Genomic DNA, 60,948 nt, shown 5'->3' on the forward strand with positions numbered 1-60,948 from the left:
CTGGTTATAGCAAAGGGAGATTGGGATCTCGAGAAAGTTATAGTTTTGGTTTTAAGCAACTCATGTGGTTGGTGATACCTTCAGTCACACATGTAGTTACAAGAATGCCAAGCTCTAATTTTGGTAACATGCCTGTTGCAATCCAAGAAAGATTACAGCTAACAGCCTTTCCCTATACAAATTACTCATTCTTTTTGTCGAAGAGATTGCTGAAGAATATTCACGTATGCTCATCGTTTTTCAGGGGTTACTATAAGTGTAGCAGTGTAAGAGGATGCCCAGCCAGGAAGCATGTTGAGAGGTGCGTCGACGACCCCTCGATGTTGATTGTTACCTATGAAGGTGATCACAATCACAACCGGGTCCTAGCTGCCCAGCCAGCCTGATCGACATTTCAGGCTTTCAGTCGCCGGATCACTTCGATAGCATCCCTTTCTAGACAAGAGATTAAAAAGTAAAAAAAAAAAGAACAAGAGGAGCCTAGTTTGTACATACTGCTCTGTTCCTAACTGTTGGGTGGTAGAGACAGCTCTTGCAGAAGAATCCATGGCGAAAGGAATTTACCGCATAGATGGAGTATTTTCTCATCGGAGACTCGTAATTTTGTAGCCTTTTCTCTCCTTTTTATTTTGCCCTCTTCATGTTGGTCCTAGAAACTATCTTGTGTTGCAGTGTGACATTCAGCTGCTGCAGTTATATGTCTGGGGGTGTGGTGGTGGTGAAGGTGATTTACTGTTTAGAGGATTGGAGAGGACAGTGCCTGTAAAAGTGGCAACACCTAGGAACAAAATGTACCCTCATCTTCAGTCTGGAATGGTAGTACAATCTTTGTTGTGATGGGAAGCATCGGGTTGTTTGTGATGTGTTTGCTAGCACAAGTGTGATCCTGCGACGGGATCGTCAGGCTTTAAAATTCTGACCGTGTTTTGTCCTGCGAAATTCAGATTTCAGAGGCCAGTTTCTGGGCGATCTGAAAACGCATGCAGCCATTGTACCTAGTGCCTCTCTTGTCCCTTGATTCTTTGACATGTCCATGTAGCGATTCAGAAGGCCAGTTGATCTCTCTGTTTGGAGGTCTTGCTGAGATCATGGTGTTCACGGGATTTCTTCGGTCTATGCCAAGATTTGGTGATTTTTTTTAAAAAAAAATTCCTTTTGGACTCCGAACTCTTGCCATGTAGGGTTAAAAATTCCTTTTTTAAAAAGACCAGTTGTGGCTTCTTAATTGGAAAAATATGAGGGTTAAAATAGAAAATATAAGGGGCTAATAAAAAAGGAGTAGAAAAATTGAAAATACCACTTAAACACCTACATTCTAAAAGAAAAATAAGTTTTTTTTACACATGTGGCTTAAGCCTATATGACACATTTGTAGAAGTGGCCTCCAGGGTGAATGTGGCAAGGCTGTAAGCAATAATGGGGTTTGATAGATTTCAGTTTTTGAAGCAAATGTTTGGTTGCTTGCCTCCAAGCTGTAGACTGTTGTGCAGTTGGCTGGTATAACAGAAAAGACAACGGAATGTGTGCTGTATTATGGTCACAAAGAAAACAAAAAGGTCATTAGAAAATGTTCTGTTTTTGTGCTCTTATTAATGTGAAATTCGATTACAGAGAATATCTCCATTCCCATTCTTCTGAAATCTGTAATCAGACTGACAAGCGCAGTGACAGGCAACCATTCGTATCCGTTCTACTCTGTCCAAAGTCCAAACCGTGCAAGTCTGAAATGGTACAGTGCAACTGCACCATGTCCAGCACTAAGCATTTCTCTTGTTGGGCTGTGATAAAGGCCTGTTTCCTTGTAGCCACTAGCCCACTAGGCAAGCTTGAACTAATGCCAGATACTCAAGGCCCAACTGCCCCAAGTACTCCATAAATAGAAGATTTCACTTTGTGTAGTTTTGATTATTTGATTATTAGTGAAATAATTTACTGTTTTTCATGTGTCAACTCGTCGATTCGCAGGACACGGAGAAACTTTTTACTGACAATATCCATAAATAATTGTTTTTTAATCAACGAAGATTACCACATTAATATTCGGGGGCATGATAAACAATGGTTTTTCAGCGTATTTATCATCCTATTCAGAATAAACGTGTTTTTCTACCTTTTGTTTTAAATGAGAAAATGGATGTTCTGGCATGAATATTCGTAATTACTTATTCAAATTCTTCATACTGATCATTTTATACTAGAATCAAGCTTTTTCTAGGAATAGTACGTATTTGTTTTTGTGTTTTCATGTTTTCTAGTTACCTGTTTTTCATGTGTTTATCCTTTCCCCCCTATCTTTTTTTTCATATGGTCTTAAAAGTCATTCGAAGTTCATCGTCTTAGGAATAGTGACCCCCCACTTGAACTTAATTTGACATGTCTCAGTTATGTACGTCTGTAGAATTATTGCAAATTCATGTTGTTTTTTACACTTTAATACTCCCTCCATCCCAAAATAAATATAATTAACCTAGCTAGTATGAAATATGACTTTTTTAAAACTACGAATCATGCACTGTACAGATCACAGTACTTAGTAGAAAATATCACATCATATACTAGGGCAGTAGGGCTGTGTTTAGATCCAGCGGTGTAAAGTTTTGGCGTGTCACATCGAATATACGGACACACATTTGAAGTATTAAACGTAGACTAATAACAAAAACAAATTACAGAATCCGGCTGTAAACTGCGAGACGAATTTATTAAGCCTAATTAATCTGTCATTAGCAAATGTTTACTGTAGCACCACATTGTCAGATCATGGAGCAATTAGCTAGGCTTAAAAGATTTGTCTCGCAATTTACACGCAATATGTGTAATTAATTATTTTTTTGTTTATATTTAATACTCCATGCATGTGTCCAAACATTCGATGTGACATGGTGAAAAATTTTGTCAAGGGATCTAAACAAGGCCTAGGTTAATTTATTTTGGGATGAGGGAGTAGCCTTTTCCTAGAGAAGATAATTGTTCATGTCTGAATACGTAGTAACATGTGCTCCACGTTTAGTTAAGATGAACTCATTCATGCACTGAAGTTCCAAAACATCAAGCTTGCCTTGAGTTTCGTTTACTGCAATCTCAAGCTGGCCTACAAGTGCAGGTACACTAATGGTATTAGCCAGCTCCCATCTAACCACCGGTTGGTGATTAAACACTGACCCCAACCCAAAAAGATTCAATCTTTTCATATCAAAGCACAGTAGTACACGTACACACACTTCGTGTCCAACATGCCTGCTTAAGACACGCTAATTGCCTAATTGATCACCTGATAATCATTTTGGTGACCCTAATTAGCCATAGGGCTAACTATCCTGTCAAGCACGGCGATCCGGCACCATTAGTTTCACGAGAAAATCGAGAAAAAAATTATATGGGACCCCATCGAACATATGCCACGTGTACGGATAGGATATCACTATTTTGAACAGTAAAAGTACAAGCTTGACTTCGCCTGTGACAGGTATCAAAAGGCTACAAAATCGTCCGAAGAGGGACAACTCTTTTTTTTTCTATGATTTCTAGTGATGTAGAAACGACAAGACGATGTCTCAAGGAATAAAAAAAAATATATCTTCGAAAGTTCAAATCATCTGTACTGAATTATAGGTTCATCTTTATAAATTTGTAGCAACTAGCAACTTTTTAATAGAATTTCACTGAATTCAGTAGGATAATACAGCAAAAGGAACTAGATCTGCCCCGCATGTACATAAGTTAAATTCCTTGGGCAAAAATGATTCGATGATCCGATTGAAATCGATCGAAAATTGTGGCGACAATTTTTTTTAGCACTATCGAACAGAGTATCTAGCTAGTTACTAACTTACTACTACTATTTTAGAGAAAGTCAAGTTAATTAGCTAAAAATATGAACTGTTGCATGCATGTGTGATGTATTATGGTTGACAATGTAGTGGCCAATTAGATTTCCTTTCTTTGTCAGGACGTCCTACAGATTCATAGCTGACCAATTGTCTTATATTTTATACTCCTACATACACGTATATAGGCCATTGTTTTCGACAACTTGAACAATACTCAACAACTTTATTTTCCAAACTAATAGTACAAGGCTAGTGAACCCCATAATTTGGGCATCAAAGGGTTCTAACCTAAGATATATCCCTTGGATTCGTTTTCCTTTTTATGCCTATTATTCATAGTGGCATCGATTGGTTTGCCCTGTCTATTAAGTCTTTCTTTTTTTTTCTTTTTGGCCACTAGATTGACAACCACGTATATAATACAACAACTTACATGTTTAGTTTTTTAAAAGTAACTTATTCTAACTTAAAAAATGTATTAAGTACTTGTGTGCAACAATTTGAAAAGAAAATAAATGCTCCTAAACGTAGCAAATTGAAATCACAACCAAACTAGAGAAGTTGTGATGGTAAATTAAAGCTGAAATTACTGGGCTACTGGAATTCATTTTACTACAAGTTTGGGTCAGACATACAAGGTATATATGTCATGGCTGTTATGTGAAATACACACTACACACCACACGCATATATATATATATATATATATATATATATATATATATATATATATATATATATATATATATATATATATATATATAAGAAAGGGATGGTAATAAACGCATGCATATGCAAATTAAATTTGTTTTCCCTAATACATCACAGAGGCTCTCCACAAGCACACGAATGGCTAAAAAAATGTTAAAATATACAAACCAAATCTAGCTGCACAAACTCAAGAGAGCACCAACTTGCTAATTTCATTACATAGACAAATTGAGCTATTGGACAATAGAAAATTAAGGTCTTCGTGACGCCTTCCTTTGTTCCGATCCATTTCTTTACATGTGAATGTATTAGATCTATTCCATCCGCCCCGTAAAAAACAAATCTAAGACCAGGCCAGGTGTGATATATTCTAATACTATGAATCTGGACATATAACTAGAATGTGTCGTATCCTATACTATGTTGGTTTTTTATGTAACGAAGGAAATACTTTTTATCTATATCACACCCTCTAGAGAACTGAAAGTTATTTTACTTTAATTGTTTAAAGGGAGCAATGGTACAAAATATATAAACGTGTATAGAGTAATGGTTTAACAAAATAAAACAATATATATTTGCCGACAACACAAAACCCGTATATTAGCACAGACAGATGAGCGGTACTGAACATCACTTAAGACATTTACATTAGCAATAAATGAATCTACACATGACCCTGTCAAATATAGGTGAGTGTTGATATGGATGAGAGAGGAGAGTCAACTCGGAAATGCTACTGGGTGAGCGCGCTCGCCCGCTCAGGGCGATCGATTCCCCCCCTCCCCCTCCCTCCCTCCACCTGGTTTCCTTTTTTGGCACCGTATTACTTTCCTATTTTAATAAATTTATGCACCTAAAGTTTATACACCTCAAGTTTACACATCTAAAGTTTAGAGACCAAAAGTTTATATATCCGATTCAAATTTGAATTTGAATTCAAATATTTTTTAATATAGTATTTCTATACATCTAAAGTTTATACACCTAAAGTTTATAGATCCAAAGTTTATAAGTCAAAAGTTTACATACCCGATTCAAATTTGAATTTGAATTCAAATTTTTTATACATAAATTTTTCTAACTTTTTGTTTTTTTTAAATTTTTTTTGTGGTGTACTGTAATAGGAAGAGAAGAACGGGAGGAGGAAGGGCAGAAGTGGGAGGAATGCCTATAGGCGGAGCGCCCCCCCCCCCCCGGGCGTCGTGAGATAGATATAGGCTAGAAAAAAAAACTAACACGGGAGAAGAGAAGGGTGAAAAAAATGAGAGTTGATTAGAGTCAGCAACCATTGTATGACATGTTTGTGGAGCTGTCATCAAATGAAAACATGGACTATATCTATCTGAGTATGAGTTTGAACCATGCATGCTCAAAGTGTTAAGCTTGTCCTTAATTAGGATTTAAACCATTATTGTGGTGGGAATTAATTAATTAGCCATTTTATCCCATCTTGACAGAGGGAGAAACGATACTTGATTAGCTTAGCCAACCGGCCACACGTTTTTCACAAACCAAGAAGCTAGTTCCCACAATACATAAAATTATATCTCAGCATCCGCGATTACATGGCCCAATCCTCTCCTTAATTAGCTTGTTTGCCTATATAAACCCTTATTCTGTCCAAGCCATGCTGCAATTAACTTATCACTCATCAGCACTGCACTAAAAGCAGTGTAAAAGCTAGCTAGCCCTAGCTGCTGTAAGATTAATCAGCTTAATTAGCAGCTATAACTAGCTAGTTAATTAATTAGCTTAATTAGTTAGCTTTAGCTAGCCATGGACGACTACTTCTTCCTCCAGTCGCTGCTGCTCTGCGTCGCCGCCGTGGCGCTGCTGCAGCTGGCGAAGGTGGCCGCCACCATGAGGCGGCGGCCGAGGACGCCGCCGGGGCCATGGAGGCTGCCGGTGATCGGCAGCATGCACCACCTCGTGAACGCGCTGCCGCACCGCGCGATGCGTGACCTGGCCGGCGTGCACGGCCCGCTGATGATGCTGCGGCTCGGCGAGACGCCGGTGGTGGTGGCGTCGTCGAGGGGGGCGGCGCGCGCGGTGCTCAAGACCCACGACGCCAACTTCGCCACCAGGCCCAGGCTCCTCGCCGGCGAGATCGTCGGCTACGGCTGGGCCGACATCCTCTTCTCCCCCTCCGGCGACTACTGGCGCAAGCTCCGCCAGCTCTGCGCCGCCGAGATCCTCAGCCCCAAGCGCGTCCTCTCCTTCCGCCACATCAGGGAGGACGAGGTGACGGCGCGGGTGGAGGAGATCCGCGCCGCGGCGGCGCCGTCGACGCCGGTGAACCTGAGCGTGCTGTTCCACAGCACGACCAACGACATCGTGGCGCGCGCGGCGTTCGGGAGGAAGCGGAAGAGCGCGCCGGAGTTCATGGCCGCCATCAAGGCCGGCGTCGGGCTGTCGAGCGGCTTCAAAATCCCCGACCTCTTCCCGACGTGGACCACCGCGCTCGCCGCGGTCACCGGCATGAAGCGCAGCCTCCGCGGCATCCACAAGACGGTCGACGCCATCCTGCAGGAGATCATCGACGAGAGGCGGTGCGTCCGCGGCGACAAGATCAACAACGGCGGTGCCGCCGATGATCAGAACGCCGACGAGAACCTCGTCGACGTGCTCATCGCCTTGCAGGAGAAGGGCGGCTTCGGTGGAAAGGCGGCTTCGGCTTCCACCTCGACGACAACAAAATCAAGGCCATCATTTTGGTAACCCTATACATTGATTGCATGTGCATGAAGGCAAAAGTGTTACTACTCCATGGGTCATTGTAACACATATGATATGTACACTTGACGTGCAGGACATGTTCGCCGGCGGGACGGGGACGTCGGCGTCGGCGTTGGAGTGGGCGATGTCAGAGCTGATGCGGAACCCGGCGGTGATGAAGAAGTTGCAGGGGCAGATCCGAGAGGCGTTCCACAGGAAGGCGGTGGTGACGGAGGCCGACCTGCAGGCAAGCAACCTGAGGTACCTGAAGCTAGTGATCAAGGAGGCGCTCAGGCTGCACCCACCGGCACCGTTGCTGGTGCCGCGGGAGAGCATCGACACGTGTGAGCTAGATGGGTACACGATCCCAGCCAAATCACGTGTCATCGTTAACGTGTGGGCTATCGGTCGAGACCCTAAGTACTAGTACTAGGAGGATGCTGAGGAGTTTAAGCCAGAGCAGTTCGACGACGATGCTATCGATTTTATGGGTGGCAGCTACGAGTTCATCCCATTTGGTTCTGGTAGGAGGATGTGCCCTGGCTTCAACTATGGCCTCGCCAGTATGGAGCTCGTGCTCGTTGCCATGCTCTACCACTTCGATTGGTCGCTCCTGGTGGGTGTCAAGGAGGTTGACATGGAGGAGGCGCCGGGCCTCGGCGTGCGCCGCCGCTCGCCGCTGCTGCTCTGCGCCACCCCGTTTGTTCCGGCCGCCGTCTCCGCCGATTATTAGTTAGTACGTAGCTTGTCGCTACCTTGCAATGGCGCTCATCACGTCTCTCAACTCATACGATTTGCCTAGTATGATCTCTAAATAAATCTCGCGCTCTGTAAATTGATCAGCAGTACCTGCGTACTATACAGTGTCGATTTACATGTGTACTGTAGTGTATACGTACTACAGTGTGTACTGTAAGTTTAATAATCAAGATTGTTAATTGTAATAGTTACTACGATATGTGTATGCTACATATGCGGTGGTAATGAATTAAACACGATAAACTGTGACCAGTATCTACAAGACGTACTCCAACAAAATAACGACGATGTCAGACGGAGGGATAAACATTTAGGGATCTTCTGGCTAGCTTCACAAAGTGGTGGGCTAGCAATCTGAATTCGAGCCTTACCCCTTTTAATTATTTAATATTAGATCGTTCCCTGATATTCATGTTTTTTTTTCTATTTGAGACGGAGGTACCAAAATTAAGACCGGTATTTGGTTTTCTGGGCTGTGTTAAATGCAGTATATGTTAATTTTGCTAACTCCATCTTATAAAGAATTTAATTTTAGCAATTATCGGATAAATTAGTAGTAGGAGAAATGATTAGTGTGCCCCTTATTAAGAGAGTGGATTTTAAACTCTCGAGGAGATGTCTCCTACTACTCCCTCCGTCCCATAATATAAGGGATTTTGACTTTTTCTTGCACTGTTTAACCACTTGTCTTATTTAAAAAAATTTAAAATTATTATTTATTCTTTTATTTACTTTATTATCCAAAGTACTTTAATCACAACTTTTCGTTTTTTATATTTGCACAAATTTTTTGAATAAGATGAGTGGTCAAACAGTAGAAGAAAAAAAACTCAAAATCCTTATTGTATGGGATGGAGGGAGTAGTTGTTTGCATGTCATTCAAATATTTATGAAAAAAAACTAAGAATATGCATTAACATGTGATATATCACTTTACAAACATACAACTTAAAAGTCAACTTTTATCACAACGATAAAAAAAACAATTTGAGACATGTAGAAGTTGAATTTTAAGTTGCATGTTTGTGGAGTGATATATCACGTATTAATACATCTTTTTAAAAATTTTCGTAAGTATTGGAGTGACATACAAATAATGATAGGACATCCCTTTTCGAGAGATTAGAACCCCCTCCAGAGCAAGTACTCTTGGTATATTTCATAGGTTCTAATTAAATGCCAAGTTACCAGAGTTGACGCGAATTACAAACAAAACAATGACTATTTGGTTCGGTCGTGACTCATAAAATTTTCATTTGACATCGAGGTAAGAGGACTTGCTCTGGTCGGTCGGTGTAGCTAACAAATAACCATGCAATCAAACAATGTCAAACAGGCACATCAGATCTGGTCAGTAGCTTCATCCGAGGGAGCTAGTAATTAATAATAACTACTCCAAGAATCATCACGGTCAAAAAAAAAAAAGTACTACTCCACTACAAGAATCAAACCAAGCAGCGTAGTAGGAGGCTAGAAGCCCAGTCCAAAAACAAAGCAGGTTGGAGACATAGCGTGAAGTTTCGTTTGTGTTCCCGAACAAAGCGTTTTCTCGGTGGACTTCTGAACAATACCAGACAGGAGCGTTTTCTGTGTTCGGGATAAGTGCGCAAAGACTTGAATATAATGGGCCCTAATTTCGTCCCGTCCTTATAAATGGGCCGAGAATTTGGGCTAAATCACCGATCCACCTCCATCTTTTTAAAGGAAAATGGAAAAGGTTCATTTTTAATCCCTGAACTATAGGCGAAGCTTTATTCCCTCAACCATGAAACCGGGTATAGGCATCCCTCACCAATCAAAACCAGTGAAAGTTGAGTCTCTCGGCGGTTTGAATAATGATTTTTTCCTATGTGGCAATTTGATTTGGTCTTCAATCCTATACGGCGCTTGCGTGGCATTATTATCAAGGAAAAAAAATTTAAAAAAAGAAATATTGAGACCCATATGTCAGTCACAAGAAAAATATATAATCCTCCCCTACCTTCTTCCTCTCTGCCTCTCTCTCCTCCCCGACGAAGCCCCCTCCTTGGACGAGAATCAATTCTACGTGAATACCACCAGTCCACCATCGTCATTAGCAGCAATACTAGAATAATCAAGCACCAGCTGACTCAGTAGCGCAGCAGCGGGCCTCACCTTGGGAAGCCGTGGTGCCGCTGGGGTGCAACAGGAAGGCCAGGTCCTCGTCGAAGCCTCACCAGAAGAGACGATAGAACATAGGATCTCATCCTCTCCTCAGCAGCGCTGTAAGCCCTCGCCACACACCACGCCATATCACTGCCGTCCATCTGTCCAGGGCCAGTTCTAGAGGGCACAAACTTCCTCAAGACTAAATATACTTTTACTTATATATATATATATATATATAGGACACTCATATGGGGGCACCATGGTATCAAATACACAAAATCACTCAAATTTTTCAAAATTTTCAAATTGTGAGTATATACCTAGTTATAATAACTCGATTCATACCTATACCTATCAACAAAACAACTCAAATTTAACTTTATTTCACAATCCATGATTACATACCTAACTAATTATATGTATGGATGCTATATACCTAGAATCAAAATCTAACAAAAACAAGTTCAAATTCAGTTCAAACTTGCTTTGAACTAGTTAGTAAAGTAGCTAATGTTAATATCTAAGTAATTGAAAAAGTTTCATACTCATTTGAATTAGGTATATACTCAATTTCAACAATGGTGCCCGGGCACCATGGAGCACCAAACAAATTTACTATATATATATATATATATATATATATATATATATATATATATATATATATATATATATATATATATATATATACACTTTTATAAATCATGTACCATTGAAAAATAATGTGAATAAACATTATAAATACATAAACTTACAATGTAAATTAATGAACGAGAACAAAACAAAATTATGTTGTAACTTTCGGATTAGATAGATGCAAATGAGAAGATGAGATGATCACAAGATCTCACTCTAAATCCTAGCCATGAGGAAATAAGGTGTGGTACTGGTTGTGGTTGGTTGGTGATGGGCCTAATACCGGCTTGGGTCCTAGATGGTCGCACAACTAGCCTATGCCCCTAAGACGGCCCTGTATCTGTCCCACGTCGTTGTGCAAGCGGCCCTTGATGACAAATGCGAGCCTACAATGGGGACGGGCTCAACTCTAAACATCCGCCTGCCCCACTACATCGGGAGCAACACCAGCATGACACCGTCATCGTTGGTGTTGACCGAGGCGTCTTGGTGGTGAAGCTAGGGGGCGGCGGGCGAGGCGATGAAGTTCTGGGAAGACGGTGAGATTCGAAGGGAGGAGCGCCGCCAGCGAGATTCCACATCGACTCCGGTGACTCTACTTTCTCTTCGACCCAGCGACACTGCGTGCTGCGTCGTGCTCCCTTGCAATTTGCACATTGTTTGTCCATATCGTGGGCGACATGATTGTTGAGCTCAATGAGGAAGACAACCGTGCAGCCGTGGTGATCACGTTCTGTGAGCTCGCACTGCTTCGGCACCTCAACTCTTTGAAGCCATCCTTGTCGGCCGTCAGGTGGCATTGGCAATGACTGGTTAGAAAAGATGGAGCAGGAGAGATGGGAGGGAAGAAATTAGGGCTGACGCGAAGGTCCACTATTTTTTATTTTTCTTCCATAACATCTACTTTTTCTCTGTACTGATAGATGATAATACCATCTAGGGACTCGATTTATACTGGTTTTAATGGTTAAGGGGTGCTTTATATCCGGTTTTACGGTTGAGGAATGCGAACAAAATTCAACCCAAAGTTGAGGGACATAAAAGGGACATTTTCCATGGAAAATTAGTAACTTCATGGGAAATTCAAGTCGAAGAGGGAAAACAAAAAAAAACTCTAGTTAACGTCAACACGATACGATGCGATGACCAAAGACGAGCCAGACAGAAGGTGCTTTGCCGATAAGCAAACCCCGTCGTTAAAAACGCGCGACTCCACAACTCCACGCCGTCCGTTCCCCCCACAATCCCAGCGAAGCAAACGCAAACTCAAAGCGAAAGCCCAACGCGAATCCAGCGAAATCCACCACAACTTTCCTCAATCCGATCCCCTCTCCCTGTCTCCGCTCGCCGATCTCGCCGCCGCCACCATGCGCAACTCCACCTCCTCCGCCGCCGCCCAGCCCGCGCCGGCCTCCGCCGCCATGTACGGCTCCTACGCCTCACCCTCCTCGGGAGCAGGAGGGTACGCCAAGATCCCCACCTACCCGCCCCCTCCCTCCGCCTACCCCGCCGCCCCGCCTCCTCCGGTGATGGGCCAGCCCGTGCCGCCGCCGCCCGCGCAGCTGCATGACCCGACGGCGCCGCCGTCCCCGATCGCCAAGGCGGCGGAGCTGGTGACGAGGTTCCGGGAGCAGGGGCAGGCGCTCATCGCGGCGAGGCGGCCGTGGGGGGAGGTGTTCCGGGCGCCGGCCTTCTCCAGGCCGCCCAGCGTCGGGGAGGCGGTGGCCAGGGCGCGGCGGAACGCGGCCTACTTCCGGGCCAACTACGCGCTCGCCGTGCTCGCCGTCGTCGCGGCCTCGCTGCTCTGGCACCCCGGGACGCTCTTCGCGCTCCTCGCCCTCTGCGCCGCCTGGTTCTTCCTCTACTTCGCGCGCCCCGCGTCGTCGGCGGGGCAGCCGCTCCGCCTCCTCGGGATGGAGTTCGAGGACGGCACCGTCCTCGCCGCGCTCACCGGGGTCACCGTCATCGCGCTGCTCTTCACCAACGTCGGCTGGAACGTCATCGGCTCGGTCATGATCGGCGCCGCCCTCGTCGCCGCGCACGCCACGCTCCGCTCCACCGACGACCTCTTCTTGACCGAGCAGGAGGCCGCCGGCGACGGCCTGGTGGCCGCCGGCATGAGCGCCGCCGGACCAATCTTGCCCACCTACGTTCGCATCGCTTGATCTACTCGGCTTGGTATGATGATATCCCCCCAAGATGCATCAATCTCTTTATCCAACACTCGTAGCTAATTGATGTTCTTGCCTTGCAAATTAGCTATGAATGATTGTGTGTGTCTCCTGGCTGGAATTTATACTGTGTAATTATCAAACCTAGCAGTTGATTTGATCTTTGATGATATATATGGTACGGTGTTTGTTGATTCTTTTGTTAGCGTGTACAAATACTAGCTTTGCGTGTGATCATACTATGAACATATTGAGTCGCAACTGAATTGAGTAAATTAGTATGGTGGTGGTGTTAATTTGCAAATATGCTATACATGTTGGGCAGTGGCCATTGAATCTGATTCTTTATCTTGCAAATGCTAATGCTCATGCTTATGGCGTGGTTCGCTTTGTGAATTATGCTTCTCTTTTTTTTTTCTGCACATGTATGATGTGCTTGTGCCTCTTGTTGAAACATAGAAAGTGAAATCTGCTTGATAGGATGCATCATAATCTTTTGTAAATTGTAATGTTTGGTGCATGTCCATCGATCCATCTATGTTTGTGTGGTAACTGTCATGGACTCATGGCAATGCAAATATCTCAGTTATGTTTGTGTTCTCTCGTTGTCTGCTTTGGGGAAGCATCAGTGGAGATTGTGTTGTTCTGATGTGACTTCTTTTCCAATGTTATGGCTTTGGATACAAGGGGGAAATGCCAAAATCCATCCATTTCTACTTGTTACTGTTCTTGGTCTGAATCACTAAAGATTCGATCTGGTGGACAGGAGAAGATTGAAGGCAGATTAGTGCCTATGCCCCATTTGCTCCGTTGGCTTTTCACTGTGCAAACTTTGTTGCAGCTTGAATGTTTGATGGTGCCTCATATGCCACTGTTCACACTTTTGCTAGTTCACCTGAATGGTGGTCTGGTTTATCACCTGTATCTTGAGAACGGCTGAATTTCTGAACCAAGGAAAAGGAAGAAAGAAACTTTCTTTTGGTCATTTTTCTCAAATTTTCTGTAGTTGCAATTTTCTGTACCAATATAGAAAGCGTAATTGAATTGCTGCAGGGAAGAAAAGAAAAAAGTTTAAGTTTTGGCTGGATCACAAGGGTGTATCATTGAAGAATCTTCCAGCTAGTTGGTGTTTATTATTCTCAGCGAAAAGAAACTTCTTCTGTGCTGTTCTACTGCTTTGGTCTAAATGCCATCACATTGTATGATCTAAGTAACCAAAAATGATCATGTCAAAACCACTCCGTGGCAGTGTTGTATGCACGTTGCTTAGCATTTGTTTCGTTTTGTTTTTCTAAATGAATCCTTATTCCTTAGTCCTTAGCATATGTTTGCTTCGCTCAGAACAAAGCCTCTCTTTTCTTGGGCGAGAATGAATGATGTTGGCCTTTTGTTTCCTGGACGGCTGGACCAGCCGAGCTGCTCAGATCAGAACAGGTCCTACTACAAGCACAAGCACCAGAAAGCTGGTCGCCAATTTCTTTCAGATGGACAGCCTATATTCCAGAATACGAGCCATTTGTTCGTAGCATGCATAAACCGTATGATATAATGATAAAATATAATATTGTGAAAACATCTCTAACCAGAATTCTAGTTATTCAATTAAAAATACAACAAAAAATAGATGGCTTCAAATATAGCAGAGACCAAACTTTACAAAGTTTGACTCCAAGGATTCTATTATGTTAAGTAAAACAATAGATACGTTATATAACAAATTAAGGGATCTTTTGCAACGTGAAAATTTTATATGAATTAGTTCAATACCTGTTAAATTTTACGGAATTCCTTGTTCTAGAGGGAGTCTAAGGGTAAAACACGGGGGACCGTTTGAAACAAATTATTCATCAGATTATTGTTGTAGATTATCTACTTGATCGTATGGATAATAAATTAAAGATCGTAAGGAAAAACTTAACAAATGGATTAAAACCAAGTAATACAAATTAGCTTTTTTAAAAAAGAAAATGTATTTCAAGATCCTGTGACAATGATAATCCACTAAATTAGCTGAAAAGAACTGCGTGTTCAGCAGGGTTTCCCAAACTGTCGGGGCTGGGGTTACTGTGCCTTGGCGGTAAGCATGGTTACCAGGCGGTAACCGTAAAAAACAGTACGAAACCGTGTAAAATTTATCAAAAATTCAAATTATTTTTTAAATTTATTTGAATTTAAAGAGGTTACTGTGGTTTTTCTATTATCGTACTCCCGCAGTAAGGCCGGTAACCAACGGTAAGTCGAACCCTGGTGTTCAGTGCGTGAGGAGCATGAGCTGTGTGCCGGTAGCCAGTCGCTGCCATGTACGCGTATACAGCAGTATAGCACAGCACAGCTGCCGTGTACGCTTATACAGCAGTATAGCACAGCACAATGCACAGATATAGCCCCAGACAGAGACCGTTACTGGTCAAACCAGCCAAACCAGTAGACCGCTACGAGACAAGCTGATGGACAGTTGCTACTCCTACTACAACTCTACAAAACCAGCATAGACCATCTCACTCAGCTGACTAATTTACTACAGTAATTATAATTACTATTTTACTGTAGCACAGCACGCGCGCACACAGGCCCAGCACAGGTTAACACAGGAGATGGGACTTCACCTGAAAACTTCATCGGATGGTAAACAAGACATAGTTAGGGTACCCTTTTAGATTATCTTAGTAGCCTAATGCACTGTTCTACCTTTTTTTTTAATCTTTTGTCCCTCTTTACATGATCTAAGAAATGAGAAAGGTGTAATTTTTTCTTCTCTTTTTTTTTTTACCCTAGTCTGACTGACGGATGAACATGATATGAGCTGATGAATCGGTAGTTTCAGAGTCTTCTTTCCTCCTGCAATTGCCTGCAGATTTTGCAGCAGATGGATTGTGGCACTGGAGGAGTAGAGGTTGCAGCTAGCTAAGAGGAAGGAGGCCGCTGTGGCCGGCGGTAGCCGAGCTCCATGACGAACTCCTTGGCTTGAGCGCCCAGCGACGCCTGGACCTGCTCCACCGGCGAGCTCTTCAGCCACAGCTCGAGCAGGCCTTGCAATGTGGTCGAGGGGGAGATTGCCTCGCCATGGCATGTGATCTCCACCTGCATTTGCGGATAGAGATTAGAATAGAGGGATCAGGCAAAAGAGCAGATTCATAGCTGTTCATGTGCATTGCTGTTGTTGTCAAGAAACATGGAACAGAAAGGCTAGTTTACATCCCGCAAAAAAAAAAAAAAGAAAGGCTAGTTTACAGAGGACAAATTCAGAGCCCACTTTTGAAGGGTAGAGATAGCTAAAGATTGTAGGCCAGTCATATGTCACCATCCAAATCTACAAAATCAACAGCCTCTGTAGCAAAGATAGTTGAGAGTTGTTTGCCAACCGTCTACTTTGCGTATATACCAGTCTAGTGAGTGATGTTGCATAACTGATGTCTTTATAGCAATTGAACTGAAAAGAGAAATCTGAAAGCTTACCTCATCTTCACTTGCTAGGTCAAGCTTATTCATGATGTACCTCTGGATCAAGGAAGTCTGCAGACTTCCATCTCTGAAACAAGGACAAAACACAAATTGAAGAAAATAAATAGAAGTTCTTGGAAATCGGACACATGTTTGTATAGCTCAGATCGTTGGTAGTAGTGATAAAAAAGTATGTAATATTTTTCAAGGAAACATCTTCATCTCGAGCAAATTTGTTTTGTAAGTATATACTGTTAAATTATATAAAGAAATAGTAGGACGCAGTTGCAATAATTAGTGGACAACAGAACAAGGAAATAACACTATTGGCATTCCACACTGGACAACCTAAAACAAGCAGCTTAACATTCCACACAGGAATAATAGGATCCTAAATCCAACAGGCTTCTTTGTAGCATATTAAAAATCATAAGAAACTGCAGGACCAAGGGGAACTCACTTAATTCTCACGTAATATGTTGGTAGCTGAGGCAGCCTGGGATCTTGTTTCCTGAAAAATAGTTTACATTTGATATGAAATTAAGGGGAGAAAAGAAATGCCCATGAGAACCCAAATATTGGATATGATGCAAACTTACTGGTCAGGTGAAGGGACAAGCAAAAACCATACTGGTCTAGTTATTCCATCATGCAAAGCACCAGTTCTTGTAGAACCAATCTGTCCCTGCTGTGAATCAGCATGTTGTCCTTTCCTCAGCTCATAGTCTGAGGTGGTTTTATCTTTCGATGATGCAGATTGTGAAGGACTGCGATTATTTTCCTCTTTAACTTTTAACTTATTTGAGCATGGCATAACCTTTCTGCCAGTAACTACCAGTTTGTCTTCTGTGTCATCTTCTGCCAGTAACTTAATTGAGTTTTTTATTTTGTCTTCCTTGGCAGCCTGGCCTTTAGGACCTGATCTAAAAAATTTCGTCCTGTTTGCAGTGTCAACCAAGCTATTTAAAGGCTTCTTGAGATCTTCCTTGTCAATTGTATGATCATCCTTCCTATCTTCAGAAGATGACTGGATTGTGACATCTACATCAGTATTATTCTGTTTGGGAGTGGAATGTTTAGTTAGATTAATCCAATATACAAGACAGTTCAGATCAAACTTAAGCATGAAACCATCTGATTCTACACATAAACCAGGTAATTAACACTTTGATATTACCTTCTTTTTATTGCCAGTTTTTGTCATCTTGGCAGATTGTGCTGCTGAGATTTTCTGAGTTTTATGATCTCGACCTTCAGATTTATTTGCTAGCTTGATGGTTCCATTATTACCAGGAGAGTTTACATGGGAGACTGCTGTCCTTCTCGCAGTTTTGGTTCTCCGTCCTGTCAAACCAGTCTGTACTGCCACCCTCGGAGTGTCAACAACCAAGGAAGAAAGTGACCTCTGTTTTCTCTTTACTGGCAATGTCACAGTTGGAGCCTTAGGAGCACCAACCTTTTTCACTTTAAGTGGAAAAACCTTATTCCTGATATCTTGAACATTATGGTCGGGCCTTCAAACAAGGAAACAATCAATCATGTTAGAGAAACCAAAGTTAGGTATGAATACAACACATTAAACATGAATAATCTTGACAGTTTTGCTTTACAATACAAGCAAGGATGTATTTGAGGACAAACCAACAAACTAACAATAAATATGATATTTTTCTGGCCAAGTTTGCTAGAGAACTCAAGAATGGGTAAAATGGTCTATCACCATTTTATCCTCTCTGGTCAAGTTTGTCAGATAAGTTCTGTGTTATCACAATCAATTAGAGATAGCATGGCCTCTGGTCTCTGGAGGTTCAAATGATGATGATTCTTAATGGGTTGTACACGAAATGGAAGTCGAGAATGCATTGTAAAAAGAGCAGACAATGTTTCACAGAAGAAACCTAACAATGACTTCACCTGAGTTTCTCTTCAGGATCACAGCCAAGATCAATGTTGCATACTGGGCAGTGATCGACTTCTTCGTCATCTATTTTCTCCATAATGCACTCCTTGCAAACTGTTTAAGAAATGGTCAGACGAGTAACTATAAAGAGAACATGCCAGTTTCAAACAGAGGTAAAACAGAACTACCATATTTCAGACCAAGCATGAGAACTCCTTTAGCAGCAAGTGGCAACAATGAACTAAGACTACGTAGTTGATTTTAGTGATTTGGTAAAAACATGCAAACTCTAGCATAGCACTGCCTCTACTCTGGTTCCTAACAACGTATTCATGGCTTCATGCATCAATAATTAACATCTACACTGCAGCAGAAGCACTAGGCCTACTTAGCAATCATCTGGTTCATAGCATGACAAATGACACAAACTTCCAATTGCAACAATGATACCAACAAGTGAGCATTCACTAATCAAGCAATTATTTTTTCTTATCTATCAATCACCTTTTCTACCACTAGATCAACATCCGACAACTCGCTACTTTACATAATTACATTACATTTATTTCTAACTTACCACAAAAAAACATATCCAGGTGAACCAGCCAAAAACATAGACCAAAGCAAACATTTAGTAAAGTTACACAAAAGTTGCATTTTTAAACAGCGTGCAAGTTTATGCGACTAACGAACAAGAAAAATTCCAAGAGGCTAAGTGGCTAACAGATACAAATTATGGACCAATCAAGAAAGCATAAATCTGAACTAGTTTCCTAACGCAAACTCATTTGGTCACACTGACCAGAACACCGGGAAAACCATATTCCATGGCACAATTGCTTTCCACTGAACTCCCATCAATCCATCATCGGTGTCGGTCATTTAACCAAAATGATAACGTGTTCCTAATCGCAATCAGTGCAAAAATGCCCACCATTTCCAAGCTCCCCCACCGTTAGCAAACACGAACAGTAAGGAAGCTACTGGAACCCCGCCAACACCGCACAACCCCCATACATTCTGCAGCAAGTGCTGACGCTTTACAGCTTTTTCCCAGCACCAAAAAGCTCCGAAAGAAAACATGTATCGAAAGTTTTCTTCAGACTTCAGACTTTGAGGGAATTTGGACCCGAACGCCATATCACGAGGATGACAACAGCGACCACCGCCGATGAACTCTACTCAAAGGAAGAAGGCTTTGGCCGCGGTGATGAGAGGCTGCCTGGATTGGCTTAAGGCAGCAGCTTTGCTACATTGTCGAGTCGACAGGATCGCGGTCATGGCAGCGCCGGAGGGGCAAACGCTGGCACGCGATGGAGCAAGAGCATGAGGAGAAAACTATAGTCAGAGGGTGGCGTCGGCGGCGGCGAGTGGCGTTGCCGGAGTGGCTCCGGCGACCGCGGCCTCCGGAGAGCATAACTGTTACTCTGCCGACGACGACAAAGCAGACCGAATCCATGGTTACAAACCTGCTCGTTTGGAGCTACCACTGCACGCCATGGGATGTTCGAGAACGTTCGAGGAGAGAACTCGAACAAGAAACACAGGCGGAGGAGGCATGGCGACGTGGAACGAGCCATCGCCCGACACGACGCTGGCTGAACACGACGCACGCACGCGCGAAGCATGGTGAGCTCCAACCACAACGCCGGCCAGCCAAGGCCACGGGGAAAGCAAGCGCGCGCGCGCGCTCGTGCGCGAACGCGGCGTCGAGCTGAACACCACGGAGGGAACGCGACGCGAAACCGAAGCAGGCAAAACAACCGGAAGCAGCAAATCCAGGCGAAAGGCGGCGCTCCCCCCGCCGCCGCTCTCCCGGGATCGAGAAACTCGCACGGGGCACCACCAGCCTCGATCAAACACGAAGAATCCGACACCGAAACCCAAGCAGTCGACACGCCACGCCACGAGAACCCACGCAAGGCGGCGCCAGGAGAGAGAAAGCCATGAGAGGAGCGCGCGCCCCCCAAACGCGGCGGCGCGGCGAACCGCGGGCGCAGGGAGAGACGGCCATGGGAGAGACACGGGATAGATGGGAGACAGAGAGAGAGAACTTACAGGTGTGGAGGCACTCGGTGATGGCGGTGGCCTCCCGGAGGAGCCCCTTGCAGAGCGGGCACGTCATGCACGCCACGAGCGCCTCCCGCCGGACGCGCCGCACCCCGCCACGCGCGGCCCCCATCTCCCCCCGCGACGGCGCCGCCCCACCACCACCACCACCTCCTCCTCCTCCCCCTCCTCGTCCAAGGCGACCTCCCTCCCAACCTCGTCCAAACTCAGGCCGGCTCCGGAGGGCGGCGGCGGAAGGGAGACTCGGGAACACGCAGCGTCGTACGACGGGAGAAAACGGCGGCGGCGGCGGCGGAGCTCCGGTGAGACGCGTGGGTGGGGAGGCTGAGGAGGTAAGTCTAATTTTTTATTGGCGTATTTGTGTGTATAAATAGAGAGGAGGAGAAGGAGGCGATTGCGTGTGGGCGGCGCCGGGTGCGCGTAGCCGAGAGGCACCTGGGAGAATTTTCAGCTCCCCGTATTTTTTTCTCCGTATATGTATCGTATACAGTATTATTACAGTATATGCACGTTTAAGTTGCAGTAGTATTCACAATTATTTATTTTTTTCACGACAAAAAATAACTGGAGTACTGCATACAAGAAAATGATGGCTACTCTCTCCGTCAAAAAATTATAGCAACGATAGTGTCTAATCTATTGATAAGTTGTTATATTTTGGGACTGAAGAAGCAAGTAGCTTCTTACATCTTACACGATATATCATGTTGTTTCCATTGTCTGAGGGAAGAGAAATCATTGGTTGAAAGTTTCATACGCCCTGTTTGGATCTTGCTATTTAGAAGTATTAAACATAGATGCTACAGTAATCATCCGCTAAGTATGGATTAATATACCTCGTTAGATTCGTCTCGCAAAATAGTCTAGGGGTTATGGAATAGGTTTTATCAGTAATCTACATTTAATACTCCTAAATAGCAAGATATCGGAGGGCTATTTAATAGCTGGGAGGATAAAAAAAAAGGAGATAGTACACACACAACATTGCTGAAACTTATCTTGGTGAAAGATTATCAAATCAACTCGATTATCCCGTGGTTGGTAGATCGAGTCAGTGTCAACTTGATCGTGACACGAACGTCGGATGAGACGATGATGCAGGTCTTTTTTATCAGGAACACGAATTGTCACACGGATACTAGAAGAACCAAACTGCTTTGGGAAGTCGCGACAGCTTCGTTTAATCATTTTTTCTCCTAGTGTATAGTAGTAGTTCTTTGTTTGTTGGTAGTTTTGCACATATCAGCTTGATCTAACCCAGAACAGTAGAAAATGCAGGTGGTTTCCCTTGTAAGGTTATGACATCTTCGTGCTTGCGGCAGCTGCCAGAAAGTTGCTTTCCCAAGCACCTGTTGTTACAGTGATAGCTTCACAGAATTTTTTTGTCAATTTACACTTTATATTCGGGATAAATTATATTAACCGACACCGACGTGATATTATAATTTTCACGCCAATTTAACATGGTTTCGCGTGTAATTTAATATTTTCATGTTAGTATTTCTTTTAATCGGAGGGGAATTCCACCTCCATTTTTATTATCAGAAATAAGGTGTTTTTCGCGCCACAATCACCGTAACGACAAAATTGTTTCCATATTAGATCAAATCACCTTAATATTCTTCAAAATGCTTTTTAACCAGTGGGTTTTATTTTTGTTGTCCATAAATCGTTTGTTTCTACATGGGCAATTAATGTATGGTTGGTTCCCAAGGAAGACAGATAGAAGCCAATGGATTCAACGCCAGCCATCTGATGTCCTCTAGTACTCCTACAACAAGCATAGGAGCAGAGTCAGCAGAGCTTTTGACTGACACAGCCCTTTCTCACCTTCAGTAATCAGCTCAGACTTCAGACTTCAGAGATGGAGTGATGCTGCAATGCAAAGCCTGCAAGAACCAAACCGTAGCTCATAGCAATTGTACCTTCTCCTCTCAGAAAAGAATAATTTTTAGCTAGAACTATGAATTTGGAAATAAAGGTTGTGTTTAGTTCACATCAAAATTGGAAGTTTGGTTAAAATTAAAATTAGAAGTTTGGTTGAAATTGGAACGATGTAATGGAAAAGTTGGAAGTTTATCAGCCTCATCGTTTGGCATATTTTCTGAATGGCATATTTGCAAACGAAAATCAATTTGTGAATAAAACTTTTATATATGTGTTCTTAGCGATTTAAAAGCAAAGGCTGAAAACTAAACTTCGATAAAAAAACCCCCCAAAATCAGCTCTAAATATTACGTTGAAAACTCAAATTTTGGCTGATAAGCATATGAATATGCCAAACGATGAGGCCTTATGTGTGTAGGAAAGTTTTGATGTGATGAAAAAGTTAGAAGTTTGGAGAATAACTTTGTAACTAAAACCGCGAAAAGCACATACACACGAGTTCATCGACATTTATTTATTTCATTTTCCCTACTCTGTAAGCAAACAAAGCTGTTGTTTCAATGCTCATATTCCATTTTAGCAGCGGCCAGTTTGCGAAGAGTAGAGCAACTGTGATGAGCTGTCTGTCTGATACTCCTACTCCCAGCCTGTCAGGATTAATGAGATTCCAGTTCCAGTAGCAGCATCAAGTGGCCAGAGCAGAGCCCAGAGAGGCCCCCGTACGAGTAGGAATAAGCTCATTTAGATCCCTCATGTCATTTTGACATCGAGTTTAAATCGCATCCTTCAAGTGCAATATTGGTGTATAACGCATCCATCATTTTACAAAACCGATGTAAATCAGGTCTCAAGATAGTATTGAGTCCAATTTTAACCGATGTGATGCTGATGATAGTATTGGGTCCGCTTTCAAGTTTTAACCGACGTGACGCTAACGTGACATGAATTAGGTCTTCGTCCCATGTGATATCTAGCTGACACTTGCAAGTCAGAGAAAATTTACAGTGGGGCGCACATGTCAGGGGCATGTCTTTAGTCTTCTTCCTCCGACTTCGTCTCACTCCTCTGAGATCTCCACTCTTCTTCAGGGCGGCGCCAACGCGGAGAAGAGCGGCGCAGGCGGCGGCGCCTCTCCTTGCTGCGGCTGTGGCGTCGGGGAGAGAGGAGACGAGGAGATGGCGGCGGCCAGCGCGCGGCCACCTCGCGCTCTGCGTCGTCGTTGCCGGCGCCGATACCCTCGGCGCTCGTACAGCGCGGCACACGCGGTGGAGCTGTGATGCGGCCGTCTCCGTCGACGTCGTAGACATCGAACGAGGCGTGCAACACTCTCGTCGACGAAAAGCCGCGGACGGGCGCGGCGAAGACCGACCACGCCGCACTCGTGGCGAAAGCACCCGGCGAGAAGGAAGGGGAAGCGGGAAAAGAGAGGAGAGGAGAGGAGAGCTCATTGCAATTTTTTGACTGGCACCCACTAACATACGTCAGTTAATACCGGTACCGGATCCCACACTACCGTGGGATATTATTTACACCGGTTTTATAAAATGATGTGCTATACCCGATATCGCTGTTGAAGTACGTGCTTTAAACTTGATGTTAACATGAGGGACCAAAAGTGAACTTATTCCTGTACGAGTACGGACTGGTTAGGGCCCAACAACTATGGGCCTTGGCCCGTGGGCTTCCGCACGCATTCGTATACACGAGTTGAACACTGGCCCGGTTGTGTCCGGGATGCGCAAGAATAGGAATAAGTTCACCGGAGGTCCCTCAACTTAACAGCGAGATTTTTTGAGGTCCCTTAACCACAAAACTAGAAATCTTCACCCTAAACTATACAAAGTCGTTCACTCAAGGTCCCTAAGCAGTATATATGGGTGGTTTCGCTGACGTGGCATCCTAGTCAGCAAATAAAAATTTAAAAAGTACGTGGGGCCTACATGTCAGCTGCACATATTTTTTTTTCTTCTCTTTTTCTTTTCCTTCTCTTCTCTTTTCTCTCCTCTCTCCTTTTCTTTAGCGAGGGAGGCGGCGGCAGGTGGAGCAGCGGAGGGCGAGCGTGGCAGCAGAGTGGAGGCGGGCGCGAACGCGGCCGCAGGCAGAGAAGCGGGCGGCGGGGTGCGTCACGTCGCTGGACGTGTCCATGAGCCGTCCATGAGCCGCCTCGCCGGCGAGCTCTCACCAGCCATCGCCAACCTCACGCAGCTCGAGCTACTCATCAACCTCACCTCCAACGCCTTCTCCGGGAGCATCCCCGATGGCCTCGGCTGGCTCCGGCGGATGTGGTATCTCAGCCTATGCGACAACGCGTTCGCCGGCGAGATACCTGACGCGCTCCGCAATTGCACCGCCCTCGACGTCGCGTACCTCAACAACAACAACCTCGATCGTCGGCGGCGTTCCACGGTGGCTCGACGCGTTGCCGAATCTCACGGTGCTCCGGCTCAGCCACAACTCGCTCTCCGGCCACATCCCGCCATCGCTGGCGAACCTCACGAAGATCGTGCAGCTCGAGTTCGACCAGAACCTTATGGAAAGTTCCATCCCCGACGGCTTGTCAAGCCTCCCAGCGCTCCGCATGTTAGCCTTGTCGCATAACAGCCTCACTGGAGAGATCCCGCCGAGTTTCTTCAACATGACGTCGTTGCGAGGCCTCACACTCGTGAACAACGTGTTCCGTGGCGAGCTCCCAGCCGATCGACGTGGGCGCGCGCGGACCAGCACATTCCTCCCAAGTTCTAAACGCAGTTCAAACCATACAAGTGTAAAACTTCATCACCGAATTCGCATTTCTATCTACTCCACGATTCGAACATCAACTAGCAATAGCACTGTAGTCTGTACCACGAGTTCACGACCGACACCTCCAGGCTCTATCCCTAACCCAAGTAACAACCAAAAGAACCCACCAAACCTAGACATCTCGAGCGATTCCCACACGGGTCTGCGAGGGCTAGCGAATCTATCGACACTACATAAATCAGAGTAAGTCCAAAGAAGCACCTTGCGGCGGAGGTGCTCCTTGGGGATGTCGGAGACCATGCTTATCTCGCCTGGCTTGATCTCAACGAGGGCGTCGGATGCTGCCGTGGAGAGCATCCGCGCGGGCGCGGGAGACAATGAGAGGAGCGCCCACCCCAGGGAGGGGAGGCTCCGCAGGAGCGGGGCATCCATCTCATCGGAGCCGTACGCCGACCGATGACGGCGGCGCCTGGGAGTTCTTGAACAACCTGACCAACTGCAACACCTTGGCTGAGATATTCCTCGACGGCAACATGTTCGCCGACGTGATGTTGAGCTCCGTCGTGGTTCCATCCACCATTAGCCGATTGGCGACCTCACGCAGCTACTCAAGCTCGACCTGAGTGGCAACTTGCAGCTCGCTCCGCGCCGCCCGCCGCGCTCCTCTCCTCCTCTCCCGCTTCTTCCCCACACCCCGCCGCGCCCGCACCGCCGCCGGTCGCCGCACCCGCATCTGCCCGCCTCTCCGAAGAAGAGAAGAGAAAAGAGAATATGCAGCTAACATGTGGGCCCAAGTACTTTTTTTAAAAAAAAATTGCTGACTAGGATGTCACGTCAGTAAAATCGGGCAAAAATACTGCCGAGAGACCTCCGGTGAACGGTTTTGTATAGTTTAGGGGTGAAGATTTCTGATTTTATGGTTAAGAGGTCTTAAAAAATCTCGCCGTTAAATTAAGGGACCTCCGGTGAACTTATTCCGCAAGAATAATCACGTGCCGTGGATCTGATCCAATCCCCAGCCGTCCGATCGACGATGTTAGCACCACGATCTCTGCACAATTGCACCAACCCCAAAGCTTGGCTAAGCTCGTAAGCGGTTTTACGTGTACACATATCCCTGTTGCAATCGCAACAATGTGGACGCGAGATATTAAGACTCTATTTTTTTTCTTCAACTTCAAACTTTAATCTATTAGAATATTTTATAATAGTTAATAGTTAATTAATTATGTGTTAATGAGTTTTTTTAAAATTTTACGTGCATTGAAAATCTTCCTCCAAACCAAGATAACGATTAATGCAACCTAACTATAACTTCCGGAAGTGTGCAATTTCCAGCAATGATGGAATACGGTTTGTTTGACGAAAAGAGAACCACCGATTAGTTGAAACACCGACGATTAATATGTGTCTATATTTACAACAAAACTATAGATTTAACACTAAATTTATCACAAATATACAAGTTTAAGGTGAAGTATCGTAAAATTACAGATTTAACAATAAAGTTATCGTAAAACTACAGAGTTAGTATAAAATTGAAGTTATGTTATAAAAAACTTATAATATATAAACTTATATATTATATAAAAATATTTTTTTTACGAAACGTACCGTTCAGCGGTATGAAATGTGTGTTCACACGTTGTTAGTAAGAGATGAAAGGTTAAACCGGACAGCGGCGGTGTGGAAGGCTGGCGTGGCACGTAGTTGCGTTTTGCCGTTTTGGAGGTAGAGAGATTCTTGCAGGAAATAGGCCAAGCAGCTGCAGATCGCGTGTGGATCGCAACCCATGCAACTTCGTGAAAGCCCAGCGCGTCTAACAGGGACAGCGCGATCTCTCCTCATGATCTTCCACTACTAGTTCAGTTCAACCAGGCTAGCTACTAGCTATCGAGCTTTGTTAATTACTGCTTGCTATGAGTAGTATATAGCTAGCAGCTAGGCGAATGATCTGCTGCAGGCAGAGCAGCAGAGTAAGAGTTCATGGCTCGCAAGATGATCAGGGTGCTCCTCGTCGAGGACGAGGAGATCAATAGGGTAATTCATCGCTTAGTTAATTAGCTAGTAATATGTGATTAAGAGATCGTCGTTAATGGCTGGCTCGATCGAGCTGGTGGTGAGTGCAGGTCGTGGCGAGAGCGGCGCTGAAGGCGGCAGGCGGCGGCGACGTCGTGGACGAGGCGGAGAACGGGGAGGTGGCGGTGCAGCGGGTGCGGGACGCGGCGGCGCCGTACGACCTCGTGCTCATGGACAAGCAGATGCCGGTCATGGACGGCCACGAGGTGAGATCATCGATCGATCTATCTCTGACGAGACGCATGGATGGATGGATGGATGGATGAAATAATGGCCGATTTGGCGGCTGGTGTGGCCGGCTGACGCGCGGCGCGGGCGGCGCGCTAGCGTGTGTTGTTGTTGTGCAGGCGACGAGGCGGATCCGGGGCATGGGGGTGACCACGCCGATCGTCGCCGTGTCGAGCGACGGCCTCCCCGCCGACGTCGACGCGTTCATCACCGCCGGCGCCGACGACTTCACGTCCAAGGTGAGAGCCTGCGCGCAGCGCAGGGACAGCCATGCATGCAATGGCATGGGAATGCCGTCTCATATGTACATCTCTCACACACACACGCTACTAGAAAACAAGATCTTTCTTTTTTACTGTGAGGGCTATGGATCTTTTAGAAACAAACCCTATTTTCAGCCGCGATAACCCGCCTGCATATTTGTGATTAGGGGTTCTATAACTGTCCGTCTGCGAAGATCCATTATGACAGTCGGCTCACTTAAAGAGGCTGTCTATGAAACATAATCTTCATAGGCGGCCCACTACCCGTAGACCCACATAATCCATTTTAGCCTTCTATAAAAATTGTTTTCATAGTAGTTACATTTTCCTAACAATCTTCCATGCAGGGAGGAATACATGACATAAATGTGTAAATAACTTTTTAAGGGAGTATATATACTTTGTAAGTGTAATATATGAAATATGGTAATTTAATTTGTTCTATTGTGCGTGCAGCCTCTGTCCAAGGAGAAGCTGGGAGTCATCCTTGCCAAATTTAGACTTGCTTAACGACGTATATATATGTGTACTGCTTAATTAGTATATATGCCTTGCTAGATCAAGATCTCCAATAAACGGGATTTATGGAGTATATATGATGCTGCGTTTAGGAACAAAATTTTAGGCGTGTAATCTCCGAAAAAAAAAAGGTGTGTAATGTGTATATATGTCTGAACTACCTTACAAAGTACTATGATCATGATGAGTTTCTCAGCTCTTAATTGTATCTGGCTTTGTACTTATAGGGCAACGATCATATGAACGGATCGGAGAGGTTTTTTGCAATGTGGCTTGGCAGAATTGATAGGATTTATTACTTAAACGAAGATTTGCTATGCATAATGCTCGTTCTCACGGCCTTGTGGAATTGCAAATACCTCTTCTTTTTATTTCTTCCTTGCGTATGCATGTGAGAGAGTTTCACACCATCTTGACTGTTTGTGCTTGACCTGTGAAGTCCATGATAGATACTGGCATTAGTTGATTTTTCTAACTGTGAAGAAGTTACTGCACATAATTAATCTCCGATCCCCTGAACGTTCGACAAGAACATACTACTTGTGTGTACTATCGACAAGATCATACTACTCATAACCGAACTGTTGGAGACCGCGGTGTGATCTCAATTAATCATTCATAACCGTTTCTTTGTTTCCGATTACACGATAAACACACAACACTTTACACTTAACACCGTAACAATATAACATATACTTACTCTGTTTCACAATGTAAGTCATTCTATCATTTTTCACATTTATATTGATATTAATGAATCTAGATAAATATAAATTCCTGTTAAAGTCTATTTAAATAGAGAATGTGTAATATATTTGTTTGTATCAAGATTTAAACTCTAACGCAGGTAATCTCCCGCGAATGTAATTTAGCTTATGTTTATGTATGCCTTAATACTTCTAGAAGGGAAAGCGATTGGTTGATTTTTCCCATTAAGAATTGTTCGTCCTGTTATTTCGCTTCTAACTCATGGTAAAAGTCTTCCACAAACCTTTCAGAAAAATGGCAACGCTTTCTTCTGCAAGGAAGAATGCATTTGTAGCAACACTTTCTTCTGAAGTTACCAGGGCATTAATAATTAGCATGTGGTGATGCGAGACAGACGAGAAAATTGTCCAGGGTACCAGCTTGCCTCTTTTTCACCTAAAAGTGGCAAACCACGGGTAAAGAAGACAAGCATCATATATCTCTTTGGAATTTACTCTTTTTTTTTCCTATTTATTGTTCTTTTTCATCATCCCAATTTTATACTGATGAATTTTGGTACAAGAGATTAATCATACGCAAGGTTGCTCTAGCTCAAATTTACAGTTTGGGCAAGGTTCACGACCCGACGAGGCCCTTGTGCCGTGCGTACGCAACAATGGAGACGAACATGAAGGCACAGAAAAGTCCTGACACGAGAACCACCTGTGACGCAGGAACAAAGTTTACAGCTTGGTTAGACAGGCCACAATTTATTGACGGTAAACGACCCTTTTGTAATGGTTGACTTACCCATTTGAATACGTATCCATGGTTGTCATTCCAGGTGTATGGAATGTTCATACCAAAAATTCCGGCAACCAATGAGTAAAGCGACAGGCATACGGTCCCAGAACTCAAGAATAGCTCTAGCTGCAGGAAGAAGCAAATCCAAGTTATATTACTGTTGCAGAAAGTCGGGAGGCACAATGACAGAGTATTTATATAACTACTAGAATTTATACTTGCAAGCATTACTAACTAGAATAGCACAATCAGCTGAATCAATGGTAACCAAGTTTTATGAAACATTTAGCTTATTTCAGTGTGGGTTTAACAGCATGCTAGTTTGAAATCAATTCTATTTTTGTGGAATTTGCACTTAAGAAGAGAGAATCATGAGGTCTTGTAGTTCAGAAATTACCTGAATTAACTGATTACGGTGGTTGTCAAGCTGCACGAGAGGTAATGAGGTGAGTGCCAAGATTAAAAGATCAGCATGCCGTGCACAGCTATATCATAGGGAAATGTTACCTGGATATTAATGTAATCTTCTGTGTCATCAATGTACTCTCTCAGCTGAAACAGTATAGCAGACAAATACAGTCAGCAAAGGGTGAAAGCCTAGAGTACTATTAATTTTCAACGATGTTGTGTTGTAAACAAAAGCCTTAGGCCATGTTTTGCTAGCCCATTTTGATATTGTAAATTCGACTTAGCTGCCTCAACTTACCGTTGTCAATTTGTTTAATGTGCCATCAATTTGCATGAAGTATGCCTGCAAATTTAAGAAACTTTTAGTATCTCAGCCAGAGAATGACAAGACATTGTGATGCAGAAAAACAAAAAAGACCTCCAACAACATCTCTAGCTCTTCAACATCATTTTCATTTCCATGTATAGTTGGGGCACTGGCTCTGCTTGCTCTTGATATTTTTGAACCAATAGTCGGGGATGCTGGGAACCAATTTGGTCCACCAGAGCCACTGACAGGGGAAGCTGCCCCAGCCAACTTTCTGGACAAGTAAAGATCAGCCATGTCATCGTCATCGTCCAATAATTGTTCAAGTTCATCTCTCACCTGGCAAAGAGAACAAACATTTTGTGATCTAATAGGAAAGCATGAACAAGAAAAGCTAGTAAATAACGGGTGATACACACCAAGTATGCAAGAGAATAGAAAGCAGAACTGTATGTTGTCAAATATAGAATAGTATATAATATTACCAATGCTCTTCTAGATGATTGAGGTTCTTTAATTCTGTTTATAAAATAACTAACCCTGGATACAAGAATGTACGTGCTATGACATAGCAAAGAAATGATAAAAGCATGGCAATGCCTGTCAGAAGTGCACAGATTCTTCAGCTAATATGGCTAATTATCAGAACAATCTCACAACAAAAGTAGAAATCAGATGAGAATATGGCATAAAAATACAGTGAACATCATGACTATTATCTGAAAAATATAAAGTTAATTAACTGCACTCAGTAGTGTCAAATAGCAAACCAAGAAATCAGACCTTCTGAACCCTCGCATTCAATCGTGTCATACCACTTTTTAACTTCCGCACCCTATCCAAGTTGCGGCTGCTAATCTGTGTGTTTGTAGTAGATCAAGTTAGTATGCATAATGCAGTTGATGTGCTGAGAATGTAACAAGTAGTTAAGAGACCTATAATGGCTATATGATAAGCATAGAAGTTTCAAGGAATAGCTGTGAAGATTTGCCATACAATTCTCAAATGTAACTTCTGTTCATCGTACAATTACTTAATGCAACTTTAGCTACAATTTTGTTTGGCGACAAACGGAAATCAATAATACAGCACTCCACTTCTTGGGCAAACTACACTATTATGCTGCTAAAATTGTGAATAGCATAAGTTCAGACAAGTATATGCTCACTACATCAGTAAATTGCAAGATATCATAATTTCTTAACCTTAAGTTATCACATAGTTGCTGGCATTATATGGATGGTGAAACATATATGGACATTTGAGCTATAGAAAAGAATCAAGGTAACAGCTGTGGCATGAATTTGGTCAGTCTGTGCAAAAATTCCTACTGAAAAATGTTACTAGCACAACCTATGAATCAGAATTTGATTTATAAATTGTAATTGAACAGTTTATAGTACAAGTAAAATATGATGTGGAAGCATTATTTTACCAATCAAGTACCCAATTATATATTTATTTCACATATGAAAAATAAGGGGAATTAGTTCATCTAGCAATTAACATATTATGCTTGTTGCTTCAAATAAAATCACACATATCATGTTTCTAGGAGTAATCAAGTTCATAACAAGGGAATACAGTATGGTAAGCATATATTCAGTCACCTTGGATGTCAGTTCATCCAAAGCTGGGTAAGCAGCACTCTCCAACTCAGTAGTGCGTGCACCAAGAAAACTGCAAATGGCTTCCAAAGTAACCTCCAGTGCGCGGAATTCAAAGGGAGATTCTGGAGTTCATAAAATTGTATTGCGGGATATTAACAAACTATTGATGGAGTTCACAAACAACAAATAGAATATTACAATCAAAACAACCACAACAGTTGTTAGACATTGGTAGGATTTTATCAGCATACCAGCCAGTGTTGATTGATGGAGTGATAGGATAGATAGAAAGTTTCCAAGTCAATTTGATGCAAGGGGATCAACTTATGGTTATAAAATGGCACATCAATTGTAATATGTATTACATACTGTAGACTAAATTAAACCAAACAAATACTATTCTGTAGAGGGTCAGAAAGTCCTCATATAGTGATAGATCAATGTTATTATTCTCAAGTTTCTGTGTTTATATGCCCACCACGATGTGTTAATTTAGTCATGGCTCGTGAATCCAGTTGAATCCATATCAGGGTCCTTCAAATTTCTTTCATTTATCCCAAAATCTCAGTTTAAGACAAAATCCCAATATAGACTGACACATAATATATTGATCTAGTGCAAGAAAGTCCAATAGACATCGCAGAATAATAATTATGTTTCATGACTGTATGCTTTGGACTTTTCTATTGGAGTGACAGGTCGCGTTGTTCAACTGAATGTCCAACTGAAAAGGACACAAATTAAAGAAGAATACAACAGGATGGTGTGGCCGCAACCCAATAAAGAATTTTGCGGCCAATTAATATTTTTGAATTCTTTCATATTTCTTAAAAACATGTTGTGCGTTGTTTTTGTCCAATTCCTTGACATCAAAAGGGTATTGGCATTTCACCATCAAGGAAGAAACATATACTAAAAGTTACCACAACAAACATCATACAGACAGAATCGTGTTGCCAATATGAACATCAGCAGTTCAGAAAGAATCACAAGCCAAACTTACCATCTTCTTCAGCACCTTCCACATCATGTTGAGTGGCACTTGAAGGTGCAAGTCGTCTCCGGAGCTCCTCTACTACAGGAATCACATTATCATCTAATGGATCCCGGAGCAAAACCTGAGCACAGCATAAAAACATTTACTGTGAGTTACCACCAGCATCGCTTGGCATCTATGAAAATGACATTTAAGATCCTCACAGTTTTATATAAATTATAAACTATAGCCCCTAGTTTATTATATAGAAAACAGACTTGAGACAACTGCAATATTGTACTCTATTCAAAGTGGCAACAAATTTAATCTTAAACTGACAGAAGCCTAGAAAATCAGCATTGTATGGAGCTATAGGTTCAGAAAACTATGCATCATTCCCCTTTGAGCATCCTGCAACTCCTAGAAATTGAGACAAAACTCCAAAGTAGTGCTGCATCCGTATATAATCCCCAATCACCTGATGAGAATTTCAACATTATAGATAGCTAACCAATAAGTGAAGAGACGGTTGAATTGTGCACATAGTCCCCCCCCCCCCCCCAACCCAAATGGAACCTTCTTACATGACAAACAATCAGAAGGGGGAAAGGAATTAAACATCACCTCTTCAGCAGTAATGATCGCCTTGATATGCTGCTCGACCCACCGAAGGAAAATTCCAGCAGGAAGAAACACGGAATTCGTTAGAAATCACCACGATAGAGCCGTAATAATCATTAAAATACAGTGTTCAAACATTAAAAAAAAACAGCTGTATCAATTCGCTAGCTCCCTTCACTTGGATCAGAAACCCGTTCAATCAAATCGTCCTCGTGAGGATGAGGTAGGCAATCATGGAATCAGTCGGGTACGTGCACCTAGTACAACCTTGACTCTACGCGCAACAGCAAGACAGAGCATGAATCACAACGTAATCCGCCCCACCGAAAACAAATCCTTAAAAAACATGCGAAATTGGGGGTAATAATTCCCGGGAATTCGCCGTCACGAATCCGGCGCTCCACGATCCCATCGCATATCGAACCGAAAATCCCGGATGAAGTCGGGCGGGGGGATTGGGGGGCGCGAACCTCGAGATTGAGGACGATGGCGCGCTCGCGGCCGAGGATGGTGGATGGGTAGGAGAGCAGCGGGTCGAGGATGCGCAGGTCGCGCGCGTTGATGTCGACGCGGTGCATGATGGCGTACTTGTCGGCGTCCAGCACCCGCTCCTCCCCCGCCGCGTCGAACAGGATCCAGCTCCTCGACGCCCCGCGCTTCTTCCCTCCCGCCCCCGCCGCCGCCGCCGCAGCCGCCGCCTCCCCGGCGACGACGACCGCCGCAGCCATCTCCGCTCCGGCCCCCACGTCGTTCTCCCTCTCACATCTCCCCGGCGACTCCCGCCGCCGCCGCCGCCACTACGCCCCCCGCGCGCGGTGGTGCTGATGGATGGATGGCGCTCTCGGAGTTCCTTCCTTCCGCTTCGGGGTGCGGCCGCGACGAGAGGGAGGAAAAAGGAAACGAAACCTTTGCGGTAAAAAGGAGTCGTTGATAAACGGCGGCGTGGTGCGGTGCGTGCGTGCGAAACAGCGAGGAGGAGAGAAAAGAGAAGAGATGCTGCCAATGCAGAATTGCAGATGCAGCGGATGGATGGATGCATGAGATTACCGGTCGCGGTCGGTGCGTTTGGGTTGTTAACTACTCCGTCCGTTTCACATTAAAGTTATTTTGATATTTTCTCCAGTCAAATATTTTTAAATTTGTAAAAAAATACTCCCCCTCCCAAAATATAAGCATCTTTTGAATCTGACACAGTCTCCGAGATGTTATTTGACCAACAATATCAAATGATTTAAATAAAAAGAGTTACATATTATGATAGTTTGTTTAATGATAAATCTTATAACATTAATTTTACATTATTGATCTTTTTTTTCTATTAATAGCTAAAGTTAAAAATATTTGATTTGTCAATATTCTAAAAATACTTATATTTTGGAACGGATGGAGTAATAATATTTCTAATACAGAATGGACATATTATTAAAATATATTCAATGTTAAGTTTGATATAACTAATTTGGTGTTGTAGATGTTACTAGATTTTTCTATAAATTTTATCAAACTTGAGAAGGTTTTACTAGTAAAAAGTTAAAATGGGATATAATATGAAACGGAGGAGTAACTCTGATTTAGGTTAGGTTATGAAAGTGATTAGTATAGTAATGATGGGTCAATGTGTCTTTTGTGTGTGTTAGTTCTCGCGTGGATTCGCCGATCGAGCCGGAAGAGAGAGAGCACGGGGGACGACGGGATGCGGGATGCTTTGGGGGTGGATGGCGACGCGACGCGGTGGGGGCGAGATCGAATACGATGCCGCTGCCAATCTGCCATGCGTACCTACGTGACGCGCGGGCGAGGCCGAGCGGCGAGCGGAGTCGCCCGCCCGTGTGTTCGGTTGGTCCACGCTTTGCTTCCCTCGCCGTACGCACGCTGCGGCCTGCGGCCTGCGGCTGCGCGCGCCGGGCCAAGCGGAGAGCGGTGCGAGGCGGCGCGCGCGCGCGTACGTACGCACCGCTGCGCGCGGTCACGCCGTGCGGCGCCAGCTTTTCCTGCATCCGGCGTTGGCGACGTACTACGTACGTACTGGATCGCGTATCCATGTCACGGGTACAAATGATGAGATGATAGCCGCGGCGTGCAATCACAAGAATTGATTTTAACTACAGCCTCTGTCCCGAAATACATTCATTTATAAGCTCCTTTTTCCCCCACATTTGACCATCAGTCTTATTTAATTTTTTTATTAATATTTTTATTATTATTAGATGATAAAACATGGATTATATTGTATGCGTGACTTTTAAAAAAAGAATCATATTTTTAAAAAATAAGATGACGGTCAAACGTCGGACATAGAAACCATAAATTTATTTACGAACGTTTATAATCGGCTCCTCAATAGTGATAATTGCCGGTTGGCGTCTGTGGTTTTTTCCATAAAATTTATGTGTTACATCTGTTTTCACAACAAGGAGGGTGTACCGTATATGTACAGCATCTCAGACGCCGTCGATTCTGCAAAAATTTGCCATGACGAAAGCACGTAGTAGTACCAGAGGATGAGAGGAGTCATTCTGGCACGACATTGGGTTTACCGTAAACAAATTGATACAGGGAAAATTCGTAGTAGTACTTGTTAACACATGGCATCGGAAAGCTGAGACAAGATCCAAGCCAAGCGGTCCGTGCACCGTGGGATCTTACTAGATTCCAGTGACAAAAGCAAAGTGAGATACAGCTTGTGCACGTCGACTCATCACTCTCACCGGAGCTTGAGAACAACGTCTCTGCACAAAGATGGCAGGAGCATAGATTCCACAGACAGATAAGTTGAGAGAGAGGATTCCACGAGAACAAAAGCCTCATGAAAATCTCCGGTAAAAAAAAAATTCTTTAGTCCTAAAATATAATAAACATTTTCTAAGGACTATAAATCTGAATAGGCATGCAATACTAGAAAATATCTCATTCGATTCTAGTTTCTTATATTTTAGGACAGTGGGCATACCTATCCAGATTTATAGTATTATGAAATGTTTTATCTAATTCTAAAATTTTATATTTTGGGACGGAGGGAGCAGTGCATGACACGCATGCTGACATGCTGTATGCTACACGTGTGTCGACGTCGTGTTCCCAGCCGAAGAAGAAAAGAACGGTCGCCTCCTGGAGTGGCTGGATTGGCGCTAAACGTGAAGTGCTAAGCCAAATACTGTCACCTAAGGAGGCTAGAAGATGTTGAATTCAGGACCGTACTTTATCATATCATACTTTTTTTTCATAACATCCGTGCGTTGTAATGAGTGAAGGCTATCTTAATCTTATTATTGTTCATTATAAGAATTCGTTTGGAAATATATTTTTCTAAGAATTCATTGTAAGAATTTGCTTGGATATATATTTTTCTAGAAAATCATATCAAGTTAACATGCGAGTTTATTTTAAAGAGATTTCTTATACAACTCTTTATTTATTTTCAAAAACGAACAAACTTAAAACCCAACTCAAATACGGATAAATATTTCCAAAAACGAATGAATTTAAAAACCGACTTATACAAGTACCGACAAAAACAACTTCAATTTTTATAATAGTAGAGATTTGATGACTGGAATTTTTTTCTTATAATTTGTAAAAGTTGAATTTTGGTTTGCATGCATATATATATATATATATAGGATGGCCAAATGGGGCAGCATGGTGTATGGGCTCCATGAGTGTAAACCGTTAGATGAGATCTTGATCAAGGAGATTGATGTGTTTCTAAGATTAACGGGTTTACACCCGTATTTAATTTCTTATTTGGAAGGTGCAATGCCCTGTTCAAAAAACTGGCGCATGCATTGTACTAATTAAGCCGTATTTAATGCCCTTTGATTTACTTACATAATTATGGCAAATAAAGGAAACATTTGAACAGATAAATCATAATCCTTAATTTTGGGTATGCATAACGTATATAAAGTATATGTACTCCTGTTTTGTTTTTGTTTCTTAAAATCACGGGAGTGAATTATATTAGAATATATACCTAGATTCTATTCCCACAGCCGGCCAAGGAAAAAATAATTAGAGTATTTATTAATGTTTTGTTTTTCCGGTATAAATGTAAATTCTACATTATTCACAAATGATTTGGTTTCTCTGTGCTATGAGTTATATAGGTATATAACCGGTTTGTTTTGTGAAAATAGTAGTTGCCCCTATTTATGTGGATACGTATATGGCATGAAATAGATTCTTGTAGTTATATGTATAGTACCGCGATGTACATATGTAATATAGTTTGCTACGGGTGTGACATTCGTGTAGGTATATACATAGTACCGGTGTATATATGTAATATATACACTCCTTATTAGTTTGCATGACCATGGAATAAATTATAGTTTGCATGACCATCGAATAATCTATCTTCTATTTTTATCTGGCTATGTATCGTTATGTGTATGTATAATATACCTACTGTGTCAGGGTATAAGCTAATAAAATTGCTTTCAATTCGATAGGTTATATCACTGCGTGAATATATATATATATATATATATATATATATATATATATATATATATATGTGTGTGTACACATATACTTTTTCGATACGCTAGATATATAGAAATGAGAACTTTTGCATGGTTTATTTTAACTATAGTTAAATTTATTTAAAGTATGGAGTATAGAACCTATAGATCGGTCTTCTGCTTAATTCTTTTATAAAAAAGGATTTCACCCGTATATTGGTTATATCTCCGAGGGCTAAGTATGTGACAAATATACCTTCTCATAGAAGTCTATAACCATATTCTACTTTTAACTAAAACTGAAAAGAATTAATGAATTGTATGCTCGTTTCTCATAGCATTTTTTTGGAGACCAGGCAAAGCCAACTATGTTTATCTCTACGCCAGTGTATATACCCGATTTTTGGTTATCGATTAATTTAGGTATATACCCGATTTTTTGTTAGCGATTAAGTTTGGTATATACACGTTTAAATCTTCATACTCATTTAATTTGTGTATACACCCGATTTAATCGAAGTCTTTTTTTATATAATCGTATTAATTAGGTATACACCAATTTAATTTTTCATACTTGCTTAAATTGGGTATAAGCTATTTTTTCACAATCGATCAAATTGGTTATATACCCTATTTAATTTTTCATACTCATTAATATAGAACCGGAGGGATTACTTAAAAATTTATTATTATTATACAGGGTATATACACAAAAAGAAAATCAAGTTACAAGGAGAAATTAACCTAACTATGTTGGAATTAATAAACCAAAGAACAATTTGGGGGTAGATGTGAAAATTTAGATAAATTGCTAGGTTGTCGAAGAAAAAAAAAGAAATCGGTCTTCTGGAAATCGGACTTGTTCATTCAAAATTGTCTTGATGAGAAACCCTGTTCAGCAAGTCCAAAATTGTTGAACATCTCTACCATCGGATTAATGATCATTTGTTTTGTCCAGACAATTGACAGGTGAATGAAAGAGCATCTAATCTTCTTTAGAATTTTGCATAACATAATCATCCTACAAAACACAGGTAGAACCAAATGTCAAACTCCCTGCAAAAACCTATGCATTTGAAACTAAGAAGCCTGCTTTATGATGATAGGAACATACTTGCAATGGGGAACGAAACGCGAGGCAATTGATCTCCATGACGACGATGAGGACATGGAGAGATGGCAGGCGCGGCAGATAGGAAGCAGCCGAACTGCGTCTACGTGGTGATCGAGGGGTGAATTCAGTCAGCTAGTTCACATGCAAACCATCAGCGGAAATGAACACCGATATCACTACCTACAATCATCCAATATAATCATGTTTGTTTGGGTTCCAGATGATCGATTTCACATGGATTCAGTTACTAAAATACCTTTAAAAATAGAAAATCATCTGTACATACACACAGAGAATACGAACAATAATCATTGGTACCTAAAAAATCCAAAAAATACAAGCGATAATTTATATGTTCCAGTTGATTTGACGTACCTGAAAAAGGTGGCAACCAGTTACTTCGTGGGGCGAGGAACGAGCTTGAGCCTTGAGGACGGAGTCGCATACAACAATCGTGGCTGCGACGAGGCTTGCGGACGACCAGCGACGTGCTCATGAAGATTAGCGACAAAGATTTGTGGAGGCCTGGCTGCGTCGTCGGATATGGCGAACAACCAGCAGCCCACGACGAAGAAGCTCGGGCACGTCCGTTCATGCAACGGCTTGTCGACGGAGAATCTCGCCGACGTCGTCCGGCGGCGTAGCATCATGGAGTCGAAACAACAACAGTATGTAAAATATGGAATGCCATCTCTACTAGTGTATATGTACACAAAGAATAGAAAGTATAAATCGGTATTGATGGAAATAAATCAATTACATCGAAATTAGTTGATTTGATTCAATATCATGTCAAATTTGGAAATGAATTATCACACAATCACATTAATATTTCAAATGGAAATTAAGTACGTGCATGGAAGCTTATATGGAAACGATGGGAGTTAATCACGTCAGTGATTCATAGTATTTCACTAGTACATGCATGCAATCCTGCGGGTATAGTAAAAATGGAAACATCTAATCGGGTTTAACCCGCTAACAGGTCTAATAATCCGGTTTAAGTAGCATGAATCCTAAAGCACTTAAACGGTGGATGATGTTGGAGCCCATACTATATATATATATATATATATATATATATATATATATATATATATATATATATATATATATATATATATATATATATATATATATATATATATATATATATATATATATATATATATATATATATATATATATATATATATATATATATATATATATATATATATATCACATTATTAATTTGTGTGTGAATCAAATTCGTTTTCAGATATAATGATCGATAGGAAACAGATGTACATGCATGTACGTACGTGAGGCAGAATATAGCGATAGATCAGAAGCAGCTTTGCATGATACACGGGTGTGCTCTTTCCTTACGTGACGTGGGACGTTGGAAACGTGGGCTTGACTGCAACATGTACCGGCTTAATATACTGGGCTGTGGTTTTTGGAAAGAATACAGATAAGGATCGGACTGACGAAGAGATATACACGAGCGATTAGCGGCTTAAAATACCTTGCACGGAAAGAACCAACTACAAACATGCTTAGGAATCTGAACGGATGACAGATTTGCGACGTACGAAGATGACGGCAAAAACATTTTAAATTTTTATAATAGGTAGAGATATGTCTATTTCACGGTAATAGTTATGACTTGTCATATTTTTCCACTGGCGTTTTTTCTATGTCAGATTTTACAACTCTATAAGATATGGATCAATCGGTACAATTGTGTGGTTTTGTTCCCTTTTTTTTCTCCAGTTAATTGTACAATTGTAAGAGTCTATGGCCTGATTTTTCTTGTAAATTACTCTAGATCAGATCTCTTCTTTTTAAAAAATAAAAGTAGAAACTCAATGTCCTTTTCAAAGGTTTCTTCCGAAAAATCGATTGGTATAAATTTGTATATGCGAAATAAACTTATATTTTGGTAAGCTGTTAGTCAAAACCTATCTAATGTTACCTTTTTTCCAGATAAAATAGACCATGCAAAAATCAACAGACAATTAAAACCATATCATTTCATATCCATTTTTTTCACTACAAGCAATCAGGGTGATGAGCTAGATTGACATGTACTTCCTCTGTTCCAAAAATGTTGACGCTTTAAGATTTTTAAGCTAGTTAGCTTCAGGTTAAAATGACTAAATTTGTCATTTCATTGAGTCTACATGCACTCAGCATGTTATAATGAACCCCTGCATGCAAGATACTACTCCCACCGTCTCATTTAAAGTGCAGTTTTGGGCTTTCATCCTCCGGTGCAGTTTTGGGCTTCCATGTCCAACATTTGACTGGCCGTATTATTTGAAATTTTTTATGATTAGTATTTTTGTTATTATTAGATGGCAGATTATGAATAGTACTTTATGTGTTACTCATTTTTCTAGATTTTTTAATAAATTTTTCAAATAAAATGAATGGTCAAACGTTTGACATGAAAACACATGACTACACTTAAGATAGGACGGAGCGAGTATTAATGAACTCTTTCAAAGCTTATTGCCAGATGACTTAGACTAGACAGGTGATCCCACTTTTTAATCAAATTTGTTTCTGCAGGCTTCTTTGGTTGGAGCCAATTTTTCCCCTACCAAAATCTTGGTAGTGCTAAAACATTGGAAAAATTGGACACTACCAAATTGGGTAGTATTCAATTTGAACTATTATGGATAAAAATTGGTAGCAAATCAAACATACACTTGCTACTATTGAAGTTACCAAAATTTTTGTAGGGTAATAAATTGGTATCAAACCAAACAAGCCATATTTTCTTAGGACATTAGTAAAAAGGTACTTCCTCCGTCCACAAAACATGACACTTTAAGGTTTCAAAAGCAAATTAGCTTGAAGAAAAAATATAATCAAGTTGTCCTTACTTATTAATAATCAGTTGTCACTTCACTGAGTGCAAGGCATTCAATAAGAATAATACCTATATATCTCTACACACTAAAGCTATGGCCATAAAAATTACACATGGCAAAGCAATCATTAGCATATTCAAAAATTTAAAACAAATGACCATAAAATTGCTCAAACAATATGTTTTATGGGACACCGGTAGAACCTTTAAACGTCAGGTTTTATATGGGATGGAGGAAGTAGAACAATTTTCTTTTGAGGGATGAGGTATGTATACATGGTTGATGCCTCCACCACTGATTAGCGGTCCAGGTATGACACTTCAGGCTAGTTAACCAACAGTTGACCCCATCTGATAGAGCGTCATCATGTACTCTACGACGTCTCCATCAACACCAACAGTGACATAGAAAAATCGCAAGGCTTTTCTTAATTAATTACCGGGAGAATGTACCCTGCAAAAAGGAGAGTTGACCCTAGATGGCACTTGGCGTAACTAAATGTGTTTTTGCAAGTGGATGCCAATGTCATTAGTTAACTACTAAACACGATATTGCTCGTGGAAAAACCCCGCGTGAAACTCAAACCTAACAGGCGCAATTAACAAACGCAATGAGAACTATACAGTAGTACTGTAGTAGTATGAAAATTGCTATAGCAGACTAGCATGTGCCAGTTTCTTATACGGCCTTTTCAGACAAGTGGAGTTGACAATTACCTAATGTAGAATTTTGGATCTTAGGGTGTGTTTAGTTCACGCCAAAAATAAAAGTTTGGTTAAAATTAGAATGATGTGACGGAAAAGTTAGAAGTTTGTGTGTGTTGAAAAGTTTTGATGTGATAAAAAAGTTAGAAGTTTAAAGAAAAGTTTGGAACTAAACTCAGCCTTACTCAATCCTAGTCTCGTTTTTTTTTTTCGGAGGAAGTATTAAGCAGGAGTGGATCAAGAAAAAGTTAGCAGGTGAGGCTGAACAAATTAGGCCTGCCATTGTGCCGCACCGCCTTGGATCTTCTCCCGTCCTCCCTCCTCTGACTGTTTGGCCTCTTTGATGTGCGCCCGTGCTGCTGGCGCGCCGCCTCGTCGCCATCAGCCGCCGCCCGCCGCGCGTGCGAGTGCGGAGGGGTGAGGGCGAGATCGGGGAGTCGCGAGAGGTTTTTTTATTTTTAATTTTTTTATTAAAAGTTTTACAAAAATAATTTTTCATTTTGAAAATTGACAGAAGTGGTCGCCTACCGCCCTCTGGGAGGGCGATTTTTAAAAGTCGCCATCCCAGAGGGCGGCGAAAGTGACGTGGCAGACGGCCGTTCGCTCTCGGGCGACGGCCGTCAACGAAATTTGCAGGCGGCCCCCTTGCCGCCCTCCGCTACGGCGATTTTGTACTGTGCGGGGGGCCGCCTGCAAATGGGCGGCGGGGGGCCTGGAATTTTGCAGGCGGCCCCCTTGCCGCCCTGGGGGAGGGCGATTTTATACTGTGCTTTATATTTTTGTATAAATATCAATAGTTATCAAATCTTTTTATATTGAAAACTATACAAGATTAAAATCTCCAAGACTGGTAAAATACAATTTTATTATTTTTTAGGGCCTATTTGGAATGTTACCGTACAAATATTTTGTTAGTGCCAAAATATAAGCAAGTTTTGGCACTACCAAATATTTGGTAAGGTAAAATTGCATTTGATCATATTTGGTTTGCTGCCAAAATGTAAAATTGTAGTGAAGAATGTTCTACATAATCTCAAATCTAGATTACGTATTACCAATGAATAGGCTTCAATCGAAATCAAACACAAGTACTATTCGTGTGTTGTGTGCTAGTGGGAAAGAAGATATGAAGAGGTTGCCTTCAGATTGTCAATTATATAGCGTCGTTTTCACTGCAATATATGTGAACTCAATGAGATACATTATTCATTAGATGTGACAAGACGATCACGCGTGGGCGTGATTCACTTTATGTCAACAGGCAGCGCCGAAAGTTGATAGTGACAACTCGAGCTGCCGCTTTTCATGTGTGCTGTTGTGGCCTGTGCGCGCTACTGGATCTGACACTACCGTGAAGCGCCGAAAGTGTGTTGTCGTGAGCATAAGTTGTTCTAGCACCATATGAATGAAAAGAACTATGTAGACGAGACAAACACAAGTAGTACTGCAGTAGTAATAGCAAAAGTAGTACTGCTTTACAAGTTTGTAAGCCAAAAGAAACGGTCACATAAGGACTGAAGAGGTAGAACACTACTGACGAGGCCTCTTACCCCTGTCCCTCCTACCCTGCGCCCTAATGTGCCCCTGGGAGTACGTGAGTCGGTCCGGGGGTACGGCACGGCCAACCCGTCCTGCCTGTACAGGTGTGACCTCTGGCTGCTCCTGAGTGTGCGCCTCTGGAGCTCCTCCAAGCTGAGAGGAGCCTAGTACGTCGTGGTGGTGTGCACCGTGCAAGTCGTCGTCGTAGAACTGGCTAGTAGGACCAGTCCTACCGGCGTGAGACGAAGAGGCCCCAGTACCGAAGATCCCGGCTGCAAATCCTGCTGGACAAGGACCATCAGTTTCATACAGGTATTTAATAGTATTAATAAAAAGTAAAGTACCGTGTGGGCGAGGGATGGGCGCTCCGTGAGAGGAAGAGCTGGCGAACGCGCCCGAAGAGGTGGCGAACGCCCCTGCGGAGCTCGCGGAAGCGCCGGTCGTGCCTGCGAACGCGCTCGAAGGCAGACGAGGTCCTGCGATGAGGAAACGTGCAGTTAAAACATGGTGACATATTCGTGCAAAAGCTGAAACAAAAATGAACTAATCTCTAGGCTGAACTGTACCGTGCGAAACCGGTGCTGTAGGTCGCACTGCTCCGAAGCTAGGGGCGCTCGAAGGCAAACGAGGTCCTGCGAGGATGGAACATCAAGTTACGACGGGGTGATGTTTTCGTACAAAAACAGAAACAAAACTTAAGAAACCTCTGGGCTGAGCAGTACCGTGCGAAACAGGTGCCGTAGGTCGAGGTCCTGCTCCGACGGTAGGCGCGCGAGGCCGTGGTTGTACCGGACCAGCTGGAGGTACGACGTCCACGGCGCTGCGACAGGAGAAGACGCGCATGACCGCACGCATCTTCTCCTGCATCCGGTCGAAGGTCACCCTCTGCTCAACGTCAGTCAAGTGCAAACCTCTGTTCAACCTCACTTGGACTGCGGTGATATCGGCACTGATATCCCGTGCGGCATCAGCCTATGCAAGATGGAAATAAAAAATTCAGTAGTTGTCCTATATTATGCAAGATAAATGAAATAATTGTAAGAACTAATACAAATTCGACGTACCCCCACGAAGTAGTCTCGGTCACGGTGCGTGGGATACGCGTCCGTGACAGCGGCAACATGCGGCTCTGGGGCGTCTGGAGTGAAGGTCACACGCGCACGAGTGCGAGGAAGGTACCAGCGAAGGTAGTCACGGTAGTTCTCCTCCGTGTGTGGGAAGAGCTCGTTGATCACCTCCTCTGTAGCTAACACCCAGTCGTCAACGTACTGCTGTACACGTGGAGCCCAAAGTGCGCCTGCTAGCTGTCCCCGTCGAGTCAACCTGTGAAGAGAGGTAAATTATATGGCTCGATGAAGTAATTATCAAAAAAATTTAGAAATGAACAATCCGAACTCATGAGTGGTCGGCAGGGAGGACGGTCGGCTGCACGTTGCCCGGAAACACCTGCCTAAGTCCGAACTGTCTCATCACACGCTGCGGGCAGTGAGGCTCAACGAAAATGTCGAACACCATCGGCAGGATGGTGAGCCAGTAAGCCTGGTCGCGTGTGCACAAGGACGAAAGTCCTAGCGGTGCTCTCGCAGCGACGGCCTCTTCTGTGTACGGCTCCCAGATGACGTCGCTCGGTTGGAGACGGTCAAACTCGAACACTAAGTCCGGGTAACCTCGTCTCACCTGGACGTGAGCGTAACGACGCTGCAATAAACATGATCGGAATTAGACATGTTATGTGAAGAAAAAAAAGAAGACGACTGATAAACTTATAACGCAGCGAAGTTGCACTAACCCCACGTCGACACCAGTAAGTCCCCATCGTGGGACCGTCCTCTGGCCACTGCGCACTGCGACCAACCCCATAGGGTGCGCTGTCCACCACTGGTCGACCTATGGCAAACCTCTCGGCTGCCTAAAGCTGAAGCAACATAGGGCAGCCAGCGATGATCGCTCCCGCGTCAGTCTTCGTGCACGCCTCACAGAGGGCACGGTACGTGGCTGCTAGCACGGCAGAACCCCAGCTCCACTGCGGCACGTCCTGTGGCTGAGCATCCGCGATGGACCGTACGTAGTGGACCAGCCGGAAGTCCACAGCGTGCCCGTGGGTGCTAGTGAACATCACCCACTCGAACAACCACAACAGGTACGCCTCAAGGGAGCGTCGGACCGAGTAATCATCAGCGTCAGGGTGTAGAAGGTCCGCCTACAATTAAGAATGAAATGTTAGTACAAAACACTCTGTTGATCGCAAATAAGCATGTACGATAATAACAACTTATTTACTTACAGTGAACTGGAGCAACTAAGCCTTGCTAGGCCCGACTGTAGAGTACGGAGGAAGGGTGTTGGCCGGTTCTAGGTGTGGAAGGCGCATCACCTGCTCGAAGCGCGCAGTGATATCCTCCTTCCACCCAAAAACACCGTCCACGGGACCAACTGGTGCTCCCGCCAGCGGTAGCCCGAGCAGGTACGACACGTCCTGCAGTGTCGGAGCCATCTCCCCACAGGGAAGGTGGAACGTGTGCGTCTCAGGTCTCCAGCGGTCTACCAGAGCGGCAAGGAGTGACCGGTCTGCATCCCACCGCTTCGCTGGGTCACGGTCGTCCGCCGCCGCCTCAATAAGCCTACAAAGTGGTAGAAGGCCTGCCGCACGCAACCTGTATAGAGCAAACTTCAAACATAAGTACAACACAAAGCAAAGTTGAGTTGAAATGTGAACATACGCGTACCAAGGAACGTGACGGGGGTCGACACGCAACCACTCGCGCGACGTGCGTGGACGGAAGGTGCCGAGCTGTGCACCCTCGACTGCTGACAGGAACGAGCGGTGGTTCCTGTCAATCCCACGGTTCAACAGCGCCGGTGTGTCGTACGCCATACCTGCATCAAATAGATTGATCAGAAACATATAAATAATTAGTTCAACATAAGTAATAAATGTTCATAAGCGAATTACTAACACATATTAAACAAGAGTACAAACAAACAAAAGTGTCACCATACGGAATATTTCTGATTACAACAATAACTGCAGTTACACGATATGAGTACTTAGTCCGAACACTCATCACGATAACATTATGATACAACACCAAATAGTTCGCAATACTACTAGTACAACAATAGTCGGAGGTACTCATTACAACAACATTCAATTGAAATTACACGATAGAAGTATTTAGTCCGAACACTCATCACATCACAACAGCATTTTATTTCCTAAATCGATAGCATTGTTACACCATGGAATCGCCCGCTGCGCGACGACGCCTTGGCCGTGCGCGCCTGCTTGTTGTTCCTTCACCAGGTGGTCGCCTACCATCACTTGAATGTCCAGATGGACTAGCATCTGCGCCGCTTGGAACTTCTGCATTCTTCGGGCATTTCTTGTAAGTATGGCCGCGCAGATCACACTTGCTGCAGCGTAAAGTCCTCCCACCTGCTTCTGACTCATCCATATCATTTCTGATGCGTCTAGTTTGGCGTCGACCCTTTTTCACCCTTAACTTAGATGGATCTGGAACATAAAAAACTTGGGCACTCAGCGTTGTGTAAGATCCTGAGATCCCGAACCCATATATCTCCTCACTCCATGTATGAAAGATTGCTTCTTTCCTGAAATAATTTGAGACGTACACATTGGGAGATATGCCACAATCACCGGCAGCAGCAAGAATGTGTGAGCAAGGAAGGTGATGAAGCTTCGGCTTCATACAACTGCAGGTACATCCACCATCCGCCTTCAAGACACATTCCTGCACGGCTTGCTTGCGATAGATACCACGCCTGCTCCTATCAACACACATTATTTCATACCGATGCACTTGTGTGCCTTGAGCAACAACTCTATGTCTCCGTGCCTTTTTGATTTTATCTTCCATGTACTTTGTCACTACGTTGCCAAACACTATGTTGTTATCGGCCATGGACGGACCAATTTTCTTGTATCGATCCCTAAAGTACGCTTGCGTGCCGTGAAGGATGAATTCAACAATAACAACCAATGGAAGTACCCGAACTCCTCGCATTACCCAGTTGTACACCTCTGCCAAATTGGTTGTCATTATGCCATACCGAGATCCATCGGTGTCGAACAATAGAGACCACTTCTCCTTAGGCTCATTCTCAATCCACTGAGTGAAATTTCTGATGGACGACCCTGACCTCCTTCTCATTGTTGGTGGGTCATCATGTAATGCACCAAGAGGTATGGGAGGCTCGTCACCTTCAACTTGTGGTCTGCGAGATTGCTCATCTGTTTGCTTCGTTGTCAACTCATCCAACTTGTCCCACAACTCATTAAATTTCTTCTCTTGGTTCTGTGCACAGAGCCTCTTAAAGAGCTCCATAAGATGCTTGTTCTTGAATTGCTTGTAGAAATTTGCACCCATGTGACGCATGCACCACCGACTCCGAACATCAGGCCACTTAGGTGGAAGTCCCTTCTCATCCCAACCGTTCTGCAAGTAGTCAATAGCCCGCAACATACCCGCATGACGATCATGTATAAGGCAAACGTTGGGCCTCATACGCACCACTGCAATATGCACTCTCTCTAGGAACCAGTACCAGCTTTCAGTGTTCTCACTCTCTACAAATGCAAAAGCCATAGGTAGAACCTGGTTGTTCCCATCACACCCAATTGCTGTCAATATCTGACCTCGGTATTTACCTGTCATAAAAGTTCCATCTATGCATAGAACAGGTCGACAATGCACAAAAGCATTGATGCAAGCACCCAATGAGAAAAAGGCTCTTTGCAGCACACTCTTTGTTCGATCATCAACCGATGTAAATGTATGTAGGTCATAGTAAGTATTATTATTCCTCTGGGCAATGGTGGCTAACAAACGAGGCAAATTATCATAAGAAGCTTCAAATGTGCCATACCTCATCTCAATAATCTTTTGTTTGGCTCTCCAGGCCTTTGCATAGCTTATGGTGTACTTGAATTTGTTCTCGATGTGCCTAATAATTGATTTTGGTTCAAAGCCAATGTTACCAACAACACTGCTGTACATCTCACTTGCCACAAAAGCTGAAGTGATGTTTCGGTGATACTTCTCCACCCCTTGTAAGTAGCACTTGTGCTCGGTCACAATGCTAACTTTCCAATAATCATTCCATTTACCCTTATATGCATGGACACGCCACGGACAATCTTCCTTCATGCACCTTACTTCATACACATAATTTGTTGACTTGACCACCCTAAACTCTCTCTGCAAGGAAACTGCCCAATGCTTCACCGCCTCCTTCATCTCATCCTTATGAGCATACCTTGCACCCTCAATTACCTCGTTCTCCTTATACTCCCAGGGTACATGATCACCCTCTGATATAACAAGTCTAGAGAAGTCCTCATTTGCCCAATCAGTGGCCATTACATCACCTTCCTCATCGGATGATGCGTCGTCGTCCGCTTCCTCATTATCCGAATCTTCCCTCTCCATTTCATCAACAATTATACCGACTCTCTCCCCCTCATCCGCCATGCCCATGGCCTGCTCCTCCCTTGGTTGATTTTCCTCATTTTGCATCGATGGTCCAACAACATCCCCTGCATTGATAGGACCCTCTACATCTTCGGTTTGCATTGAAACATTTATATCTTTCTCTTGTACCGACACAAATATAACGAGGGGCCATGACCGTTCAAAAGCCATTTCCACATACCGTCTCCAAGCAGCAGTGCTGTCCATCGGCATTAGTTCCCAAAAATAACTTTCTGTTGCACGACTCACTACAACTGATACTGACATTGTGTAGACTTCTTGGTCTATTCTAAATCCTCTCAACAACCAACTATAAATTGACTGAAATGTTCTCTCCACAGGCCTATCGATGCCCTTAGATGTCATTACAAAATCTGACAGATCAACACAATCTGGACCAAATCTAATATTTCCTTCACCGTGAACTATCTGAAATGTGACCTTATTTGACATTGTGCCTGATGAAAACAATAACTGCGTTAACCTCGCATTTCTGTACTACGCCCTAAGTTACATTCTCTACAATATTGTTCTCCAAAATTCTAAAAGTAGGTTACATTCTCCAAATCAAACTAAACTACATCTTACAATTAACACTACTGTCTATGTCTCATTTCATACTATTATATTCTATGCTCTGGATCTACACATATGTGCTGTGTGCTACAGATATGCTAAAATATATGAAACTAAAACTAAAACGCAACATATATACTCAAACATAACATATTAGTACAAATGCAAAAGATGTATGGGAGCAAACCTGTGATGAAGTGAGCGAACCAGCAGGGCTTCGCCGCTCCCCTTCTGCTGCCCTCCCCTCTCTCTCTTTCGTTTTTTTTGGATTTTTAGTGAATATAATGAAATTTCAGAGAGGGGGGACTGGGCTTTATAGGGGGGAGGCAAAAATCGCCCTCCCCCAGGGCGGCAAGGGGGCCGCCTGCAAAATTCCATGGCCCCTCGCCGCCCATTTGCAGGCGGCCCCCCGCACAGTACAAAATCGCCCTCCCCCAGGGCGGCAAGGGGGCCGCCTGCAAAATTCCAGGCCCCCCGCCGCCCATTTGCAGGCGGCCCCCCGCATAATACAAAATCGTCGTAGCGGAGGGTGGCAAGGGGGCCGCCTGCAAACTTCGTTGACGGCCGTCGCCCGAGAGCGAACGGCCGTCTGCCACGTCATTTTCGCCGCCCTCTGCGATGGCGATTTTTAAAAATCGCCCTCCCAGAGAGCGGTAGGCGACTACTTCCGCCAATTTTCAAAATGGAAAATTATTTTTGTAAAACTTTTAATAAAAAAAATTAAAAATAAAAAAAATTCGAGTCGCGATTTGGGAGGAGGGGAGAGAGGACGACGGTGACGGCTGGTCCGGTGGTGGACTTGGTTATGTTTGCTGGGCCTGGGAGCGGCCCAAATTTGCTATGCCTCTTCGTGGGCCAAATTTCGTGGTTGTGACATGTGGGCTGGTCCTGGTAGCCAGCCCAAATCGCGAAAATCTTCTTTTTCAACATCCCGACGCACAGAAACAGAGCTTTTAAATCCGCTTCTGATATTAAGCAAAAGGTTAAAAAACTATTATACACTTTATTAATACGGAGAGAAAATAAGAAGTGGGGAACACTATTGGTTCGATAGCTAAAAACAAGAAGAAAAAAAGATGATGCAGTGTTAAAGTGGTCTAGTGGAATACTTCAAAATTAGATCATTCCAAAAATAATTTCTTAAGCTAAAACTATACTTTAGCAAATGAAAATGTCATTGGTATCCCTCATCATCACACGTATAATCAACTTTGATCAGTGATTACTACTTTCGAAGTGGATTCTTTATTCGAGAATTCTCTCGGCCTAAACAATAATATGCTTATGCGCAAGAGGCCATATGCCAAGAAGGCCACCACGCCCGGCCCACTTTCCTTCACTCAATGGGCCCGGTCCGCCTAAGATCTACCTTTTCCTTTTTTTTCTTTTGTGTATATGTCTAGACAATCTGTTTGGTTAGAGGGAGTTTAAAAGGATGAGACTATTAACTGTTTTGTTTGGTTGGGGGATATAGGAATTTTGGTGGGATGGGGATGAAGAATTAAGGAATGAACTCCCTCCTTTCCAATACCTGGGTAGGGGCAGGGAATTAGGAGGGAATTCCTCCTTTACTTCGCCTAAACAAATCTCAGTCATCGGTTTTCATTAGTGATCTAATCTCCAACTAAACTCCCTATCAATTTCCACCACCTCTACCAAACAAAAGACTGGGATGAAAAATTAAATTCCCATCTTAATCTCACCATCAATTACCTCGTGTAAACTTCCAATCCCCTTCCCTCATGTTGCCAAACAAGCCGAGAAAAGAAATGCGAAAAGAAGAGAAAAGAAAAAGGCGAGAAAAAGGCAAATGGCAAGGGGGGAAGAAGAGTGGAGGAAGAACCTAAGCAGCAAACCCTAGTCGCGACTACACCACCACCACCACCATTGATTCCGATGGACTTCGCGGAGCTGGAGGCGGTGGAGGGCCTCCGGTGGCCGTGGCACGCGTGGCCGCCGACCGCCTCCGCCGCCGCGTCGCTCGTCGTCCCGACCTCCGTCCTCTGCACGCCGCTGCACCCGGCGGCGCCCGACCTCCTCCCGCTCCTCCCCTACGCGCCGCTCCGCTGCGGCGGCGGCGGAGGAGGGGGAGGGTGCGGCGCGGCGCTCAACCCGTTCTCGCGTGTCCACCACGCCACAGCGCGGTGGGCGTGCCCGTTCTGCGGCGCGTCGGCCAACCCGTTCCCGCGCCTCCTCGCCCCCGACGCGCTCCCCGCCGAGCTCTTCCCGACCCACTCCAGCGTCGAGTACGCGCTGCCGCCGGACGCCGCCGAGGCCGGCGGCGGGCCGGGCCCTCCGTCCGTCGTGTTCGTCGTCGACGCGGCCACCTCGGGGCCAGAGCTCGCCGCGCTCAAGGCGGAGGTGCTCAGGGTCGTGCAGGGGCTGCCCGAGGGGGTCAGGGTCGCGCTCGTCTCCTTCGCGGCGTCGGTGTGGGTGCACGATCTCGGCTTCGAGGGGTGCACCAGGGTGGTGGTGATGAACGGGGAGCGCGAGCTCGAGTCGGAGAAGGTTCGTGAACTGTGAATTCTGGGCTAATTGACGGAGCCGCTTCTCAATGCTGTGGTTTGGGCAAGTTTGCTCAAGTTGATCCAGTCACTAGGCATGGGATTTGCTTTAAAAATTATCATATTACAGAGTAAAAGCTATCGATCTCGATATTCTAAGTAAAATGGGCATTGTGCATTTAACTTTAATAGTCTGCTCTCCCAATTCATGTGAGTTCAAAATTCACACTACAATTTCTGTGGTGTATAGGAGTTATAACAGGGGATGTAGGGGTGTTCATGTACGGTTCAGAAGAAATCATCTAGAGCTGCGCATGAGCAAGTTTAGTTTGTGATGGCATTAGGCTAAGCTGTCAGTGGGACATGGATGAAAATTAATACGACCAGTTTCAAGAAACTGCCTGTGAACAGACCTAAGTGGATGCCACACCTTTGTTTGCTATGTTGCTCCTGTCCTATGCATGGTTCATTTATGCATGTAGGGCAGCAACTCTTAGATATGTACAAATGACAATGTATCCATGACTCCATGTAGCCTAAAAATGTCTGAAATGTTATAATTGTAGTATGACTGGAGAGAGTTTGGCACTATCTAAATAAGGCACTCTTGGGATCTTGTTAATATTTGGCTTACATATGCTGTTGCTATGTTGCTGTTGTCTAGAAGATTTGGTCCTTGCAACTTGCAAGTTTGAAGATGTTTGGTTTGGATAGGAAAACTGTGTGGTCATATTTTCAGTTGTCCCATAGGCTCATATCAATCAATGATCCACTTATGCAACTGCTTTGCGCTTTAGGATTTATTATCATCATTATGTTTACCTTACAAACCTTCTCTTATTGTTTCAGATACAGGAATTTCTAGGTGTTCGTGATGCTCGATACAATAAGTTGGCTATGCCAAGGTCCACTAAAGTGCAGAGATTTTTGCTGCCTGTTTCTGAATGTGAATTTAACATCACATCTGCGATAGAAGACCTGAGATCCATGTCTGCTTGCCCACGTGGGCATCGCCCTTTAAGAGCCACTGGTGCTGCTATTTCCACAGCTGTTGCTCTTCTAGAAGGTTGTTGTTCACCTAATGCCGGAGGTCGGATCATGGTCTTCACATCTGGTCCCACAACAGTTGGTCCAGGGCTTGTGGTGGAAACCGATCTCGGGAAAGCAATTCGTTCTCATCGCGACATTTTCAATGGCAATGCTCCTCTCATTGACAAAGCCCGAGAATTCTATAAGAAAGTTGCAAACAGGTTAACAGCTCATGCATTAGTTCTTGATCTATTTGCTTGTTCTCTAGATCAGGTTGGGGCTGCGGAGCTGAGATACCCAATTGAAGTGTCTGGGGGCTTAATGGTGCATACAGAATCATTTGAGTCTGAGCAGTTCAAAGCCTGTTTAAGACACATATTCAATCGTGAGGGTGTTGGTTACCTTAACATGAACTTTAATGCAACAATTGAGATAGTAACATCAAGGGAGGTGAAAATTTGTGGTGCCCTTGGTCCCTGCATCTCTCTTCACAGGAAAAACAGCTCTGTTAGTGATAAAGAAATTGGGGAGGGTGGGACAAACTATTGGAAAATGAGTACAGTGGACAGCAAAACCTGCATCGTGTTCTTCTTCCGAGTGGACTGTAGCCATAATACTGAGCCCCCAACTGTCTTCTTTATTCAGTTCATGACGAGGTACCGGCATGGTGATGGTAGCTATCGCCTAAGAGTAACAACTGTTGCGAGAAGATGGGCTGGACCTCGTTCTCCTGAGATTGCAGCAGGGTTTGATCAAGAAGCTGCTGCAGCTGTTATGGCCAGGCTTGCCGTGCACAGGGCAGAGACATACCATGTTAGAGATGTGATAAGATGGCTTGATAAGATGCTTATTCGCTTTACTGCCAAGTTTGGGAACTATGTCCCTGAAGATCCATCTACATTCCGGCTGTCAACTAACTTCTCGCTGTATCCCCAATTCATGTACTACCTGCGGAGGTCACAGTTCATTGATGTTTTCAATAGCTCCCCTGACGAAACTGCTTTCTTTCGGTTGATGTTGAATAGGGAAGGAGTTGTGGGGTCCCTAATCATGATCCAGCCAACTTTATTCCAGTACTCGTTTGATGGCCCACCTATTCCTGTGTTGCTAGATGTCAGCTCCATCTCTCCCGATGTCATTTTACTATTTGATTCATACTTCTATATTGTTATTCATTATGGCTCAAAGATTGCTCAATGGAGGAAACTTGGCTATCATAAGGACCCAAATCATGAAAATTTGCGGAAGCTGCTTGAAGCCCCAGAAGTTGATGCGGAGGCACTATTGGTAGACCGTTTCCCAGTGCCAAAACTCATAAAATGTGATCAGCATGGGAGCCAGGCCAGGTTTCTTCTAGCTCGGTTGAATCCATCTGTGACACAGAAAACACAGCTTTCAGATGGTTCTGAAGTCATATTCACCGACGATGTTAGTTTGCAAGTTTTTATTGAACACTTGCAGGAGCTGGCTGTTCAGGGTTAGTGAGGCATGGAGCCTGGCGATGTTTCCACTTTTGCAGTTGGACCCACCTCTGATCCTGAAGATATAGCTTTCAGAAGGATTGAATGTCATATTCACAGATGATGTTTGCTTGCAAGTTTATTGAACACTTGAAGTAATTTGCTGTGCAGGATTGATGGATCATGTGGACTGTTTATATGTTACTTTCTGGTCTTCTGTTATCTTGAAAGTTCCGGGAGAGCTTTACTGCTTGGAAGGATGGGATCTCCTCGAGTTGTTGTACATTTCACCAGCTCCAGTTTGATGTAAGCCATCACTTAATATTTTTGTATAGAATGCTATAATGTCTATTATTTATGCTCTACAAGTGCTGGAGTTCTCTTGAGACATTTGCTAATTTCTGAGCAGTAAAACACCCTTTGCCTTCCAATTCTGGTAATGCAATAGGACCGTTATGTTGTTTTCTGGTGGATTGAGGATTTTAAGTCACTCTTCTGTTGGCATCATACGCCCTTAAGCGCAGCCGTTTAATTCTCTGTAAACACTTAAAATTTTGATATCCACAATTCTTTTGGTTGCGGTTTCACACTTTCACTACTGTGTTGCTTGTGTGATTCTTCAAGAACGTCTGTTATTTAATACTGCCCCTAGAGTTTATCATATGATGTTTGACATATTATAGACCAAACATAACATAGGCATCTTTATATGCTGGAAGCATTTCCCTGTCATAAATGTGTGCTGAATAGATTATGGTTTAGTTTGTTTATGCAATGTACTTAGCTTAGGTATCACCACAGCTCTAGAAAGAGCAAGGAAGCTTCATGCTATGATCATACCATCATGTGTCAAGACCCAACCTTCTTAATAACTCAAAAGACAGATAGGCTAGAGTTATAGTAATGGATTCCCCATCACCAAGCACATGGCTTGTTCCCCCCACTTGATCACACCAGGTTACAAAAATATTGTGCTGATGATTAACAAACATGTTAACTTACCAGATACCATAATAATAATAGTCTCATTGATACCCTTTACTTCACAATCACACAAACTTAAATTAACAACATTGGAATAAAATCATCAAGTAGATCTTGGGACACACGGTAGGGGACATCACATAACACCAATCCAGCTACACACAAATAGATTATTGCTTCTGGTCCATAAACAAATTAAACATGACAACTCTTCCTTCTTTTAATCCAGCTAAACAAGTAAAACCTTATATTTCTAAGGAAACCATAACACACTGCAAGAACACCATTCTTATGGCACCATGCTCAGCATCTTAATACTGCAACATTTTCAGCTCTTGTTCTTGTACTTGTCCTTTGCTCTTGGTGCTGGAAGAAAAACCACACACACAAGGGGTGTGAATTAAGATATAAATCTTGACACGAAAGCAAATTTTAGCTGAAGATACTGACCAAGACCAATGGCTTCGGAACCCTTCATGATCCTCAAGCGTTTGCATGACTCGACAAACATCCTGCAGAGTAACCAATCAGCTAATGCGAGAAACTTGAACGTGGTATCGCTAAACCGCATTCTAATCATGAGGTGGAAAATAAGGAAAACAGTTAAGGGGGCACAAGAATGAAGTAGTAACATACTGCCACGGGACATCTCCAACAAGCATCCAGTCACCATCCTTGTCTTCATAAGTTGTAACAGCATCAGAGCCATTCACCTCATTCATATTGTTCCCTGACAGAGAGGTTCATGCACAGTGTTTTCATCAATTCCGGATCAAACTTTGCATTCAAATTAATTACTAGTTGATAATCTGTTTCTGCAGGTTCCCGTGGCCAGCGATTTACCAGTTGCGGTGAAGGTGCCGAACATCTTCTGCAGAGCAAGGGAGAGGTCCTTGTAGCTGTTGTACATCTTCAGGTCCACCTTGCGCAGGTAGGGTGCCCCGTCCATGCTGACCTTCACGAAGGCAGAGCTGTTGCTGCCGCTGGCATTGGCAGCGGGCTGCTGCTGCTGCTTGTCAGCTTCCTCTTCCTTCTTGCTCTTCACTGACTGGACGGTCATGATGTTCCTGCGGAACGACCGAACTGGTGGCCAACCCACTGCCTGCGCCCTGATGTGTAACATTGGAAATTAGCTACTACATCGATTTTTTTTTCTTTTGCTCAGTTTTTTCACATCTTGTTCTAACTTATTGGCGCTGTGAAAAAACTGAGATGATTTACTTTCGTGACTGGAAGTTCCATCCAGCTAGATCATGCATGTTACAATATTCTTGCTGGCGACCAACTCTGTGTTAACTAATGTATTATGTGTGTATGCCTGCAGCAACTTTATGGTAGTACTGTGTGTATAATGAAAATGCCATCAACTTTAGTTATTGCCACATGAATCATGGCCACCATGATTATTTCAGGAATTAATTGTATACAGATGTACTCCTTTTCTGATCGTTCTAAATATTTTGTTGTGATCCTATCTTCTTTTCAGGAAAAAAAATAAATCAAAACAATACGAAAACAACTCCTTTTTCAGATGGAATCTGCCAGGAGATGAAGGAAAAAATAAACCAAAAACAATAGTAGTACCACTACATCGCCAGCAATTTCTGACACCTGCTGCACAAAGCAGGCATCAGATGAGCCAATGGTGATTAAAAATGGTGATAATTATCTGCTCAGCACTTTGCAAGCGACAAAGAACATACACGATGGTGTCGCCATATGCACTTTCTGCCAGAGGATCTCTTTTATATGGATAATTTGTGCTTCTTTTAAAGGTGTTGCTTCATGGGCATCTCAAGTTTATGCAGCAAGCTCCCAAATATATAAATCCAAACAAAAGAAAGGAAGAGAAGAGGGGGGGGGGGGGGGGGGGGGAGAACTAACTAATAACCTAAACATGCATACACCTTTTCACCAAATGCCATTATGCTGCTACTATATGTGGATCTTTTTCCATAAATCAAAACTAAACATGCATAAAGTTCCTCCAAACAGCACACCAAATAATTCATCTTTTATCCCTTTAGCAAAAATTAACAATACTAATCCCACTAAATTCTCACTAATTATTAAGTAAACTAGTAATTAGACGATGCAACTATATATACGAAGGATCAAATTGGAACTACTGTAACATATTAATGCCAGATTTATATATGAAAAAATAATAAAATCATGCTAGGTCCAGTACATACTTGGGAGCAGGTGGCTTCTCGGCGTCGGCGGCGGCGGCCTCCGCCGGCCTCTTGGCCTTCTCGGCGGCCGGCGCCTCCGCCTTGCCGGCGGCGGCCTCCTCCATGCCGGCGGTGGGCAGCTTCAGCTTCAGGTCAATGGTCTCCTCGAAGCCCCTCTTCGCGGCCTTGGCCGCCGCCTCGGCGGCGCCGCCGCCACCTCCGGGCAGCCCCAGCCGGAGCTCCGTCCCGACGTCCACGTCGGCGCCGGCCATCGCAGCAGCCGCCGCTGCCAGCTGCTTAGCCTATCGCGGCTATCGCGTCTCCTCGCCCCAAATCAAGCTGCCTTCTCTTCTCTCTCTTTCTCTCTATGGAGACTGGAGATTTTTAAGCCTTTGTGGTGATTAGGAGGTGTTGGAAGAAGAGAGAGGAGCCAAGAACAGCTTGGAGATGAGTATATATATAGAGAGAGGGAAGAGAAGAGGAGAGGAGAGAGAATGCATGGTAAATATTCTAAGCTAGGTAGGGTGGTAGAGAGAGAGAAGAAATATGAGTTTTATTTTATTTTTTATTTTTTATTTTGGAGGGGAAGAGAAAGAGATCAGTTAGTTAGAGCATGAGTGAGGCCACTTGGAGGTTAGTAGACAATAATTTTTGCATCCATGTTTCCTCCGGTTGGATTCTCTATTACAACTTACAAGTATCAAGTAATCAAGGTTAGGAGGCTAGAGAGCAAGGTGTGTAACTAGTGAAGTTCCATTGGATGGTTGTTCAGGATTTGTAAAGTGTTCCTGTGCCATAATTGTAGCTGTGGTTAGTAACTGCTCCTAGCTACACCCAATGTGCATAAATATATGACTTCTGGAAGCTTGCAATTAGAGTTTTTTTTTCAAACGTATTCAAAAACATATATTTGTCAAACAAACACACCTTAAAAAATATTTGTCAAAAAAAAACAATTTCCATATTGTATCATCCCTCTGCCTTCAAATACTTGTCGTTGGACGCTTTTCATCTTAAATATTTGGTTGCTCGTCTTTTTTATAAAAAAAATATTTAAATACTTCAAAATTATTCTATATTAACGAAGTATGTTGCATCCTAAACTATTCATAATACTTTCATACATTATGATCTAATCATTCAGATTTTATTGATAGTCTAAGTTAAAGTCGTGTTAATCAATGGTGGTATTTATTTATGGAAACCAAAGGGAGTTTTTTTTTATTTTTATTTCATGTTCATGCTACATATAACAATTGTTAAAGTAATATTGGAGGAGCCGCACCCTCTTGAACAATGAGAGCAACATTAAGTTGAATTGTACATGTTTTTTTTCCAATTACAGATTTCTTGTAAAAAAATTAAAATTGAGAAGCAGAGGTCAAAAGTAGTCATAGCAAAGGCTACAGAGAAAATCAGTTTGACTTTAATACCGGATAAACATAAGAATGTACCTTATTTTTTATAACTATATTTTTTTCATCAATAAAAGAGTGCAAAAATAAGGGGGAAATGATCTTGGTTCTTAGGAGTATTATCATTAGCAAATTTCATAAAACCCCACCTATTATGTAGTCTTAGTTGAACAAAACCACTAAAATTTTGGCACGTGACACATAACCCCGGTTCTATGGCTATCAAGTTTTACAAAACCATACCATCAATCATTTAGACTTTGATATACCATATTTTGAAGTTCTAAAATTACATCCCAAATTATGAGTTTTGTATCTATTATTTAATAATTGTTACTTTCATGGAGGTAAAGTTTTATAAAATTTTGATATGTGAATATGTTAAATTGGTTAATGTTGTGGTTTTGTGAAACTTTAAGGGCCCCTTTGAATCGCAGGGTAGAAAAAACGGAGGAATAGGAAAAACATAGGATTCTGACAAGAATTGAAGTGTAAAACAGAGGATTGCAAAACACAGGAAAAACACAGGAATGGTCGTTTGATTCGAGCGCAGGAAAAACGCAGGAATCGGATGAGAGAGATAGACTCAAAGGAAATTTTCCAAGAGGTTGGAGCTCTTGCTAAATTTCCTCCAAAATCTACATGCAATGTGTCATTCCATAGGAATTTCATAGGATTTGAAAAGCTTCAATCCTTTGAATCAAAGGGCCAAATAGGAAAATTTTCTATAGGATTTGAATCCTATGAAATTCCTACATAAATCCTTTGATTCAAAGGGGCCCTAAATCCATAATACTTGGGATGAGTTATGTGGCACGTATTAAAATCTCTTTGGTTTTATGTAGGTTTGATCATGATACGTGTGATTTTATGAAATTTACTCTGTTATTATTACACTGATTTTCTTGCTGGCAATGCAACTGATCCCAAGGCTGCAGGATGTAGAGGATCCGGGGGAGCCTAGCTCGCGCCGGTGCATGGACCCATATGGCGCCGGGCCCACCGCGCAGGCCCCGGTGGCACGACACGTGTCGCCTGATGAGCTGGACGGCGCCGATTCTGCCCCCTCCCCGTCTCCCCCTCCTCCGGCGTGAGGGCGTGACGCGATGCCTGACGTCACCGCCGGATTTTTT

General features: G+C 43.2%; 7 protein-coding genes, 1 long non-coding RNA gene and 1 pseudogene across 13 annotated transcripts in view; 5 read left to right on the plus strand and 4 right to left on the minus strand.

Annotated features, from left to right (window-relative positions):
- The window catches only part of LOC4334062 (protein WRKY1), a 3,207-nt gene extending 2,364 nt beyond the window's left edge, over positions 1-843 (plus strand). The window contains exon 4 of the mRNA XM_015777433.3: positions 245-843. Within this exon, the coding sequence (XP_015632919.1) occupies positions 245-386 (142 nt within the window). The 3' untranslated portion in view covers positions 387-843. The remainder of the gene's footprint in view (positions 1-244) is intronic.
- Positions 844-6,271: 5,428 nt separating this feature from the next.
- LOC4334063 (premnaspirodiene oxygenase-like) lies at positions 6,272-8,163 on the plus strand (annotated as a pseudogene).
- Positions 8,164-12,011: 3,848 nt separating this feature from the next.
- Positions 12,012-14,275, plus strand: LOC4334064 (PRA1 family protein F3). Of its 3 annotated transcripts, none has more exons than XM_066309069.1 (2): positions 12,012-12,962; positions 14,009-14,275. In XM_066309069.1, the coding sequence occupies exon 1, from the start codon at positions 12,152-12,154 to the stop codon at positions 12,947-12,949; it is 798 nt and encodes a 265-aa protein (XP_066165166.1). In that variant the 5' UTR covers positions 12,012-12,151; the 3' UTR covers positions 12,950-12,962; positions 14,009-14,275. The 3 variants fall into 3 exon arrangements, with proteins under 3 accessions (XP_066165166.1, XP_015627916.1, XP_015627915.1); XM_015772430.2 differs by lacking the exon at positions 14,009-14,275 and adding an exon at positions 13,643-13,940; XM_015772429.3 differs by lacking the exon at positions 14,009-14,275 and adding an exon at positions 13,722-13,940.
- Positions 14,276-15,537: 1,262 nt separating this feature from the next.
- On the minus strand, positions 15,538-20,706 carry LOC9268320 (E3 ubiquitin protein ligase DRIP2). Its single transcript, XM_015773240.3, has 7 exons — positions 20,355-20,706; positions 18,311-18,410; positions 17,574-17,910; positions 16,996-17,453; positions 16,857-16,907; positions 16,412-16,484; positions 15,538-16,036 (listed from the first exon to the last, which is right to left on the minus strand). The coding sequence occupies exons 1-7, from the start codon at positions 20,476-20,478 to the stop codon at positions 15,860-15,862; spliced, it is 1,320 nt and encodes a 439-aa protein (XP_015628726.1). The 5' UTR covers positions 20,479-20,706; the 3' UTR covers positions 15,538-15,859.
- Positions 20,707-26,844: 6,138 nt separating this feature from the next.
- LOC4334066 (two-component response regulator ORR41-like) lies at positions 26,845-28,408 on the plus strand. 2 transcript variants are annotated; one of them, XR_003241416.2, is made up of 5 exons: positions 26,845-27,035; positions 27,125-27,280; positions 27,422-27,541; positions 28,022-28,215; positions 28,312-28,408. XR_003241416.2 is itself a non-coding variant. In NM_001418713.1 (4 exons), exons 1-4 carry the CDS (start codon positions 26,982-26,984, stop codon positions 28,073-28,075), a joined length of 384 nt encoding a protein of 127 aa, NP_001405642.1. In that variant the 5' UTR covers positions 26,851-26,981; the 3' UTR covers positions 28,076-28,395. The 2 variants fall into 2 exon arrangements, 1 of the variants encoding a protein (NP_001405642.1); NM_001418713.1 differs by having other exon boundaries at positions 26,851-27,035; positions 28,022-28,395.
- An 860-nt stretch (positions 28,409-29,268) lies between these two features.
- LOC4334067 (magnesium transporter MRS2-I-like) lies at positions 29,269-34,421 on the minus strand. The gene is made up of 11 exons (NM_001418712.1): positions 33,968-34,421; positions 33,501-33,530; positions 32,904-33,018; positions 31,901-32,022; positions 31,074-31,148; positions 30,402-30,629; positions 30,282-30,326; positions 30,083-30,127; positions 29,973-30,002; positions 29,582-29,701; positions 29,269-29,494 (listed from the first exon to the last, which is right to left on the minus strand). The coding sequence occupies exons 1-11, from the start codon at positions 34,223-34,225 to the stop codon at positions 29,408-29,410; spliced, it is 1,155 nt and encodes a 384-aa protein (NP_001405641.1). The 5' UTR covers positions 34,226-34,421; the 3' UTR covers positions 29,269-29,407.
- A 10,123-nt stretch (positions 34,422-44,544) lies between these two features.
- On the minus strand, positions 44,545-45,306 carry LOC136355856 (uncharacterized). The gene is made up of 4 exons (XR_010740380.1): positions 45,246-45,306; positions 44,904-45,153; positions 44,748-44,813; positions 44,545-44,657 (listed from the first exon to the last, which is right to left on the minus strand). It is a non-coding gene; the product is annotated as an uncharacterized lncRNA (long non-coding RNA).
- Positions 45,307-52,064: 6,758 nt separating this feature from the next.
- Positions 52,065-57,294, plus strand: LOC4334068 (protein transport protein SEC23 G). Of its 3 annotated transcripts, XM_015775957.3 has the most exons (4): positions 52,065-52,757; positions 53,603-55,259; positions 55,414-55,548; positions 57,048-57,294. In XM_015775957.3, the coding sequence occupies exons 1-3, from the start codon at positions 52,146-52,148 to the stop codon at positions 55,545-55,547; spliced, it is 2,403 nt and encodes an 800-aa protein (XP_015631443.1). In that variant the 5' UTR covers positions 52,065-52,145; the 3' UTR covers position 55,548; positions 57,048-57,294. The 3 variants fall into 3 exon arrangements, with proteins under 3 accessions (XP_015631443.1, XP_066165167.1, XP_025879670.1); XM_066309070.1 differs by lacking the exon at positions 57,048-57,294 and having other exon boundaries at positions 55,414-55,673; XM_026023885.2 differs by lacking the exon at positions 57,048-57,294 and having other exon boundaries at positions 53,603-55,423.
- On the minus strand, positions 56,215-58,874 carry LOC4334069 (auxin-responsive protein IAA13-like). Its single transcript, NM_001402250.1, has 5 exons — positions 58,422-58,874; positions 57,070-57,335; positions 56,863-56,956; positions 56,677-56,738; positions 56,215-56,592 (listed from the first exon to the last, which is right to left on the minus strand). Exons 1-5 carry the CDS (start codon positions 58,670-58,672, stop codon positions 56,555-56,557), a joined length of 711 nt encoding a protein of 236 aa, NP_001389179.1. The 5' UTR covers positions 58,673-58,874; the 3' UTR covers positions 56,215-56,554.
- Positions 58,875-60,948: the final 2,074 nt, after the last annotated feature.

Source organism: Oryza sativa, chromosome 3 (genome assembly GCF_034140825.1).
Source record: "Oryza sativa Japonica Group chromosome 3, ASM3414082v1".
NCBI lineage: Eukaryota > Viridiplantae > Streptophyta > Magnoliopsida > Poales > Poaceae > Oryza > Oryza sativa.

Coding starts and splice junctions, on each gene's coding strand:
- LOC4334064 (XM_066309069.1), top strand. CDS start 12,152: ATGCGCAACTCCACCTCCTCCGCCGCCGCCCAGCCCGCGCCGGCCTCC.
- LOC9268320 (XM_015773240.3), bottom strand. CDS start 20,478: ATGGGGGCCGCGCGTGGCGGGGTGCGGCGCGTCCGGCGGGAGGCGCTC. Junction 16,908..16,995: donor CTTGTCCCTTCACCTGACCA/GTAAGTTTGCAT, acceptor ACTATTTTTCAG/GAAACAAGATCCCAGGCTGC. Junction 16,037..16,411: donor ACCTAGCAAGTGAAGATGAG/GTAAGCTTTCAG, acceptor CCGCAAATGCAG/GTGGAGATCACATGCCATGG.
- LOC4334066 (NM_001418713.1), top strand. CDS start 26,982: ATGGCTCGCAAGATGATCAGGGTGCTCCTCGTCGAGGACGAGGAGATC. Junction 27,281..27,421: donor CGGTCATGGACGGCCACGAG/GTGAGATCATCG, acceptor GTTGTTGTGCAG/GCGACGAGGCGGATCCGGGG. Junction 27,542..28,021: donor CCGACGACTTCACGTCCAAG/GTGAGAGCCTGC, acceptor TTGTGCGTGCAG/CCTCTGTCCAAGGAGAAGCT.
- LOC4334067 (NM_001418712.1), bottom strand. CDS start 34,225: ATGGCTGCGGCGGTCGTCGTCGCCGGGGAGGCGGCGGCTGCGGCGGCG. Junction 33,019..33,500: donor CGATCATTACTGCTGAAGAG/GTGATGTTTAAT, acceptor TGCTGTGCTCAG/GTTTTGCTCCGGGATCCATT. Junction 30,128..30,281: donor CATTAAACAAATTGACAACG/GTAAGTTGAGGC, acceptor ATACTGTTTCAG/CTGAGAGAGTACATTGATGA.
- LOC4334068 (XM_015775957.3), top strand. CDS start 52,146: ATGGACTTCGCGGAGCTGGAGGCGGTGGAGGGCCTCCGGTGGCCGTGG. Junction 52,758..53,602: donor GCGAGCTCGAGTCGGAGAAG/GTTCGTGAACTG, acceptor TTATTGTTTCAG/ATACAGGAATTTCTAGGTGT. Junction 55,260..55,413: donor GCAGGAGCTGGCTGTTCAGG/GTTAGTGAGGCA, acceptor TTTGCTGTGCAG/GATTGATGGATCATGTGGAC.
- LOC4334069 (NM_001402250.1), bottom strand. CDS start 58,672: ATGGCCGGCGCCGACGTGGACGTCGGGACGGAGCTCCGGCTGGGGCTG. Junction 56,957..57,069: donor CGGCACCTTCACCGCAACTG/GTAAATCGCTGG, acceptor CCTCTCTGTCAG/GGAACAATATGAATGAGGTG. Junction 56,593..56,676: donor TTCCGAAGCCATTGGTCTTG/GTCAGTATCTTC, acceptor TTTTTCTTCCAG/CACCAAGAGCAAAGGACAAG.